The 72,089-nt window shown below is 40.9% G+C and overlaps 1 protein-coding gene across 12 annotated transcripts; it reads left to right on the top strand.

Annotated features, from left to right (window-relative positions):
- The first annotated feature begins 30,849 nt into the window (after positions 1 to 30,849).
- POMGNT2 (protein O-linked mannose N-acetylglucosaminyltransferase 2 (beta 1,4-)) lies at positions 30,850 to 60,100 on the top strand. 12 transcript variants are annotated; one of them, XM_089532854.1, is made up of 6 exons: positions 30,850 to 30,985; positions 46,253 to 46,372; positions 50,957 to 51,017; positions 51,204 to 51,382; positions 52,064 to 52,156; positions 57,774 to 60,100. In XM_089532854.1, the coding sequence occupies exon 6, from the start codon at positions 57,865 to 57,867 to the stop codon at positions 59,599 to 59,601; it is 1,737 nt and encodes a 578-aa protein (XP_089388980.1). In that variant the 5' UTR covers positions 30,850 to 30,985; positions 46,253 to 46,372; positions 50,957 to 51,017; positions 51,204 to 51,382; positions 52,064 to 52,156; positions 57,774 to 57,864; the 3' UTR covers positions 59,602 to 60,100. The 12 variants fall into 12 exon arrangements, with proteins under 12 accessions (XP_089388980.1, XP_089388981.1, XP_089388989.1 ...); XM_089532855.1 differs by lacking the exon at positions 50,957 to 51,017; XM_089532858.1 differs by lacking the exons at positions 30,850 to 30,985; positions 50,957 to 51,017; positions 51,204 to 51,382; positions 52,064 to 52,156 and adding exons at positions 41,847 to 42,099; positions 44,682 to 44,812.
- Positions 60,101 to 72,089: the final 11,989 nt, after the last annotated feature.

Here is a 72,089-nt window from a genome sequence, read left to right as displayed (position 1 = left end):
AGGGCTATGATTCCCATCAGGGTAACCTTTTTAGACTACAATTGCCAGAATCGCCCAGACAGCATGACCATCAACTGGAGAATTCTGGAAGTTGTAGTCCAAAAAAAAGGTTATTTCCCAAACTCTGGTTAAAGCCAGTAGTTCTTGATACCCCCTTCACAGCCAGGCACCCCCCCCCCCAAAAAAAAACCCCTATGCAACAAGAATTTGTTGTTCTTGTTAACTGCCCTTGAATCAACCCCAACTCATAGTGACCCTGGAGTTTATCAGACAAGGGAAATTATAATCCAATGGCAATCCAAACGCCATCATGGGGTTTCACGTTATTGCGTGATAGACTACCACATGCAATTTCAGGCAATGGGAAGTCAGTCCGAGCGCAATCATGGGGTTTCACGCTATTGCATGATAGACTACCACACGCAATTTCAGGCAATGGCAAGCTATTTTTGGGCAATGGGAAGTCAGTTCGAACACAATTCGAATTCACGTAAATTCGCTGAACTAGCGAATTCACATGAATGCGTTCTGGCCCCACTTTCTTTTCATTTGAAATTAAGAGAAATTCCTCCCATGTGATAAACTCTCCTGTGAATGAGACATTTCCAAGATGCCTTTTACTCCACTACTCTGCTTAGATCCTGTAAATTTAGGCCCTTGACCAATAATATATTGCTGCTTGGGAAAAAACCCTTTAACCCATTTGCTAATCATAAATCCTCAATGTTTTGACTTGGTAAGCGCTGGCTCCATTATGCATGATACTCATCTGAGGCTTCCAGATAGAGTTGCCACAGGAAATAATCCGAGCTTTCCCTGGAGCACTGGACTAATGAGGTTGTCGCGGTTAACCCTGTGATTCCCAGACTTTGGTCCTCCAGATGTTTTGTACTTCAGCCTCCAGAATCCCTGACTGGGAGGTGAAAGTATTGCCTAATGTGAAATGAATTAGGTAATTTTTAGAAAAATGGGGCTGCTGGGAGACAGAGGCCTAAACAGCATCAGGAGCTGCAAAATCTGATTTCCACTTTGCCCACCCATGCTGTTGATGAATACTAGAACCTGATGCCTACTGGATTATTAGAATAGATAGCACAAAGTCTCTTCCAGACAGTCTACTAATTGTATTATATTGAAATATATATATATATATATATATATATATATATATATATAGAGAGAGAGAGAGAGAGAGAGAGAGAGAGAGAGAGAGAGTGCCACTGGATCTATCTTGCTGTCTTCTGCATCTTTTTATAAAATCTTAGATTCAATGGAATCTGGCCTGATTAGACAGTTGCTTTTGTACAATTAATTGGAAAGACTTGATCATTTTTGTCTGAGGCATGCAGAGGTCATAGTGGAGGAACAATCACAAAGGAAATGTTTGATGGGCCTTCAAAACGGTGTTCCCCAAATATATAATCTTTGAACAGCATCTCTGAATGTGATGCTTTACTCTGTACAACTTGTTGTTTTATCCTGCTTCTGTTTGCACTGTGATAAAACATCTCTGCTATTTGTCTTAGCCAAGCACTTGTAAGTGCAGGTTATTAAAATGAGTAAGCCTGGAATCTGACAGCTCTTATGTTGGAATGTATTAGGTCAAGAAAGGACAGAGGAGGACACTGGCAACAGAGCATTAAAATATTTGCTAACTTGAAAAAGATTCCTTTTACACCATGCAAATGATTTATGAGAGAACAGCACCCAGGACATTCCCAGAACTTGATAGCATCTGTGTAGTGTTTTCTGTAGGGCGAGGGAGTTGTTGTCATCATCTTTGTGAATAAACATCCTGTCCTAGTCAGTCAGGTCAACAGTGATTTTTGAGCCCTGGATTTTGACCAGTCACTGATGATCATGTTAAACTGTAGAAACCTTGAAGATAACTAAGGCTGAAGATGTTGTGTTTTCATAGATACGGGACTGAAAGAGTCTATGCCATGCTCAGTACCAGACCCCATCTTTTTCTGTCCTCAGGTGAACATAGACCATCCACTTGTACAATTTATTAGTATGGTTCATCTTCAACAAGAGAGAAGATGACAGTGGAGGGTAGCAGTTGTGCAGTAGGTTCCAAATTTGGGCTCCACAGAGGCTGTTGGCCTATAATTTCTTTATAGGGATTCCTGTTTCACCCCATGACCACTGGTCTCTGAAGTTTCTCATAGTTATATTTTGTCCCTTATGCTATTTAACAGATACATGAAACTACTGGAAGAGGTTGTCTGGAGTTTTGAGTTCAGATGTCACACAACAATTGTGTTAGATGGGGTTACACTCCCCCTGAAAACGCAGGTTTATATCTTGGGAGTCCTCCTGGATTCAGCCTTGAGTCTGGAGGCCCAGGCCTCAGTGGCGGCCAGGAGTGCATTTCCATAGCTAAAGCTAGTGTGTCAACTGTGCCTGAAGAAGTTGGATCCGGCTATGGTCCCACATGCCTTGGAATACATCCCATTTAGATTACTGGAATGTGCTCTGTGTGGGGCTGCCTTTGAACATTGCTCAGAAACTTCAATTGGTCCAAACAGCAACAGCCAGATTGTTAAATGGGTCTGGTTATAGAAAGCACACAATTCCCTTGTTGCAACAGTTCCACTGGCCTTTGGTCCATTTCAAGCATAATTCAAAGTGCTAGTCCTGACCTAAAAAGCCCTATATGGTTTGGCTCCTAGCTATTTGAAGAAACACGTCTCCCTATATGATACAATTAGAGTTCACATATCTTCTGCACAGAATCTTCTCAGTGCCACCACCTTCTCAGGCTCATTTGGTGGGAACAAGGGAGAGAGATCCTTCTTGGTGGTTGTTCCCAGATTTTGCAACTCTCTCCCTAGAGAGGCCAGAATGGCCCCAAATCTGCTCAGTTTCATTGTTTTAAATAACTTTTATATTTAGATTTATATTGAAATTTTTGTATAATAGTTATCTGTATTTTTCCCCAATATGTTGTTAGCTGCCTTGAGTCTCATTATTGAGAGAAAGGCAGGATATTGATGATGATGCTGATGCTGATGCTGATGATGATGATGATGATGATGATGATGATGATGATGATTTCTGTACTTTAGACAATCTCTTGTTGTAGCAAAGCTCCTAAGACATGTATAAGGAGGGCAAGAATGAGCCATACATACAGGGTAATTGTTAAAGGAAGTAGGCACAATACATTGTATTAACTTATTGGTGCAAAAGACCTTTCATCTCTGTATATAATATCTTCTGTTAACAGTAGGAAGTGAACATACTGTTCATGGTGTAAAGATCAACTTAGCATGAAAATTGCAAGCCAACCTGAACTCCAGTTTGTGAGCTGTAAATTTCGCTGAGGTTTACAAATGACACCACACCATTTTTCTTGGATTTCTGATTTCCTAGAAGTGGCTACTTTCTTATGGTAGCAAGGGAAACCAATTCCAACTCTTCATCCAGATTTATTTATTTATTTATTTTTACAAACTGTTCTTTAGAAGGGTGCACTTTATACAGCAAAAGATACTTAAAACATATTTCAGCACCCAACCAGGAGAAATATAAATACTGGGATATGAAATGCCACTTGTTAAAAAATAAGACACAACTTTCTGTGCCTGTCAAAGATGCCAACAACATGTCAGGGATCACTCTGAAAATACTGTTTGCTTTGAAGCTGTCAGCTTGCTTTCCCCCGGTCTGAAATTTTGGCAGAACTGTCTTCCATCCTCATTCATTAAACTATCTGAAGGAGAAGAGCAATGTCAGAATCAATAGTAGGGCCTCACCATATTTTCAGAATTTTTTTAGTCATGTTAACTTACTCCAGTAATGTAGATTTTTGCAGTCAATGGCTGGCTGAACAAAGGTTTAGTCAATTCAATATTCATATCACCAATACAACTTCAAAAGCAATCACTCTCCTTCACTTGCTATTATTTTGTCTGCTGCAATGTAGTTCATCCAAGTGTCCCATGACATTAAGTAAACTAGACAAGGTGTGGATTTAATTGAAATATTAGAATATTTTTAAAAATGTATTGCTACATATTTTACCTATTGAAACATTTTTTCCACTGAGGGAATATACAAGAATGTGGTAGGGAAAACACATAGCCTATGAGTTATTTGTAGCCCATTCCTGTTGTGGGGTGATCCTATGGCAGGGTCAGAGGGGAAAAAGGATGGGACTCCTGAATCCAGACTTGTTAAGATCTGTGTATAACTATACAAATTATACCTCAATTCCCTTTTCTATACAGCTATCTCCTCCTCTTTTGCACCTTGTAGATTTAAAGCAGAAATTCTTAACCTGTGGTCCAGGAGCTTCCCAAAGGAGTACATGACGCCTAAAAGATTAAAAACCACTGAACTGAGGGATGGCTTTCATGCAGGTGCTTTGTTGTTTTCTTGGCAAGATTCATTCAGAAGAGGATTACCATTGCCTTCCTCTTAGGCTGTGACAGTGAGATTTGTCCAAGGGCATGCAAATGGGTTTCCACAGCTACTCAGATTCAAACCTGCATACCTCTCACAAGTTGTCTACATTATGTGTTCTCAAACCATGGTATGGGAGATACTACCTCACTTGTACTATGCAATGTATAGCTCCTGGCTATTCCATTGAGTTAGATTGTGGACTTCTTCACCAAGTCCTTCTCTGTCTGCATCATTAGCAGAATTTCAGAATTTGTGTGGGGGTAGAAAACCTACACATTTGTTTCAGTACCCACAAATCCTCTTAGTGCTCTGGCAAAAAAAGGCATTTTGTTTGGTTCATAATCACTAAAAGCTCCTCCACTGAAAACATACACATTTTCATCATTTTATCCATTTGCCATGTGAGCTGAAATTCTCTTGGGATCTATAGTACAGTGGGAAATTGGAGAGTAGTTGTTGTTTTTAAAAGGTGCAGCTGACAAGTCAGAGGCACATTGATTTTTCCATTGACTTCTGCTAGAGCTTAGATATTGAACAGCCATCTGTGAGTTATTTTTTCAAACCCACTCCAAGCAAAGCATCATGCAGACACTAGCAATGATGATAGATATCATTTTTCTCAGGCCCATGCTAATATTTTCATTTCTTATCTATTGAAAGAAAATGAGAGAGCATTTTAATCTTAATGAATTTTTTCCAATCCCTCTCTGGCAATATTGCTTCTCCAAGATATTTCTCCTTGCTGCCCCCTCCCCAAGATTGCTTTGATTCTTGGCTTTGTCCCTTCAGAGCTTTATGATACATCAATTTTTTCCATTGCTCTGATTATGTAATGCTGGATCAAGTAACCCCGAGAGGCCATCAGTTGTGTCTCTGAAATGGCCAGGGGGAGTATCATTTTCAGAATGATGCATAATGCTCTCTGCCCCACAGCAATCTCAGCCCCACTCCATTGCATCTTCCAGCTGGGCAAGAAAGGATTTGATTTTAAGGTCAAATTCAGATTTTATATCAACTGATGATGAAACCAATGAATTAAACAACAAAACATTTAAACATGTTTATTCATTTACTTCAAGTCTCAGATGGGGAGACAAAATGCCTCTCCCAATATCTGGAGCAAGAAACACAGCACACCTCATCTGACATGCAGTCTTTTGAGCGGAACTTAGATTTAGAGTCACATCACTGCATTAGATAAATACTTTTTCCTCCCAGCACAGATCTAGGTTTGGAAAAACCTGGAGCAAGCCATGACTTGTGCTTCTCCCTTGTATTTGTTCCTGTCCTTTCTATGGAGTCTGAAATATTTGGTTCTGTCATTATAATCATTGTTTTAGGCCTCCCCTGCTTGGTTTCCCAGCCTCTCCATGTGAAATTGCTTGAGACAGTTATTATTTCCATTTCACCCCACTCTGCTTTGTATATGTGTGCTAGTATTCCCAAATGGACTACATCTGGACAGGGGCCATAACTCACAGGGAGAGCACATGAAACAGCAGCTCCAGGTCTGAAGGGACCTTAAAGTGCTTTCAAAGGGAGGCAGACAGTGGGTTCTTTTTGGCTTATCTGTTAATGGCTGGAGCAGACACAGTAGTGAGCTTACCTGCTAGTGGTGGCGGTGGGATCAGTGGTGCCGTAGCACATCAGGACTATAGAGAAGATATCTAGGCCCCTGCTCAAAGGAACGAAAGGAAGAAACTCCAGTAGAGATGGCCTACTCCATTTTGAAGTAATTGAAGTAATACCTGTTACCATGTAAAGAAGTCCTACCTCTCCAAACAGACCATCAGCTCCAGAGATACCGTAAAGTTGTGAAGTCCATATTTTAAAATTAGCTGACTGTACCTCTGGCTGTGATCAGCACCTTGTGGGTTAGAACTGTCACTGTGGGAAGTGAGGAGAAAGGCTGAGACTGAAGTAAAGGTCTTTTCCAACTCTATCCCCTGAAAGAGGTTGCATGCTGATCATGGGTTTGGATAATTGCTTTGCAATTTTAGATTCAGTTCCTTGTACAGTGGGGCCTTAGTATCCACTAGGGTTTGATTCCACCCACCCACCCAATTCCCCATGGATACCAAAATCAAGTCCCATAATAATAACAATAATAATAATAATAATTTATATTTTCCCGCCTCTCCCAGGTGGATCGAGGCGGGATCACAACCCAGTATAAAATACAATACATTTACGATACAACAAGTATCGTAATATACAATGGCATGGTATATATTATATACAATGGCATGGTAAAACTGTGTCCCTTACACTGCATAAAATGGTAAAAATATAATATGTTTTTTGGATTTTTTTAAAAAAAATGTTTCAAGCTGTTGATGGTTGATTCCATGGATGTGGAGGGTCAGCTGTATCTCTGCTTAACATCTTTGCCTGAGAACTTGGAGCATGGTCCAGTGTCTGAGGCACTATAGTATAATTAACATGGCACCCGATTTACCCAGCAACTGCCACCAGATAAGGTCACAGCTGGGAAAATGTGAGGCGAGAGGATAAAGACTTCATGCCAGAGCCTTAGGAGCTGCCCAAAGGTGCAGATCATGATGTTGACCCTGACAAGAGGTTTAACAGAATGGAAGAAGAAATAGCCTTTCATTTTCATTCTCAAACTACATGTTCAGCACTTTATGCCTCCTTTGGCTAATTCTAATCCACTGCCATGCAGGAATGAATGCAAATGTGAAGTCGAAAGTTTTCACAACCAGCATCCATAGTTTTTGTGGGTTTTTCAGGCTACAAGGCCATGTTCTCAGAGTGTATTCCTGACATTGCACCAGCCACAGCTGACATCCAGAACATGGCCTCATGGCCCAAAAAAATCCATAAAAAACAATGAATGAAGATATTTGTAATACAGCCAGAGGTGGGGAGGTTAACTGGGTCACACAAGGTTTCTTGCATCACTCCAGTTGGGAGAGCTGGGGGCAGATTCTCCCCCAGTCAGCATATTGCAGTGGTTTGGGTGTTGAGCTAGGATTTATCAGGGTTCAAATCCCTGGACAGCCATGGAAACCCACTGGGTGACCATGGACAAGTCACTGTCTCTCAGCCTAAGAGGAAGGCAATGGCAAGCCCCTTCTGAAGAAATCTTGCAAAACACTTTTTAAAAAAATAAATCCTAGGATAGGATTTCCATCAATTGAAGTCAATTTAAATGTATATAACACCACCACCAAATTTATACAGTATTTTATGGGTGTGCTAGGGGGTGCATAAATATAATTTCTTACAGTAAAGGAAAGGACAGGTATCTTCTAGCAAATGTGTCTATGGCATGAGATCCATCTTCAGCCACAACAGCCCAAAGTGCCATTTATCCAACCTCAGCATCAGCATATCTGCAGCATTGAAGCCATTGAGTTTATTCTATGCCCTTTTATGGTCTAATCTCATTGACTAAATTGTAACAGGGTCAAGCCCTTTAGATGTTGCCATTTAATAGAGATGAATTTTTTACAGCTAAGTAAATGAGCTCCCCGTAGAACTACTGCTTTCTCCAAAATTACCTCCACATTTTCAAACAGGACATGCTGGCTTTCCACTATGTGGGCCACCTAGGACCTTTGGGGCAGGGTAGCTAATGGTTCAACCAACAGTTCCCATTAAAATCAGCCTCAGTTTCTGCATGGTTTTAAATCCTACTTCTGCTCCCCCCCCCCCCCCCAGCTGAACTGTTGGTTAAGAGTCCAGAAATATTTTTGTTGTGAAAACAAACTAAATACTGCCCTCTGTCAGAATCCGACTGGTACTGCTTTGGAGATTGTTTTCTCTTTGTTTATAAGCCATCATCACAGCCCTTTAATGGCTTGGAGGGGCCACGATTTAGACCTATATGTTAACAACACCTACCTTGTCACATACATTTTATCATTTTATCATATTCAGTACTCATCGGTTCATATACGGTACTCATTGTTTCCAGTTTGAGGTTGCATTACATTTGGATCCAAGTACAGGGTTTTGCTTTATTTGTTTGTTTGTTTAGCATATACCATTTAGAGTATTTATTTGTTTTTAAAGCAGGACTTCAGGCCAGCTCACTCAAGACTACAGCATGGTCAAGGTACATTGCAATCTGCTGTCCTCCAGTTGTAATTTCCACATGGCTGGGGTTGTGGGAGTCATAGTCCAACACATCTGGGGGACATCAGATTGGGGAAGGTTGCGTTAGATCAATGATTCTCAAATTTTGGTGTTCCAGGTGTTTTGGACTTCACTTCCCAGAAGCCCCAGCCAGCTTGGCCAACAGGAATTCTGGGAGCTGAAGTCCAAAACATCTGGAGAAGCAAAGTTTGGGAACCACTGTTTTAGATCAACACTGTAACACATTAGGTATGTTTAAGATTGCCAGGTTAGTACCATTTCAGGGCCCAAACCTGAGATCTCAAGGACTTCTATTGCGTATTGTGAGGGGAAAGTAAACATAGTCTGTGGTTTCAATGAGGAAAGCACAAATACAGTTATGGTCACACAACGGTGTATGTTTTGTGTTCAAAATCAAGTTAATGCCACTAGTTATATTAAAGCCATTCAAGGATGGCCGGGGGTGGGGGGGTTGACTTCTTTTGAGGAGACTGCATTCTGTGCTGATTGTTTTCCTTCTCATCCAGTGAATGAGCCTTGCAAATAATATGAGGAACTATTAACTTCCTTCTCATTGATTCAGTCACTATTACAAATCACCTCTTGCTTACGCTTCACCTCTTACTCCACATTTAACATCATCACGGGAGTGATTCATACTGTTCAGTAATGATTTCCACTGCTCTTGCTCAAGCTATTTGGCTTTTAAAGGAAGAGTTCATCTCTCTGGTCCTGAGCTGTTTTGGATGGGTGGGTGGGGGAATGCTAAGGCCAAAGGGTGGAACCAAAAAGATACTGCAGCATATTTCAGATTAAAACTCTTAGTGGCAATAACTAAAATTCAGGAGAAGCATTTTCAGCCTTTCAGAAAAGGAAGAAATGGTGTACAAAGATTGTGCAGCCTCAACAACAGTGACATGGGGGGGCATGGTGATCTGGGGAGTCCCAGAGAGGCCAAATTAAACCCTGGGGGCAGAGGTACCCTATCCCTTTTCTTTTAAAACTCAAATCAATCCGGACAAGAGTATAGTTTGGGAGCCATAATGCACCCTTCATATTTGAGGGAAGCATGATGTAGAAGCATGTTTCAGCATTGGACTATCTTTCTGGAGGCCAGGGTTTGAATCCTGATTGGATATGGAAATGCGCTGGGGGGCCTTAGGCAAGTCACAGACTCAGAGGAAGGCAAAGGGAAACCCCCTCTGAACAAATCTTGCCAAGAAAACCCAAGGTGACAGGGTTGTCATAAATCAGAAGTTACTTTAAGGCACACAACAACAATAAGCCTTGAGATGTGAAGTCGAAGGCTTTCACAGCCGGCATCCATAGTTTTTTTGTGGGTTTTTCGGACTATGTGGCCATGTTCTAGAAGAGTTTATTCCTGACGTTTCGCCAGCATCTGTGGCTGGCATCTTCAGCGAGCCTTGAGTTTCACTTCTCCAAGCGAAAAATATTTCAATAACATCTGTTAACACAGCTATGAAAAAAGAGTGAATTGGATCCTGTTTATTCTCTAGGTTCATTAAGGGTGTGTCCATACTACATAATTATAGTGCTTTGATACCTCTTTAACTGCCTCCCTGTGGATTTTGGGGCTTTCTAGTAGGTTGAGATACCTAGAATCCTGTGCCAGAGAGCTCTAGTGCTGTAGCTGAGTGGAGTGCACTAGAGACTGCAAGCTACACATTCCAGGATTCCATAGGATGCAGCCATGGCAGTAAATTGCTCTATTTCTGCAGTGTGAATAATGTACCCCACAATAAGGCTTCATGATGTTTAGGTCCAGCATCCTTATAGAAGGGGTCAGGCTATATGATTGTAATGAAAAGACTGCTGAACCAATGAGAACACAGATGTTCTCAGGTGGGACCTTGGTTGTCCCAGAACAGTACTTATCAGTGAGGTATGAAAAATGGAAATTATACTTTCCCAGTTTCTTTACAAGGCAGCATCTACTAGGTGAGAGGGAATGGGGGAGAAAGCTGGTCTCAGTAACACTCAAGGGACACAAACAACGCACAAAGCTGGAGTAATTTTACTTTTCAGAAGACAATTGCCACCTAAATAGTCTCGAAAGCTCATCACAATTCCTCAAATGAGTTTAACGTTTGCCATTAAGAATAAATGTGGTGGAAGAAGCAACTGATTCATCTCAATGTCCAATGAGCCCCTCAAATTACTGAAAAGCAAATCACCAGAGAGAATCTGCAGTAGTAATTAAGTGAATGCAGTAATTAAAACTGTGTCCCAAGATAACCAAATGTGTGACGTCCTCACTAGGCTCTGCACTATTTTCCTCTCCCCCTCCTTCTCCCAATCCCAAGTAAATGGCATTTCCAGAGTTGCCATGGATACAGATGCTCGAAAAAGGGAAAGCTGTGATGAGGCTTGTCATTGTATAGTGACCTTGTGGTGTTCCGGGTATAATTATTTAGTAATTTTTGCATCCAAAAGAGCATAAGATGTACTGTTTACTTACCAAGAAAAAAAGGGCCAGAAAAAGGTATTGGTTTCAGGCCACAGACACACCACTTCATCTCTAAAATGATACGGTCTGGTGTTTAAACTACAAATAGATGTCTGACCATCAACTCAGGTTGTCCTTTCTCTTATCTCAGTCACAGAGATAGGGGAAGACATTGTACATGGCTGTTATCAGATACTGGGTTGTTTTGGAGGGAGGATGAATGTTGGCAGTTGTCGTTTCTGACTTACAGTGATCTTAAGGTGGACCTATTGTGGGGATTTCTTGGCAAGATTGTTCAGAGGGGGGCTGCTTTTTCCTTGCTATGAGGCTGAGAGAGTGTGACTTGCCATCCAATTGTCATCCAATGGGTTTCCATGACTGAATAGGGGATTCAAACTCTGGCCTCCAGAGTCACAGTCTAACACTCAAACCACTACACTAATAAGCAGGCAACATATTAATTTTGCAGGAGAAGAGCAAATAACTGTAATTGATAGAAGTTGAGATCTATTATCACTTATGGAGAACAGCAGAAAATTAATTAATTAATTAATTAATTAATTAATTAATAATTATCACTGTGTTTATTTAGCCACATGAAATATCAGTGGCACTGATACTTCAGTGTACAGCAATTGAATATTAGGAACCATTAAGTAAATTCACTGTATAGCAATGAAGAGAACCTGTGTGGCCCTCCAGATGTCGTTGGATTCCCATCACTCCCAGCCAGCTTAAGAATGATCAAGGGTGATGGGAGTTGTACTCCAGTTAAAGACGACCACAGGTTTTCTGCCCAAGCATATGTAGAAGCTATAGCAACCATGAGTGGTTAAATGCTGAGGAGAATCCATAGGGTAATGTGTGGCCCCCAGATAACATTGCACTGTAACTCCCATGGGCTCTGGATCACAAAGCCAGTGACAAGGGATGATAGGAACTGCAGTCTAAGAACATCTGGAAAGCCACATTATATTCTGCTGGTAGGTATCCTGGCTGGTGGCTGTTGAAGGTCAGAACACCAGACTAGAAGGGTTTGTGGTTTGGTTGAACAAAGGTATATATTTATGTGTGTGTAGTCATCTACTGTATTCTGATTGTCACAGAGCTCTTTGCTTGAAGCCCCTGCCCTAGCAAAGTAGGCTATTTGACATGTAGTTTCCCTCCTTAGATTCTGTTTATAATTTTCCCCTGTCCAATGAAATGTAGAGAATCCTCACAGCTTCTGCGAATTTTAAATAACACCCCAAGATCCAAAATCTGACCCTATGCATGTCTTCTCCCATCTTCATCACAGTGTTTGGTTGGAGCACTGAACAAGGCCTTCTCGGTGGCTGCTCCCAATCTCTAAAATTCCTTCTCTATGGAGTCTAGTACAATTCCTTCCTTGCTATCCTTCTGTCAATGAGATCTCTTCTGTCCTGGGAGACTTTTAGGACTGAATGCAAGGGGCATTTAATAGAATGCTGTTTTGGTTATTTTTATCTTTTTAACTGATATATTTTAAATTGTTTTGAAAACTTTTTTGTATGTTTTAATTATCTCTTTTAATATGTTTTTGTCTGTATTTGTTTGAACTCGGCTAACACAACTTGAATTCCATTACTGGGAAAAGGGTGGGATCTTAATGAATAAAATAACAGTAATACTAATTAGAAGTAACTTTAGATTTCCTGACTCTTAATTCCTGCCCTCCAGTTCAGACAGTGAAAGTGCATCATTCTTTCCCCCCAACCTGCCAGGAAACACATTTAGCATCAAAGACTCACCTAGTGAATTTTGAATGAGCCCAGAAAATAGTTGCTCCATCCACTTTGGGCAGAGGATCTTTAGGTACAGGTATGGTTTACCTAAAAAGGGCACATTTTTGGGTCCTAGTTAGTAAGGTTCAATGATGTTGAAATACACGTCTATGCCTATGATCTCTTTCATACTTCACAGCCACAGCACTTTATTCCACTTTAGCTGTCATGGCTCCATCCAATGGAATACTGGGTGAAGTACTACAATTCTCTGGTAAACTACAAATCCCAGGATTCCATAGAATGGAACTATGGAAATTAAAGTGGGATCAAAGGACAGTAACTGTGTAGTGTGATAGAGACCTATGTAAACAAAAAGACATCATCAACAAACAAGAGAGAGGTATATACTCAAGGAAAACTTGCTATGATTGACAGAAGTACCAAAATGTTTTGTGGGGAAGGTATGCAAAACAACCCAATGGGGTCTGTGAGGTTCAGAGTACATAGTGCATTAAGCACATAGCATGCAGTTAAAGGCTAGTTCTTTTATAGTTTCTGATAAGTGCGCTCAGGCTTGTTCTGATTAGGACCAGCGTGCATGTAGCTGACAAAGTTTAAAACCAGCAGCAGAAACCATGTGGCCCATCATATGTTATTGGATTGCAACTCCCAGTAGCCTTAGCCAACATAGCCAAGAGTGAAAAATAGCTGCAGTTCAACACCATCCAGAGGGATACATGATATCTGTCCTGGTTTAAACAAATTGGTGCCAACTGAGATTTTCTTTTTAATATCTCCATGGAGAGTGGATAAAAACCAGATTGGAGGGAAAATATAAACATCCCCCTTTTATGCTGTTCCAAATCTGTTGGTCGGAGAAGCAAAGGAATGGTGGTTAGGTTTTGAAAAGGCAAAACATGCAGGCGCACTGGAATCTTAAATTACTTCTGAGTATTATTATTCTCATTCTGCAAGGAATAGCTTTTTGGCACAGAGACAGCCGATGGTAATTTCTGAAAAGCAAACAAAAATATATAACAAGAGCCTACCCTTTTCATCTTAATCATGCCATCAAGCTCAGGAGCAAAAAGAAAAACACAAATAAAATCTTGTTGCAGGGATTAACACCAGCTGGCTAATATCACAGTCACGTTTTAAAGCTCAGTGTCACTGCATGTGCTTAATACAGACATTTCTAAGCTAGGCAACTGGAGAAATACAGGTTACATGATCTGCTTTTTCAAAGTGAGCTTTTTAAAAGGCTGCTTTCTTACGCTGTTTGCTCTTTTGGTTATGCAAGCCTAGAATCACAGCTTTTTACTAATTTTTATTTTTGGGGTGTGTTGTTGTCTCTCAGCTGGTTTTATATGCTGCATTTGAATCACATAACTGTGTTGTAGTGGCTCAGATATCAATAGGGGGCATCATTGCCCATGCTAGTTTTACTTTTCTGCTCTGGTTTGTTGCTCTGCTGCTAATATAAGCATGTGAGGGGCCTGCACAGAAATTTTGAGATCAGTTTCTGAAAACCTGGTACATGGGAATAATGTTAAATCCCACAAATGAAATACTGCTTATTTACCTGGAGGAGGATCTCAAATGTGTGCTACTGAAGTCACCATACTGCCTGACAGTGTATGTGCATATTTTGAAAATTGAAAGCCTTCCGATTCCGAATAAATCCCTAGACTAAATACCTACTGTTAATGAACCTAGGCACATGTAACCTACATCACTGCAAATGTATCTCCTGTTTCTTTCTCATTCTCCTGTTAGCCCCCAATTATTGATTTCTAGGAAGATCCTTGAGGCCTTCTTCTCATCTTCTTTATAAAGTGTCATGTGCATGTGTAGCATGGCAGCAGTGATAGTACTGGTAGCAATAGCAGGAGAGGCTTTTTTCTTATCAAAATTGCCAGTTTCATTTTTTGCCCCACAGGGCAAATGTATCTTAGGCTCAGTGGAGAACCTTACCCCTTACATGAAATTTCAGTCCAAACTGTAGCTTCTCACTATTATGTTTTTCAGAAAACTTAAATGCACACATAAACACACAGAGAGAGAAAAAGACTTGGGAAAACATTCCTATAAGTAAACCTTCCACTCCATCTGACCAATCAGATTATTAAAAATTTGGGGGACTATTTTCCCATCATTATTTCCCGCTCCCTTTTTTTCTTACCATAATTGTGTTCTTTAATAATCAACAGGAAAAATAAAATTATAAGCAGCTCTCAATAGTAAAACAAACTTAAGAAGTGTTTAAATTATTTCAAGGTAATAACCAGGGGTATAGCTATATGGGGCAGGAGTGAGGAGGAGGCAAAAGAAAGGCATTTCACCCTCAAAAGAAGAATTCTACCAGCTACCAGTTCCTAGTACTGCAGTAACCTAAAATCTCTGCTCAGCATTTAGAAATAGAGTTTAGCCATCCAAAGATAAGGGAAGGCAAATATAAAAAGTTTTGGGCATGAACAGTTTTCAATGTCTCTTTGCTACAATGCTGGTAATAATAATATAAAACAATAAAAAAGGTTTTTAAAAAATAATAATAATAAATGGGACTAGCATGAATCTCTTAAATTCCTATTAAGCCTTATATTGGCAGCACGAGCCATCTCTAGGGTCCTTAATAAAAAGAAAATATCTAATTATGCCACATGTTTAACCGCTAAAACAACTTAGGGTGCTAATGGAGTAATTAAACACCTTTCATGCATCATTTGTGCCATCCTTCCATGGCTTGTGGCATTTTCAAAGATGTATCAGTCTTTTATTATCCTGATGCTTGCTGAAATTTGTCAAATTGTCAAAGATTGATATGTATGTTTGTGTGTTTCAGAAAGTCACGTTTGAATTTCCACATGGAAGATGTCCTGAGAATTTGGAACTCCCCTCCCCCAGGAAATTGCCTGTTTTTCCCCTATATTGATATTGTGCAACTAGTTTAAAAGTTGGTCCATGTGATCTTGTGGACTTTTAATGGAAAATGTAGTTTTATATATTAGCTGTTATGTCAATAAGGTAAGGAGCTAGGCACGTGAAATGTTTTGGTCAGAAGTCTTCCGACTGAACAAAATGGCGCCCGTCAGCACTGAAGCAGGACAGCTTGGTGCTGGGGGACGGAACGTGGCCTTTTGCAGGACACTTTGGCGTGTGGTAAAATCCATTTTTGACAGGTCGTGCACACACACAAGCGTCTACTTTCCGTACCCGTAATGGAGACAAAAATGGGTGTGATAAAGTTCCCAGAGAGAGCAGAATTATTGTCCAAAATAGGTTGTAGTTCAGTGATGGTATGTTTGAGTGGTCTCAACTGGGAGGTGTATGTGACCACTAGTGAGGTTCTGTAATTTTCTGTCTGCAGTCTGTTCTGTAATAGATTGGCCTTATTGATTTATTTCTTTTCTTCATATTGGTATACAGAGAATTATAAAGTTGTAAACTGTGGAGTTAATGGAGAATTAGGGTTGAGAGAGCCAGTCAGTCAGGTTTAAGAATGAATACATGGTGCTAAAGAGTCTGAATTGGCTAGAAGAGTGTGAATGAGAATGAAATATTTGTTTTAAATGTATTAAATTATTAATCTGTTATGTTACATTAAACTTTTGTTAAAAAAGTATTGTTTTTGTATCATAGATTTTTAGCCTCTGGGAACGCTAGATATATGAAGATTGGGTTCACTGTGGGCAACAGAGAAGAGAGAAAGATGGTGTCCAGTGTCTAGCATAAAAGTTGCATAATATCCAGCACCTTCAAGGCATCTAGTAGGTCCCCGCATTGGGGGTCACAGCAGTGGGACAGGAGGAGGCCTTTACATTGATGTCAGAGGTGGGGATAATGGAAAGCCCTTACTCTTGCTAGTTGCAGTGAATTTGTGGAAGTCTTCACATATGATAGCAGCAGAGATTTAGACAGAATCTAAAATCTGATCGGGAAAGTGTTGGAATAAGGAACAGCAGTCTCATAGTCCACATTGCAGCCTCATAGGATACAATCTACTTTTTTAAAAAATCACTCTTTCTTCACTTATTTCTTGAATGTCCTACACCGAGATGACCTCTGTTGCAGTAGCATTCATCCCACACTTTGGCTTTTCGATGTGTCAGTTTGTTTTTGTATCCTTAGTGTTAATGTACTGCAATAAAAATATTTTATATCTTTGCAGTGTTGGTTGTTTGGTATATATCAAGTGGTAAACAATGCTAATCAAATTTATTTTAATTCCAGGTTGTCACACAATAAAATATTTTTAAAAATCAGAGGTGGATGCATTAATATTTATAAATTTTATTTGTCTGTTTGTCCATCGATCTACCTATTTATTTTGGAGGACCAAGTATGCCCCTCCAAGGTCCCGTAAGGGACTAATATGTCCCCCTAATCTTCCACCGTTGCCCATCCCTGGGATCAGAGATACTCAATGATTACAGAATTAGGACTGACCACTGATTTGTAAAAAAAATGAACCTGGGCAGGGCTGAGTGGAATGCCCTTCTTGGATGGAATCACTGGCTGGGATCTTTAGTGGAAGCACATTTTAAATAAGGGAAGAAACAGTGCAAGGTTTTGTTTCAGATCTCATTTGCTTTATTCTTCATGATTTTGCAGCCAGCATAACTCTGAATCCAGCATTTGTTAAGATTTCATATTGTGGTCTCCAAGGAAGTTGAGCTGGTTTGGAAATTTTAGATGTCCAGTACATGGGGAAATGTGTTGCTCCTTTGAATGCACCCCGTGGTTCTCTTTTTAAAAATGTGTTCAATTTCCCACCCTCTCCATTCAAGCAAAAGACAGAGGTAGAATGTACTTGCAATGTTGTGATGACACCAATATCTTGTAGATTTTGTAAGATTCATCTCAATCCAGTGTCTTTTTAAAGGGGGTTATTTACTGTGTATGCATCATACTGTATATGTGGAAATCAGACAGAATTTGTTTTCCCACTGGATTTTTGTATATACATGACCTTCTGTACCAAACTGCAGGTATTCTTTTGATACAATCTTTTTTTAATAACACACAGTGGGGCACTCTATGTATCCATGAAAAAAATAGAGAAAAAAGACTCAGCTGGAGCTTGAAACACTGTGTGCTTCATGCTGTCTCCCTCTCTCATTATAAGAATATCAGGGATATACAGTATCTTACCATTTTAAAAGGGAAAAGTTATTAGCATTTGCTAAGCAGTGCAGCTCTTGCTTGGAAACCAATGGAGACACTTTAACATAATAGGAACAGCATTTTATATGTAAACAAAACTCCCACTGCCTTTATCTGTAGGCCAACAACACTGTTTACTAATAGAGAGAAACTAAACAGGACTGAAAACTACAAGACCGAAACTAAACAGGATTGAAAAAAAGAATAATGGGTGGCATCATGGTCTAGCTCATAGTAATACATTTCACTCCATCATGATCTGATGACCTTTTACAGTTACAGACTATACATAGGCTGCTGCCACACAGCAAAAATAAAGCAGTTTGACACCACTGTCATAACTCAGTGCTATGGAATTCAGGGATTTGTAGTTTTATGAGATAGTTAGCCTTCCCTGTCAGAGAGTTCTGGTACTTCACCAAACTATACATTTCAGAATTCCATATCACTGTGCCATAGAAATTAAAGCACTGTCAAACTGTTTTATTTCTGTTGTGTTCTGTTCTGTTATGGCAGCAGCCACAGCCTTTCAATTGTATGCAGGTGTACTTTTATGCCACTTCACCACTCTGCCATGATTTAAACAAAAAGCAATCCATTTGTAGCCCTTCAAATGTGGCTGGATGACAACTCTCAGTTAGCCAATAATAAGAAATGCTGGGAATTGTTTTTCAACAACACCCAGAAGAGCCTCTGGTTGACATTTGGCTGTCAAAGCAGTTACCCTGAGGAAGCAAGTAGAAAAAGGATTAGCCTAGTTTTTTTTTTTTCTTGCATTGAGGGGTTGAGTGACCTTTTAATGATAATTTGTTTTAATAGTATATAACATTTGGTAATTTATTATTTAGCTGTTTGCTTACTTATGCCAGTTTGAAATGGTCTGGAGACTTAGGGAAAGTACAGACTGGCACTTTGTGCCAGCCTGCACATGTACTAGGGCAGAGCTAAGGCTGAGCATTCACATGCTCCAAGCCCTAATTCTGCTGCCCAGCCACCATTATGGTGTGCGCCTATCCACACGGTGTGTGCCATGATGACGTCTGTGTGGTGCAGCACCTAAAAGGCACTGTGCATAAGGAACGTCATCATGGTGCACAAGCATACCTATGGCACCCCTGCCAGGACACAAAAAGAACCTGCCCAGAAGCAGGTTCTTTTTGCTCTCTCCAGAGGCCACGGTGTGTGGTAGCCACAGCCTCCTCCTGTGGCAAAAATGGGTGGCGTGGAGCCGCCCATCTGTATAGGTTCTTATTCAATAAAGAATAGTTTGATTTTGACTAACCCAATTTAATTAAACCTAGAAAGAGAAAGATCCTGTTGTTCCTGAACCCTACCCAAAATCCATGTAGGTTGGCTGAAACAACACCATTTGGTATAGCAATGATCCTGCACTTTCAGGTGTATCTCTCTCCAGCAACAATCCATGTATATATTTTAAATAATATTTTAAATAATATTTTAAAGCATATAAGTATTATTCTATACTTTCCCTCCATTCTAAGTGGCCATCCAGCCATCCAGCCATTTATTTAAATTATTTATCCCTGTGTTTTTTTTTAAATTCAATGTGTGTCATGTTAAAAATATATATATATATATATATATATATATATATATATAAAATATCAGTTAAATGTAATATAAATTTATAAATCAAAACTGTAGAGAAGTGTTAAAGGCAGCACCACCAGTCCAACAGTAGTAAAAACAATGGACACAATCATAAATACTTTCTAAAATAAATATGCAAAGTGAAGGAAGGGAAAAAACACAATTGTAATATACCATGAAAAGCGGTTTATGGTACTCAGGTAATAGAATCGTAGCTAATGATGGTCAGACTGAAAGACCTCTGGAACCAGTCTCATGACTTAGGCAGGTATGTATGGCCAAATACAGTCCTTAACATGTTATTTTTGTAGGCCATCTGGGGCTTTGAAGGATATTATCAGCCATTTAAATGAGCCCCAAAATATATTTGTGAAAAATGCAATTAATGTAAGATAGGTATAACTGATCTCCCTTTCTGTAACTACCTTGCTGTAGGTACTTTTTTTAAAACTGGGGCACATTCACACTACAAAGTTATAGTGTTATTATTCCACATTAACTGCCAAGGTTCCCTCGTGTGAATTCTGGGATTTGCAGTTTGGTGAGGTATGTAAGTATTCTGAATGAGAATTTTAAATGCCTTTCCTTACACTGCAAATCCCAGGAATCCATAGGACAGAACCATATCATTTAAAGTGGAAGAATGGCACTATAATTCTATAGTGTGAATGGATCCCAGGTTTAATTTTCTGAACTGTATTTAAAGGCAGCTCCCAAACAGAGATCACTACAATGGTCCAATATAAATATAAATAGTGCATGAAGTACTGAGGCTAAATCTGTTTTCTCTCAGTGAAGCTATGCCAAACCCATTAAAAAGAGCTCATAGCTATCAACTCCATCTGGGCCTACAAAGAAAATGTCAGCCACAAGAGCATCCCAAGTCTGTGCATTTGATTCTTCAGAGGCAAGCTTGAAAATGTTGCTTTTTGGACTGAAGTTTGCAAAATCCAAATGGCTAGGCTGTTTTGCAAGAAAGTATCTGAGAATTAGAATCCCATAAGGAAAGTTTTTCAAGATCAGTTCAAGGCTAAGGCAATCCCATTCAGAACAGGTAGATCATCAAAACCTCCAAGCATCAGTACATCTAACTCATGTAGATTAGGTTTCAGCTTGCTTACACACATCTACTGCATCACTGACTTTACATACTGGTTCAAAAACCTCTGCAAACAACTGAAAATGAGACAGCTGAATGTCCTCAGCAGCACAATGACATTTCAGTCTAAATTTCTGGATCATTGCCCAGTGGTATTATTGGGGTAGTGGCAGGAACAAAACAGACCTATGTAGCATCCCATAGGTCAAAAGGGTGGAATAGTAATCTTTCAGCAATATATTATTGACCCAAACTTGGAGGTAGGACAAGAGCAATTCCCAAAAAGCTGGTACACCACACATTTCACAGCCTCAAGTATAGTACTGTTGAAGTAAGATTCAACTGTTCTTCCTGTACAAGACATGGAAAGAGGAGTACCTCTTTCCATGTCCTGTGCCTAAAGAGCAGTTGAATCTTATTTCAACAGTAGTAACATAATAGCATCCCCTCCATCACATGTATGGGACACACAGTTCTATTCTCCAGCACCGCATTGCTAGTGACTTCTAGCCTCTGCCTCATTAATTTGCCTAATGGGAGGGCTGGCCTTGCATATCTGAGAGACAATCCTCAGGGATACCATGGCACTAAGAGTCATTGTGAATAGGATCAACGTCCTCCAGGCCATCTTCTGAGATATGCAGTGCATCCAAGCAACTAGATCTCAACTTATCTTGGCAGATCAGACAATAGGATCATAACTCGCCTGGTAGCCAACTATCACACTCAAAAACAAATAATCATAGCAGTGCATCAGGGATAGATTATTTGCATTAAAGGAGCACAGATCACACATTAAGGTGTTTATTGCATAGTATTTTCCTAATGGGCTGGGCACAGAATGTAACCAGAATGGAATGAATGTTATCGCACAGCCGTGTTCTCATTCAGTACTCATCTCATACCCGGTCTGATCTTCTCCCGCTCCTGGTCAAAAATGGGAAAATTCCATTTATAGCTGACATGATCGCTTTCAGGCTATTCCAGGTGACGTGTGTTTGATAATCCTACTGGTCCCAATCCATGCTTGTGTTGTGATTAGTTGGGTCTATCTCCTCCCCTCTCATCTTAGAACATCCCCACACTCCATTCTTCTTCCAGTGTGACACAAGGAGGGTGACACAAGTAGGTTTTTCCCCCCATTGCTTTAATTCTTTAAAAAATTTATAGCTGTTATCATGCTGTGTTAACAAGAGAAAAAAAATGCATGTTAGAAACCAAAACATTTTGTTGGTATTCCTTTAAATGCCAACATTGGGGGTGGGGTTTGCAGCATTAGAAACAGTGCTATTACAAGTTACAAGGTAACATCCATTCCCATATCATTAGTTTACAGAGCGTTTCTGGGACACGATCGGAACATTATGGATGCTAGTGTGATAATCTCCTTAGATGTATAGTTTTTGGCCACTCCGTTCCCATACTTGTGGACTTGGTCATCCATAAAAGTTCAAAGGAGGAAGAAGGGGAAGAGATCTGGTCAGGAAATAGGGAAAGGTGTATATTGCAGAGGACAAGGCAGAACATCTACGTAGAACACCCTGTTTTTTAGGACAAAAGACTCACCTGGAAAAAAGAAGTAGGGCTGATTTAAAATGCTTATCTTCTAAAACTGATCATTGTCAAGAAGGCAATAACTGTTGTTCATTATCCACCTAAATGAACTGAAGGCATGAGATCACATCTGATTTCAAAAGTTAAGCAGGGTGAGGCCTAGTTATTACTTGGATGGGGTACCGCCAGGGAATATCAAGTGTTGTAGGCTATATTATAGGGAAAAGTAATGGCAAACCACCTTTCAGTACTCCTTACCTAAGAAAACCTTGCAAAATTTGTGATACTGCCAAATATTAACAATTTGAAAGCATATATATAGCAAGTTATGTAGATTCTCTTTCACAGTACACCAGAACATTGCTGAGTGTCTTCATCTTTGGGGTTGTTCTCACTAGGTGAAACCCCGCGTTCTGAATCGAATCCAAGGATTGGCGTTCCTATTAGGATCTGATTTAAACCTAGAACGGTTCTAGAGCAACCCGCAATCGTCTCCACTACAAATCGAATTGTAGAGCGGAATAAAATTTTGATTCGAGTTTTCCTCATTTAACGCGTGTTAAAAAAACACTAGGGTCTGACCTACGTTTTTCCATTGATTCGATTTAGGAACCGGAGCATTTAAATAGGAACGACAGCCTTTGAAATTGCGTTAGATGAATGGGAGGAGCGGAGTGCGATGGGGCTGTCCTTGGGGGAGTTGCCCTTTCTGTCCCCATCCGTCTGGCTGTCGCCATTTTTGCTTCCCTCACCCCTTTGTCCGCTGTGGTCTTTCAATAAGAGATAATGATTATTTTTATTTTTTATTTTAATGGTTTACAGGCGCTTAATCTCTTCAGCGCTTTAAGCGCCTGAAGTCCCGGCTGCTCAAGCGCCTGCATCTGCCAAAGGAGTACAAGGCTTCCCCCGGTGGATTGCAACCTCCCCTCTGTGTGGGGAGAGCTCATTTCTAACGGAGGAGAGGCAGGAAGGGAAGGCTCCTCTCAAAGAGGCATTCCCTGCCCGCTTGGGCACTGATCTCGCCCAGGCAGGGAAGGGAAGGCTCCTCGCGAGGAGGCATCTGATCTCGCCCAGGCAGGGAAGGGCTCTGATCAATGGGGGGGGGGGGGATAGAGCCTTTCTCCCTCCATTTCTCAAATGGAATCTGCCTTCTCCTCCAACCCTGGAAAGAGAATCTTTGGGAAGAGTGCTCCCTCCCTGCTTTTCCAGCAGCCTCCTTCATTGATCTCTGTGCTCTCTGAAGGGATTCTCCCTGGCTGTCTTGGGAGACAGGATGCTGCCCTCCAAAACCTATCCCATAGTTCCTCTGGAAAGAGCTTCGCTTTTTGCCAGAAGCCTCTCCCATTGATCTCTGTGCTCTCTGAAGGGATTCTCCCTGGCTGTCAATGAAATGGAAACGATGCCAAAAGATAAATCGCTTCCAAATATTCCGGATTAACGTTACGTCATTCTGACGTACTATTGATTGACAGCTCCAAATAAGGTATGGAGGAGAAGAATCGCTTTATTTAAACACCGATTTCATGCCAAGTAGGAACGCTTGCAGGTAAAAACTTCGATTTAAATAACCAGATGGGAACGATGAACAAAGCGATTCGGATAGCGGGATAAGAACAGTGTTATTTTGAATCGATTTTATTAAAAACGTTGTATTTTAAATCGTTTCAAATCTTAAGTGGGAACAACCCGTTAGTTTGTTCTGTAAATCAAACCACATAAATAACTCATATTTTAATAGTATGGTTTCTTCAGTGCCAGCACCAGTCAGAATTGGCACAGCATTATGAAAACCACAGTGCAGCAGTCCACTGGGAAAGGACCCTACAAAATGCCAGTTGGCCTGTGTGTTACAGACACTGTGTGAAATGTCTGCCACCTGGAAGTCTTTTTGGTGGCAGGTGAAGACATTTTTATTCTGATTGGCTCTTGAGAGCTTAAGCTTTTTAAAGGTTACTTTAATTCTAATTTTGACAATGGTGATGGCTTTGGTTTTCATTTAAGCTCTATGAATTGTATGTATTTGCTAACAGGGAATATGTTTTGCAAATATGCAAACCACCTGGAGAACTTTATTGTTGAAAAGTGGTATAATGATATTATAAATAAAGGAATACTCATAATAGTGACAAATGGCCTTAAGAACAAAAATACACTGTTACATTGGTGAATAAATGGATTTATGACAAAACTATCAGAAATCTACAGTGCTCGCTCACTGCCAAGTGAAAAAGAGTATAAACGCCCTCAGGGCTAAGAGAAGCTGAAGAAAAAGTATAGAACAATTGTGGTACCCGTTCTGGCATTTGTGGAATGTCTATATTTTATGGTTTGCTTTGCTCCACAGAGAGTTGACACTAAGCAAGTTTTATGCTTTCTGCATTTGCAGCCAGCCATAGTTAGCCACTTTCCAGTTTACGCTAGAATTCCTACAAAAACTCAGAAGAAGGTTGGTCAAAATCACCTGCGTGTAACCCAAGTTTCCAAAAATATACTCTACTAGCTTCTAGCAGTTCATCTCAGAGGAATTCAACTGAATGGTTAGAAGCTTCAATACAGGCAAGACATTTTTATAGCAAGGTGTTGAAAGAAAATCTGTCTTAAAGTCCTGCCGTGTCTTGACAAAAAGCCAAGAAACTTTTGTTCAAGCTTAAGTCAACTGTTCTGACATGAGACAGCAAACAGAACGCTGGATTTAAGAACCCACTCCCTTCCTCTCCTCTCTTCTCTCCCCTTTGTTGAGTTAATTGAATGTACACTATATATTTGCACTGTGAACTCAGTTTGCACCAACTAAAGTAAGATGAGGTTAAAGGGGACAGTGGAGAGAGGTGAAAGAAAGTAGGACATTTTAAAAGCAGCTGAAAAAGTGGGATCACAGAGGATTAATTGGGACTGTTCCTGACAACTGGGACAATTGGAGGATGTGGTGGCGGGGAGCATGTTCCTACCCACAAAAATAGTCTCCAAGCCACTTGCGGCCCTAGGGCTGCATTTTGCCCACCTGGTGTTGATGGAGAATGACATGAGTAAATGAAATAAAAAGACAATGAGACAAGTAACTGATAAACAGATTGTCCTAGATTATTATAATCCTGCGAGAGAGTAACAGATGAACCAAGTGAGGATTGCTTAATGGAGTGTCGGTCTTCTGACATATTAGCAACTATACAGAATCAGAAAAGTGTGAAAATCTGGTTGCTACATAAATTATCAGAAGCATTAATGTCAATTTGAGGCCCGTGCTGTAAGGAGGAGATGGGGGATAATCATGACAATGAGGCTATATTAACATCATGTGCATATTCAAATCAATCATTTCTGGTCTAGGTAAGAGGGAATTAGTGCCACTGCGAGGAGATTATTCATCATCATTCCTAGAATTTCAAGCCATCAAGTGATTTAGATTATGTGGTTTTGTTTGGGTTTTGTGTGCATATTTGGCAATCTGTTCATTTAACAAGATGAGAACAACGTGAGCTCCCATGGTGAAGCTCAGCTGCTACTTCAAGGCAACCTCAGACTGTCACAAAAATTGACTCCCTTCCCCAGTAGGGAAGAGTCTGATTTTCTGCAAGGTAAGTGACCAATGAATATTAGGTCCCTCAGCAAGTCCCCAAATGCTCTTCCTGGAAATGGAACAGCTTGTCTGAGTTAAATAAGAAGGGGGAGGCTAACTGTCCTGCTGGGAGAATAGCTGTAGCATAACACATACACACACAAAGAGAATTTCAATGCTGCAAAGAGGACGGCTTTTACCTTCATTTCACTTAGTGCTAACCTTTGCACAGGACAAGGCTAAAGCCTAGATCCTGTAACAGAATCAATATCTTCTGGTCGATTGCCTAGAACTCTATAGAATCTTTACAGCAGAGGTGGGACCATATTGTCATCCAAACTCTTTTTCTCTCCTTTTTATTTATTTACTTTTAATTTTGAAACACCTTTATTCAAATTTAATGCATGATAGAAAGACACACAAAGGTTCTCGGTTACATACCACAATATTCAATATAACAAAAGCAAGGAAACAAACATAAGAATAGAAAAGAACAACCTCACTAGTTCATAAGTATCTATAAAGGTTGACCAGATGTCCAAATATAAACCAGTTTGTAGATTCTGTCTATACAGTGGGTACTTGATATCCACTGGAGTTTGGTTCCAGGACTCCACATGGATAGTAAACTTCGTGGATGTTCAAGTCCCAGTGAATACAATGGCATGATAAAATTGTGTCTTTTATGTAAAATAGCAACACCAAGGTTTCTTTTTGGAAATTACATCTTTTTGGACTATTTTCAAGCATTGGTTAAATCCATGGATAAAGAATCCATGGATATGAAGGGCTCACTGTATATCATTCTTTCAAACGTTGCAAGTGTTGTTACAATCATCTGCTCACTGGAGGAAAATGATCTTTCCAATATCAAAGTATCAATCTCTTTAGCAGTTTAGAGGGCATGGAAAATCCACCTCCTCTGGCCATTTGTTAACGTCCAAGAATTGTCATCCAACTAGAAATGTGTCATGCACCAGCTTGAGGACTTCATCCGATGAAGAGTTAGACAAACCTTGCCAGGAAGAAAGGGAGAGACCAAGAAGACATCTGGTCACACAGGCAAGGATGAGGCCTCCAGGAGAGGAGGAAGCAAAGCAACTGGTCCAAACTCTCCCCCTCAGATGCATCACTAGGCAAAGCTTTCTCAGGAAGAACCCATTTGAGAGTCTTACAACTGAATATAGCTGGGGGAAATGGTTTCTAGACATGTTCAGACAGCCTGGAAAGCTTGGCCCCTCAGAAACAAAGGCAAGAGTGTTTCGTTTTTGTCCATTTGCCCATGTATACACCCTTTTAACCTTTCCCTTGGTTTTATTTCCTTATAATTTCCTCTGTGGAGACTTGGATGCAGTGCCCATGTGCCTTGGCATCTAAACTGTCCCTGCCATCCCAAAATGGCTCCCCTGGCACAGAAAATAAGCCCCCAATCCAGATTCGCCAGGCCTTCCAGTCACTTACATGAGGAACCCTCTGATTAGAAACTGGCAGGAGAAAAATAATTAAGAGAATAATATTTTTCTTAATTTCTCCTTTATCTCCCTTACTATCAGTCAATTCATCTGTAGATCTCTGTTTATGGTTGAATATATGTTTGATTTCCACTGACTCAGGCTAAATCTGCACTGTAAAAATAATGCAGTTTGACGCCACTTTAGCTGCCCTGGCTCAATGCTATGTAATCCTGGGGTTTGTAGTTTGTTGTGGCACCACAGCTCTCTGAGAAAGAAGGCTAAATAACTCAAAATTACAAATCCCAACATTCCATAGCATTCAGCCATGGCAGTTAAAGTGATGTCAATCTGCATTATTTCTGCAGTGCAGATGCAGCCCCACACTGGATTAGCAAACCCAAAGATGGCTAGAAAGCCATAAAAGTCTGAAAAGACACAAAATGGCCATACATAAAATTGCCCTGGCTGTGGAGAGGCCTTTGTGGGTTACCTGACTGTTTTTCTACTATTTTGTTAGATTATTCCATTTGTTGTATTTATTTATAGATATAGATACAGTAAGAGTCATAGGTTTATTTCATTGTACAGCTGGCTCTCCATATGTACAGATTCTTTGTTCTTTGATTTCCTAGCACTGAGCCAGGGCAGTTAAAGCGGTCTCAAATTGACTTATTTCTGCAGTGTATTTTGGACCTCAGATACTTCATGATGCATTATAGGTCTTGGGTAATCCCCCCATTTTCTCTTAGTCCTGCACTGCCTTATGATGGATATCTGCTGGTCTTAGGCATGTCATCCTCCCCTTCTATTTATGTATTTACTAGTTTCTTGAAATAATGGATTCCATTAATTTTCAGGCCTTTTATTATGTATCCTCCCTGCAGTGTTCTGTCAATTTACAGTGTTTGGTGGACTCTTTCTAAGTATGCATCTACATTGTAGAAATAACAATGTGACATTACTTTAACTGCCACAGCTCCATCCTAAAGAATCCTGTGGTTTTCAGTTTTGTGAGGCACCAGCAGAGAAAACTAAAGGCCTTGTAAAACTACAAATCCCAGGATTCCATAGGATAGAGATACATAACTTAAAGTGGTATCAAATGGCATCATTTCTACAATGTAGCTGCACCCTTAACCTCATAAGGAGCCAATAAGATGAGTTGCCCATCACTGGCTTTTTCCTCTGCTGCTGCCATGCAAGCTGTGAGGAGAGGGAAAAGGGAGTGTTCTGCTGTTAAAAACTTTTCCCCAGATGAACATCAACTTATCAGGGCCAAACACTTCAGCAGTTAAAGCCTGACATTAATTTACTGGAAAGATGTTTAACTATCTTGCCTCCTTGGGAATATCTAATTATGCATACAAACACCGGTTAATATCAGACATTTTTCCCGTGAATAAAAAGTGCCACCAGAATGCCTCTTTATTCACAGGATAATTGCATGATAATCGAAACATCGCACAAATATCATTACCACACAATATTGACGGGAACATATCGCTATGTTCCCAGCTTTTTTGCCAGTCTGATAAAGTCCATTTCTTTTTATCTGAGACAACACCTCTCTAGGCATCTCCAGGTTCTCCCGTGCAGCTCTATGATCAACATTTGTCAGAATCATGAATCATTGAATCATGCTGGAGGACTTACAGTTGCTTAGAGATGTTTTTTCTCTATGTCTAGGTTCCGCAGCACAACTCTATGGTCAACTTCTGGTAAGAGTTTTGCTAGAGGACCTACAGATTCCTAGAGAGCACATATTAATCAAAACTGCAAATAATCAAATTTGCAAAAGTCAAAGCCATAAATGTGGAGGGCCAACTGTATTCACAATCTAAATTCTGTTCCAGGGTGGTCTTCTTCCAAAAATGACTCAAATAATATGCACCTCTTTTGTTATTTCCTATGTTTCAAAGGAGTTCCCCTGCACATTTCTTGAATGATCTGGTTGTCTTCTCCACGTAACACTTTAGGCATTCGCACTGAATGGCATAGGTAACAAAACTGCTACTGTGGTAGTAGCTCTGTTGGTTAATATTGTTAATTTATTCATCTTGGAAGTGTGTTTGCAATATAGTGGGCCTTTGGTATCTGCTGAGATTTGGTTCCAGGACCCTACATGGATACCAAAATCCATGGATGTTCAGGTCCCATTAAATACAATGGCATAATAAAATGGTGTTCCTTATATAAAAATGACAAAATCAAAGTTTGTATTTTGGAATTTACATTAAAAAAAAAAAAACAATGCAAGCTATGGATGCTTGAATCCATGGATAAAGAATCTGTGGATACAGAGAGCTGAATGTATAGATACGGTGCCCAGGGATGGTGTCCTATGAGCCTAGCTGAGCCTGTAAAAATGTTATTTGATGTGTGTTTCCATTCCTTGAAAGTGCTATTCATCAACCTGTCCCTAATGTTACTAGTCCCATCAAAGGAAATCTGGGGCTTTTTCTAACAGCCTGATATATGTTGAACTGTGTATCAGTGCTTTTTATTTTATTATTATAAAACCCTGTAAACTATTTATAAAGTGATTGAAGGTGAGGTTGCAACTGAGGCGTTTGGAGTGTGGTCTGCCACTCATTTTTTAAAGTTCAGTATGTGATGCTTGACATGCCTCATGCAGACCATGAAACGCTGACTTTCCGTAGATATCCTCGGTCCATGAGCTATTTTGTCAATACACAGACTTAATTTCTAAAGTCAGTTTCATGGCAACAGTTGCATTTAGTTTAATGAGTTGTCTATAGGGATGATAACACCTGAGAGATTTGCAATATGAGCTATCAATATATTTTGAATAAGAGCTATCAAGATAGGTGTTGACATCTGGGGTTTTCTATATGAGGAGGATGATGAGTTCCTACTTTTTGTTTACCTTTAGATCTAAAAAAATATTAAGGAATTGTTACACTCTGTGACAAACTGTATGTTTTTGTCTGTAAAATGTATCCAAAAGACAGCACGGTGTAGTGGTTTGAGGACTGGATGACAACTCTAAAGACCAGGGTTTGAATCACTGTTCAGCTGTGAAAATCCACTAGGTGATCTTGGGCAAGTCACACTCTCTCGGCCTCAGAGGATGGCAATAGCAAACTCCTCTCTGAAGAAACTTGCCAAGAAAACCACACAATAGGGTGGCCTTAAGCCAGAAATGACTTGAAGGCACACAACAACAATAACAACAACAATCTTTTTATTTTATTTTATTTTTATCATTTATTTATTTTAATTTAATTTTAATTTTAATTTTTATCATTTATTTATCTATTTTTATTTTTATCTATTTTATTTTGTTTATTTATTTATATTTTATTTTATTTTATTTTTTATCATTTATTTATCTATTTTTATTTTTATCTATTTTATTTTTATTTTGTTTATTTATTTTTATTTTTTATTTATTATATTTTATTATTTGTTTATTTATTTATTTATTTATTTTCCTGGAACGTCCTCCATTTTGCGAGGAGGACATCTGGTCATCAACCCTGTCAGGCCTCAACAACATGAAACTTTCCCTTCTGAACCACTCTGCACAGCACCACCACTACGCAACACTGCTCATAAACTACAACCCCCAGCATGCCCCGCGTCGACTGGCGCCAAGGAGGCCCCTCCCCTCCAGAACTACCATGCCGGGCCTGAGTTGGAGCATGCGCGTTGGCCTCCTCCTTGGAAGCCCACAAGAGCTGGTCCAGAAGGAAGGCAGAGGCAGCAGCGTTTTGTAAGGCGAAGGGAGAGGCAGCTTTGACTGAGGGAGGCCAGGACTGCGGCAGGAGCATTCTACGACGCCTGAAGGAGGAAGAAGAGGTGAGGCGCTGTTTCGCTCTCTGGCCGGGAGGGGGCGCTGTTCTGCAAGAAACAGGCTGCATCCGCACTGGAGAAATAAGCCAGTTTGAGACCCTTTTCCCTGCGCCTGGCCTCGAGGCGATGCCAGGGGCAGTGAAAACCTTCTCAAACCGGCTTATTTCTCCAGTGTGGATACAGAAACTCCACTTCCAGGCTTCATTGTTGTGTGCTTTCCTGTGGCCAACCTGTCACAGCAGGTTTTCTTGGCAAGTTGGCATTGCCTGAGGCTGAGAGAGTGTGACCCACTGGGTTTCGAACCCTGGTCTCCAGAGTCGTAGTCCAAGGCTGAAACCCCCTCATTGTATGCCTTCAAGTCCTTTCTGACTTACAGCAAAGCTGTCGTGGCAAGATTTGTTCAGGGTTTGGCCATGGCCATCCTCTGAGGCTGAGAGAGTGCGACTTGTCCAAGATTCCCATGCGTTTCCATGGCCATGCCAGGATTCGATCCCTGGTCTCCAGAGTCACTCAAAAAACCCCATGAGTCCTTTCTGACTTACAGCAAAGCTATCATGGGGTTTTCTTGGCAAGATTTGTTCAGAGGATGGCCATCCTCTAAGGCTGAGAGAGTGTGACTTACCCAGGGTTACCCACTGGGTTTCCATGGCCGTTCCAAGATTCGAACCCTGGTCTCCAGAGTCGCTCAAACCCCCTTGTTGTGTGCCTTCAAGTCCTTTCTGACTTACTGCGAAGCTATCATGGGGTTTTCTTGGCAAGATTTGTTCAGAGGATGGCCGTCCTCTGAGGCTGAGAGAGTGCGACTTGCTCCACCCATTGGGTTTCCATGGTCAAGTCAGGATTCGAACCCTGGTCTCCAGGATCCTGATCCAGTGCTCAAACCATTACAACACACTGGCTCTCCCAGAGAAGGCAAAATTATCACAGGGTTTTCTTGGCAAGTTTTGTTCAGAGAGGGTTTGCCATGGTCATCCTCTGAGGCTGAGAGAGTGTGACTTGTCCAAGGTTTACATTCAAACCCTGGTCTCTGGAGTCCTAGTCTAATACTGAAACCCCATTTCCACCCCCAAAGCCAAACTTTGGTTGGAGAGCTCCATTTCTGGTTTGACTGTTGAGAGCTAAAACATGGAGCTGTCCAGCTTATCTTTTCACTGCTGGAGGGCTCTTGGAGGCAGAGATGTCTGGAGGAAGAGTATGGCCAAACAAAAGTGCTTTATTGTATTTATTATTTAACTTTATTTATAAAGTGCTGTAAATTTGCACATCGCGGTACATCCTGAGTATACAAATATTAAAACAAAAATTTAAAATCAGGTGTACAATCTAAGAAAACAAAATAAAAACATTAAAACATACCTTAAAATACAACAAACACAGATATATAATCATCATCATTCAATCAAGTTGTGAGGTGGAACGCTTCTCTAAACTAAAACGTCTTTAAGTTCCGTCTTAAAATTGGTTAAAGAGGTGATAGTCTGGAGATGTAAGGGAAGGCGGTTCCAAGAATAGGGAGCAACCTATTTGTATTTATTTATTTGTATCCTGCTCTTTCCTCAGAACTGGGACTCAGAGCAGCTTTTCCGTTATCGGATCTAGCCAAGCCCCTTGCAATAAGTTTCAGTGTGCTTTGAATTACTGCTGCCTTGTCTTTCTCTTTGGTTATGGTCTTGTTTAAAATTTCAAAAACCACAGTTCCACATATAGTGTTGCATGTAAAATGGGGAGATGCTGGTAGTTCAAAAGGAAAAGCATTGTGGGATGCTGACCTAGCTCCTTCCTTAAACTGCATCTAATGCACACACACCATTGGCATTTGCTGTCTGGCTGACACTGGAGTTTTAACACCCCATCCTTGAAATCAGATTACCTATGGTCTGAGTAGCAACCAACATCACAGAGACAAAACACAAGGAGCAAAGGTTATTGTACCCTGCTAGTTTTGGATGGTGGGAATTAGAATACAGTCCACACTTGAAACCACCAGGTTGGGGATTGAAGGGTCCAATATTTCTCTTAAATGTTGTATTCTCTGAACTTCTTGAGCCTGGAAAGTGGCTTTCTAAAAAGGGCACATGCCAACATGTAAGTAAGGCAGACCCTGTTACTGTATTTGTATATTTTAATTCAAAGATATATCTGTGTTAGTCTGAAAAATCAGGGGGTCTTTTAGCAGCTTTGGGTCTAGCTGAAAAAAAGAAGCTGGAAGCATGAACTTTCATAGACTTGAGCCTCAGATGCACAAGGGGAAGTAGTCTCACGTCTATGAAAGCTCATGCTACCAGCTTCTTTCTTCAAGTCTCAAAGCGGCTAAAAGATCCCTTTGCTTACTGTATATTTTAACAGGATTCCTAGGTGGTTTCTGTCATTTTCGTGGCTTGTCCTCACTTCTCATATGATACAGCCTGACTAGTAAGGCATGCTTCACATATGGCTGTATGTAGCACCAGCAGCAAATAGCTCCCATGTCATTGGAGCAGTGAATCATTCTGGATTCTAGTCTGAACTTTAGAGGAGCTGTTTGTGGTGCTGAACCTTGCCTCAAAATAGGTTTGACATCTTGAATAGCTTTTAAAATTTCAGACTAAAGCGGGAGTGGATTTACTGCCCCACTGACATGGAAGCCATTGGTCACTTGCTGTATATTCCCATACTTCGGTGTCCTACTCATACCTATGAGAGTGCATAATTAGGGGTGTCCAACCAACAGCCTTGACCCTTCCCTATGTAGCCTTCAAAGCTGGGGGGAACTTCACCCATTTTCCTTTATCAGCTAGGCTATTGTAGAAGTCATTTGGGGAGGGGGCATAGTCTCTTGGCTTCTGAGAACTCTGGGGAAACTGAGATCATTGGGGGGGGGGGATAGAAAGGGCTATTATCCAGACACTTCTCCCTTCCCCTTCCAAAGCATTGCTTCAGATCCTCAAACTTCCCCAACCCTATTGTGTGCCAAGGTTTGTGTGTGTGTGTATCTGCATATGCAGTTCCTGTTCCTCCTCCCTCTGCTGACCCCCCAGCCCCAAAGGCTCTGCACAGGAGCGTATAGGTTTGCAAGCTTCATCTCCTCGCTTGTTCTCTCTGCAACCTGATGCGTGAAATGCATCTGTAGGAGTTTATGGTATCGTCTCTGAGGTGAGAGGAGGTGATCTGAAAGCTCTGTTTGAGTATTGATCTCTAGAAGGCTTTTCACAGTCAACATCATCTGTGGACGGTTCATTCGCAGAGTAATGTATGAGGACATCTGAACTCACCTTTGGGATCATCACATCAGAAGAAACCTGCAGGAGCCACCTCTCACTGTACTTATCCAGCATACTGACACTGATTTTTTTTCCTCATCTGCACATTGCCTTGCTTGTGCATGCCAATGATGTGCTGATTTCTCATGCTGGCTACTACGTGCTGGTTGCGTAGTTAACAAATTGCTAACTGCAAGCCTGAATTACACTTTCAGATTGGTTGTGTGAATGAGTCCTAAAATGAGGAATGTATTTGGCCAGTGCCTTGGGGAAAAGGATCCAGGCCACAGACCTTTGGGCCCACCCCTGAGGGCACTTAGGCATGTCAGTGTCTAAATGAAAGATTCAAGGCAGTGGCAGCGGCGTGGGTGGAGAGAAGAGCCTACAAAGCAAATAAAGGTTTTCCAAATGCATTTAATCAGCTCCAGTTGAAAAATCAAAGTAAAAATATTTGGACACTTGAAAGTGCACATTGGTTTTCATGTGATAAAGTTGTTCTCTGGTTCTTTGAGGACCTTTCAGAGTGGAAATCACATCTGAATGTAGTAGGAGTGACATAACAGTTGCAAGATCCTTTTTAAGGTGTAGAAAGGAGGGAGGGAGGGGAGGAAGAAACAAAAAATAGAAGCCAGTCATGCAAGCAGAGACCCGAATTCCTTCAGCAGGTTACTCTAGCATAGAGGCCAAGACTGTGAGCCACAAAATCCTCAAGTCATATTTCACCTCAGCCGTGAAATCATGAACAAGTCTTAAGAAAGTTCTATCTCCCAGCCCCAGCTGGGATTCCTTTGCAATAATGGAAAGAGGGAAATAGTCCTGCCCCCTTTGAAGAATGATTTGTCTCTGAAGTTGAAAGCTGTACCAAGTGATAGACACCTGCTGTCTCATTCCTTAGTCGGGTGCCTTCATGGGAGTTATAATCTATCCTATCCCATCTGAAGGATGCCAGTCTTGGGAAGGGTGGTTTATGAGAAATGGGTGAGGAACTATTTGCCCTTCAGTCTACAATTCCTACAGTCCATTACCTTTGGCCTTGGTTGGTGGGGCTGGTAAAAATGGTAGGAAGGCTGAAGTCTCTCCATCTTGGCTGAAGTGATATAACTGAACCAACTTCTGTAGGTGTAAAAACACCAAAGCTTTTGTATTATACATGAATCTTTGTCAGGCAGAAAAAAGCTCAACCTCAGCTATATCATGAGCAAAGTGTGTTACTTCCCTTCCTTTTAAGGTGCAATGCTTTTGCAGACAAAATACATTCCATTCTTCTCCCACCAATTTCCATTTTAAAATATTGGTCTGGTGCTACTAAGTGTTGCGGCCAGACTTGTGGAACCAAAACCTCTGAGTTTGTGCAGCTTGTTCTTCCCCACAAAATAATCATAGTTCATTTATACATATCTTTGGTGGTGGGGGTTCCTACCTGTTTTCCATGAGGATTTGAGCCCTGGCACCACTCCTTTAGGGAAAGGATGGTCTGTGAGCTACATGCCCCCCTGCTGTTTCTCAGTCCCTGCGGCCCCTACTATTGCTGCTTTTAACAATGTGTCAGTCACCAAAATTTGGAAGTGATATACACAGATCAACTTCCCTTCTCTTCTGTGGTTCTTTTCTGGACAATGTCAGTCAACATGGCTGAATTTACAGCCAGCAGACTGAGTATATCAACATGTGGCTAAATCTCCAGTAGGCTTGTACTAAGGCAAGCTGAATGCCATGGCAATCTATCCATAGCAAGAATTTGTATGACTAGTTGAATGTATACTAAGCTTGGCCTCCTTGTCCAATGTAGTTAGAAACACAAAAGGGATTCTGAACAAGCTATTCAGTTGTTATTCTCAAACACATTATTGTTAAAATCATAAGAGTTGTAAGAGATCACAAGGGCCACCAGTCCAACCCCCTTCTGCCATGCAGGAATACACAATCAAAGCACCCCCGACAGATGGCCATTCAGCCTCTGTTTAAAAACCTCCAAAGAAGAAGACTCCACCACTCTAAGGCTTGTTCCAGACTGCCAAAATAAAGCTGCTTTGGGTCTCTTTGGAGGTATGCTGTTTAAATGCTGCATGCATCCTAAGAATCCGGAAGCTGCACCAAAGCTGGACTCCAGTGCTTAGGAATGGAGTGTGGTTTTGGCGCGACCTCCGGACTCTTAGGACCCATGCATCATTTAAACAGTATACCTCCAAAGAGACCCGAAGCAGCTTTATTTTGGCAGTCTGGAACAGGCCTAAGGCAGTGTATTCCACTGTCAAACAGCTCTTGTCGTCAAGACATTCTTCCTAATGTTTAGGTGCAATCTCTTTTCCTGACGCTTGAATCTATTGCTCTGTATCCTGGTCTCTGGAAAACAAGCTTGCTCTATCCTCAATATGACTTCCTTTCAAATATTTAAACATGGCTATCTTTCCCCCAAGCTAAACATATCTAACTCCCTAAGTCACTTCTCATAGGGCATGTTGTTGTTGTTCTTGTTATGATGTGCTTTCAAGCTGAGTTCAAATTATGACAACCTTTAAACAGGGTATTGTTGGCAACGTTTCTTCAGAGGAAGGTTGCCATTTCCATCCTCTGAGACCGAGAGAGCATTGAGGTTAACTAGTGGGTTTTCATGGCTGAATGGTTATTTGAACCCTGGACTTCTCAGAATCCTAGTCCAACACTCAGAACACCATACTATGCTGGCTCAGTTCTCAAATACTTAATCTGAAGTGAATTATGTTAGGACTTTTGTACTTAAAGCCATGTTATTACAAATGCAAAACGGGCCTCTGTGCACCAGGGGTAGGGGACCTTTGGCCTTTCATAATGCCTTACATGTTTCCCAGCCCCACCTGGCGTTTGGCATAAGGAGCAAATGCAGTGACAGGCTCCCAGGCTTGATTTTGTGTGTGCCATGAGTGAGTAGAGAATGGTATGCACATTTTACTCTTCTGATTCACAGCAGTGGGTTATCTCAGTGTAGAAGCTGCTGCTGCTTGAGTTGACTGATAGTCAATGGCCTGCTTCTATGTCTTTGCAAGCCTAATTCTGTCCAGGAAACCCTCTGCAAAGGACTCAGCTGGGAGGCATTTCCCCAATACAAATTGCTCTTTTGAAGAGGTATTAAGCATCACTACCAGCAGCCTAAATGATAGATGTTGAAATTATTTTATTGATCTTTTTTCTTTCTTTTTTATCAGCCAAGATCAGAAAATTACACACTGTAAAGTGGGGGGTGACGGATGGGGAACCTGATGAAAGATGTAAAAAAAATCATACCAAATAATACTGCAATCAAATAATAAAATCAGTTTTTACACTTCTGCTTTGTATTGCTTGCCATAAAGCCATAGTTCAGTGGTCTCTCTGGCTTTGCTTCATGAACGAAGATTCAGGAAGGACTCATCCCACACTTTGTACAAGTGCGTTGGTGACTAAAAAGGCCAATCCAGGACAAACAGGTCTGGTTGCAGAAAGCACAGCGGAAAGTCTCTTTGGGTGATGTTTCTGGATTGCGGTTCTTTCTGCGTTGTCGTTTCTCTTAGAGACTCGTTCAGCGTGAGCTTTCGAAAAAAGCTGAAGCATCATGGATAGTGCTTCTCCATGCCTCGAAACTGCTGTATACTGGAGTCAGCCATTAGTCCAGCTGGTCCAGCATTGTCCATTTTGGCTGGCAGCAGCCCTAAGGCTTCTGGCAGGATTCTTCCCTTGCTGTACCTGGATATCCTTGGTTCAGTTTCAGTCAGGTTCCTATGGTTTCTATTTGAAAAGATCACTGACACTGCTGGTGGCTCCCAGTTTTCCATGCTGGCTACAAACTATGAAAGTCATGTTTCTTGTGTTGCACCAAGCGTTGAGGAGGGGTCTGAGTTACTTTATCCATTCTAGACTATTATTTACTTTCACCTGCTGCTCTTTGTTTATCAAATTTCTGGTGGATTTCTCTGGTGGAGAATGAGACCATAGTTCAGAGCATGGGTGGGCAACTGCATCGGGGGAAGGAGGGGCCAGTTTTCAAGCACACCCTAAATTGCCCCTCTGTAAGCCATGCCTGCTCATATGGACCCAAAATTATACTCCTTTTCTTGGCCGACACACAACAATAAGAAAAAGAAATACTGGGTAGTTGGAAAGGTGTTCTGGGTAGTTAGGAAAGTGTTTTCACTTATGGGTGTGATTTGAAAATTCATGTCAAAAAATTAAATTGGGGTGGGGGCTTTGTGGGACTGAAGGGGGGCTTTGGGGCCACAAAAGTGGAGTTTGGGGGCAGCTTGTGGAAGGTAGACTTTCCCCACCTTGCCAGAGCACACACTGAATGCACACGTGTGCTGCTACAATCCCTGGTATCTCTGGGTAGGGTTGATAAAGGCCCTTGGGGGGAAGGTCCTGTTTTCCTATCTTGGTGCCCCAGATCCATTAGGCTAAAGATGTATATTCTGACACATTTGGAAACTACCAAGCTATGAGGAGATGGTACAGGCCAGGACTTTGGCTCTCTGGATGCTTTGGATTTCAGTAGTCAGCCTGTCAAGTACTCTGGGACTGTAGGAGTTGTGATCCACAATACCCCAAGGGCCAGTTGTTCCCTAGTCTTGCTATACGCAATGCCAAGATAAGCCAGAATCCTGTGTTACTCATGGCATACTGTACCTACTGAATGCAAGCCTTCCATGTGGTGAAAAAAGTTTGAGTAACTGGATGGGTCCCTGTGTTTGTTTCCAGAATCTTTATTTCCTATAGAGTGTTAAGTCAGAATGCAAGCTGTTTCAGTCACTTGTCGTTAATGTGTGAGTGCATTGAAGAAGAAAACTACTAAGTTAAACTAGAATCAATTAGCTTTCCTATACCAAATTTTGCTTTTGGAAGGGAGTCATCACAGGATTGCCAAACGCAGTATGGGCCTACTTGCATATTTACTCTTAATAAGGCAGTGCTTTCCTTGTCCTCTTCATCTACCTGTATTTTCAGGTTCACTTCTTCTGCTACATCTGGAGATCTCTTTTTCCTCCTCCACTCCTGCCCCACTTTGTCCTATTTTTTCCATTAAAGTAACTGCTCCTTGGTACCTTGTTGTTTCTAGTAGCAGCTGCATAGACCATGCTCCTTGCTGCCTCTGAAGGAAGCTGCTTTTCTCTGGACTGGAGAGTCAGTGTGGTGTTAGAGCAAGAGTGTTGGACTGGGATTTGAGAGATCCTGGTTGAGTCATCACTGAGCCATAAAGCTGAGCATTGCTTTGAGCCAACACTTTCACTTTGACTTACCTCATAGGGTTGTTGTGAGGATTCCATTGGGAGAAGGAGAGCCATACACTTGACTTCATTGGAGGAAAAGTGAGGTATAAATGTAACAAATTTAATACATCTGTGAGAGGATAGCTCATCCATTTGCCTGTTCAAAACAACATGGTGGAAGATTGGCACCAATAGAAAGTGTTCAAGATTCCAATTTTGATGAAACATAACATTGCTGGGAAATGTTCACTTCATCTTCAGACTGGAGTATTGGCTTTTACTATGCTTTATATGGAGCTACACAAGCTTGCTTGTTTCTAGGTAAGGAGAAAGTCGCTCTCCCTCTCTCTTATGTTAATCTACAGACATTATCTCATTGCACTATTAAAATATTTTGACTCACCTTTTCAAAATATCCTGAGAAATGTCTTTCCCCATTCTCTCTCTGTCTCTCTCTCTCTCTTTCAGCTGGGTAATATTTCAATTGCAGATAGATTGTTGGTGACAGCTGAACTCATCTTAACCCAGGCAAAAATGCAAAGCAGTTCTTCAGCGTTTAATATTAGAGTTCATTGGGAGCAGCTGAGTTATAATAAAAAAAATAGAGTTACTTGTTTCTGCATGATAAAACTCTTTGTTTTCTACATTGATGTTAAAAGCATCCCTGCTTGAGAGTTATAGCTTTGTTATGTCTTTTAAACCCTTAAATTACTGCAGTGTGATTGCTATTTTGATTGGGAAAATGTAAGCATTTTTAAGTCCAGTTGACTTTAAAAGGGAGAGTTAAAATGTTTACATTTTTTCAATTAAAAGCCATAGATTGGATCCAGAATAAATATTTTCATTTGAAATCATCCAAAAAATAAGTTGTGACTAAACATTTCCACTGATTTTAGTAGTACTTTCAGCACACTCTTGCAGTGCTCTTCCAAAGAGGATTGGCTGTATCTCCAGAATGTGTCTTATCTTTTCCAGCCCAGCTCAACTGATGACTTTAGACTGGAGTAGTTGATTTGTGGCCCTTATTGGATTGCAGTTCAGGTCAAGCCAACATAGCCCTTGATGGGAGTTGCAGACCAATATCATCTAGAAGTCTACAGGTTCCCCATCCTTGCTTTGGATCAGGATTGAGGCAACGTCAACAGTTGGGAGCCTTTCATTTTACAGAAAATTAATGCTGTGTTTATTTTTATGCAGAGCGTTTATATACTATGCTTTTATTCAAACTCTTGAGGTGGTTTCTCCATTTTACAATTTAACTAAAGTAGTTTTAAAGCAGTAAAAGTGAGGTAGCATTAAAATTAACATTGCCCATAAAAGATGAAGAGGCTGGCGGGGGGTGGGTTGGAATAAAAAGGTCTTTGACTGTTATTTATGCATGCCCTGAGTTCACATGGAGAAAAAGCACAGAGTTTTGGATAGGTGATTTATTTGGGGTATTTTTTTCTTTCACTCACTGATAGGTTCTGACTTTTGAGTATTGCTTTTTCTGGCTCAATGATTTGTTCTCTGTGCCTTGGACTGTTTCTTCAGGTTCATACAGAGAGAAGGGAGCAGTTCAAAGGTGGTGAAGACTGCAGGTGCTCTTTCCTATTTAGCGTTTGGTCAGTGTGGCATCTCCCTTTCCCTCTCTTGCTGCTTTCCTTGGCTTCCAGTCTATGTGAATAGACCTACTCAGAAACAGGTCTGAGCTATGATCTGTAAAACCCACAGTCCTGTTCAGAAACCAATAGTACTGTTGAATGTCCATCTTTGATGCAAACCTGCTGCTCTAATATGGCCCTCCTCTTTGGCCAGCGATGGGCAAAGTGTAACCCTGTGGCTGCATGCCACCTCCAAGAAAGTTTTTGTGGCCCTCAGCATCTCCAGAATGACCTGTTTCTGGCCAAGAAAGAGAAGGCGAATAATGTAAAGGAATGGCAGTGGCAGGGCTGGTAAAGCGGTCTCAAACTGGACTATTTCTGCAGTGTGTTTGGACCTCTGTTGTTGCCCCTACAGTGACAGTAATTTAAAGTGACCCATGCTGGAAATAGCTGAAATGCATCATAAGGAAGATCCTTTAAATCCTGGGGGAAGCATAGTCCAAATGGAGCAGTGAGTTGCAGTTGTCTGTCCATGTTTTCTATTACAGTTGATCACAGTTAAAATTTCTTCTGAAGGTTCTGCATTCTCTAACTGAAGAACAGGGAGAAGGGATGGCTCTCCACATGCTTTTCACCTGTAGCTTCCATCAGCCCTAACCCGCTTAGCCAGTATGGGAAATGATGGGAGTTCCATTCTAACAACATCTGGCGGGTCACACATTCACCAACGTTGCTGTGTAGAAGATCCTAAGTCTTAATAATCTGGCTTCTTTTAAAATCTGGGTGGGTTTGGGGGGGTTTTTTGTCCTTGTTTGAGAAAGAGAAGGTAGTGTTGTACAAAAAACACAGATTATCCAGTAAAGCTTTAATGATGGGACCCAGGTACAATTTTATTAAAGCACTGATTTTTCATTAGGCAGCAGTGACACGGCCTTGTTCCTGGAACAGGCGGCTAGTGGCTTGATAGCAGTACGCCTGCATTTGCAAATCAAATCTGGAGATGCTGGGGATGGAGTGTTTCTCCTAGCCCAAACCTCCTACAGCAGTGTTATTGATGTTCCGCTGTGTTCTCCAAACCGCTTAAGGTAATGCGTCCCCCTTGACTTTGTCAGCTTCATCTCTGCTTTCATCCCGGTGGCTTTAATGATGAATAAAGCTAAGCAAATAAAACAAGAAGCCCTTTCAAATCGGTTTGGCTTTATGGCTCCTGCCCTGATGAATAAACATACCTCCAGTAGCCCGACCCTGCAATTTTCTGCCTTTCAAAAGGTGGGAAAGGGCCCTCGCTAGCTGTGGGGCTGTAAATTGTTGCATATGGCCCCTAATAGACTCAGCTCTGTTCACTCCTAAGGTTTTGATTGCATTTGTTTCATTGTGAGCAGCAATTCATGTTGACTTTATATTTTGTGCAGCCTTCTTCAATTCACCTGTCCAGAGTTTAGAAGTAACTAGTTGCAAATAACAGCTTTTCCATAATTAATTCCTTTTTGCAGTACGTAAGGCATGATTCAATTATATTTCAATTGTAACACAAAGAGTAACTTTGCTCCTTTTGTGGTGCAGCTATTTTTAGTTTTTATAATTACAGGGTGTGTAAAATCTTAGTTACAAATCTTACCATATGTATCAGTGGCTGCTCCCACCCTCTGGAATGTATTTATTTTTAAAACTTTAGTATGATTTAAAAATAATTTTATATTGCTGTAATTCTGACTATTTTAATTGTTTTAAAAATTGCATCAGTGGATTTTGGTATATTTTCCTCTGTGAACCACCTTGGGTCCCACTCTGGGAGGCAGATAGCATGTAAAATAATAAATAAATAAGAAGGTAAAAATTCAAAGATCCCTTTTGATCTTGGAAGCTAAGCAGTAAGAGAGACTGCCAGGAAATACCAGGTACTACAGGTTGTATTTCAGAGGAAGACAGTGGCCAACCACCTCTGAGTCCTCTCTACCTACCAAAATATTTTGGAATTCATGAGTCACCAGAAATCAACAGGTGACCCAAAGGCACATACTTTATCTTTTATATAAATTATAACAGTAGTAAACAACTTTGAGTTAAATTTAGTCCTACTTAGAGCAGATCTGTTGAAAAGAATGGGAATAGTGAGTCACAGTTAACTAAAGCCCCAGTATTTTCAGAATGCCTACTCTAGGTGAGGATAACATTGCATTTAGCTGAGAGAGGAAGGGCTTAGAATTGTGTGTGTTTGTGTCTTCAAGTTGCCTATCAACTTGGTGACCCCATTCATTTCATAGGGTTTTCTGAGGGAAGGAGTATTCAGAGGTGGTTCTGCCAGTTCCTTCCTCTGAAATATAGCACACTGCAACTGGTATTTGTTGGCAGTTTTATATCCAAGTAGTAGCCAGGCCTGACTTAGCTTCCAAGATCAAATGGGATAAGATGCCTTGCCACTCCTTAGAACTCTAGTTATAGTTAAATACATGTAAAAAGTAACTTACTAAGCATTTGAATGTTCAACTGTGGGAATTGTTTTAGCTACATTTAAGACAAGCAGGTCGCTCTGTGGTACGCCTTTCTTTGTGAGAAATATACAAAACCAGCTTCTGTCTCTCTGTCCTGACATATTTTCACTTGGCATTGTCAGTTGCTTGTATAAAATACATGCTTCTCCCTCTGAATCCTGATAAATATTGTGGGTTCAGAAGTTCCATAGCAAAGCAGACTACATATTGGCCAAACAATTCCCATAGCACATCAATGACATCAACCAAAACAGGGGCTAAAACTACAGCTCTGTTATAATCCTAGGTTACATAATTCTTAATTCTTTGGTCCTCCGAAAGTTTTGGTGTACAACTCCTACAGTCCCTTACTATTGGCCATGTTGGATGCAGCTCAGGAGAACTGCAGGACAAAACCTCTGAAGGGCCAGACTTCCCTGCTACATCAATTTCAGCTTATGTACATCCCAATGTGGTGGTGGTAGTGGGTTGACAATAAAGTAAGTGAGGTTTATTACCAATATCACATTCCTTTGGAATATAGCCTATAGCACCTTGTAATTACTGGCAGTCTCCCATCCAAGTACAAACCACAGCTGACCCTGCTTATCTTCCCAGATCAGGTAGGAATTTGTGCCATTGGGGTATTTAGGCAGTAGTCCCTTCTGCATTGCTTTGAAAAGCAGCAGGTCCCAGAAATGGTGAGTAGATTTCATTAATGGTCCATATAATAAATAAATCATCACCAGTGCTTTATTATAGAGTGCCTGCATCTTTTAGAGGATGGAAGATGTTTTACTATTCAGACTGCAACTGTAAGCAGTTAAAAAATTATGGGCTGCTGTCTGCTTCCTAGTTTAAAAACAAACAAAGCATTTTTTTTCCTTTTTGCTTGCAGTATACTTTGGAATATCTGCTTATTTTGCTTTCTTAAGTACCAGTGTGTATTGCTGAAAGGGTGTGCACATACACATATATGTATTCTAAGATTATTAATATAATATGTGAAGACATTGTTACATATGAGAAAGTTACAGGTTAAATCCTGACATCTCCATTTGAAAGGATGGGATCTTGGGTGGCAGAGTTAAGAGAAACTGCTGCCTAAAGGAGAGCTGGTGACAACCAAATATACTGTTTTTGCATGAGATTAAAGCTGGGTCATGCATAGTCTTCCACTTGTTGTTGGACTATAGCTCCTGTGATTCTGAGCCAGAGAAACCAGTGGTGAGGGCTGATGGGAACCTTGTATTCCAATTACATCTAGAGTGCGTCAAGTTGTCCACCTACAGACTAGACAAACTCTGGTTTCATGCATTCATTTTATGTGAGTATTTCCAATAACATTCCTTAGCGGATTTTATCCTTTACTGTAGCTGGTCTTCCAAAAACTGATACCAGCTTAATTTTAGGCATGTGGGCAGAGTTGTGATGAAGAGGCAGCCAACATTTATTAGCAATCTTACGTAGTACTGAAGAATCAAAACAGTTTCACTGGCTACCAGTTCTTTTCCAGGCACAATTCAAAGTGCTGGTTATGACTTATAAAGTCCTATACATCTTAGGTCCAGATTATTTGAGAGACCATATCTCCTCATAAGAACCAGCTAGAGCCCTAAGATCTTCAGGAGAAGGCTTTCTCTTGGTCCCACCAAGATCACAGGTTCGCTGGTGAGGACATGAGAGAAAGCTTTCTTGGTGGCTGCTCCTGCCCTCTGGAATGCTCTTCCATGAGAAGCAGGGCTGGTCCCCTCCTTGCTTGCCTTTCATCAGCAAGTAAAAATGGTTTTATTCAAGCAGGCTTTTAATGTATAATCATGGGGTAGCTTGGCTATTTGTTATATAGGGTGGGTATTGTGGTTTTAATGCTTGTAATTTTATATTGTTTTTAGGTGAGATTTTGACTGTTTTATTGTAATATGTTTTTAGAATTTTATTTGTGAGCCACCTTGGGTCTCCTCCAGGAAGAAAGGCGGGATATAAATCAAATAAATAAATTCTGTTCTCCCAGAAGCCACCTAGATGAATCTTGTAGGAAACCCACAAGCTGGACTTGTTTGACAGCACCCTCCTATTCCCATTCCCATTATCCAGCAACTGGTATGCAGAGTCCTATATTTTCTGATACTGGAGGTGATATAGAGTGACCCTGACCAATAGCTCTTGAGGCTCCCTGTCCTCTATAAGTTTATCTTATTCTCCTTTAATTCTCCTTTAAGTTGACATCCCTGAGTTTCTCTTTTGTTAGCAAACTCCACAATTTGACAGCATACTCTGTGAAGAAGTATTTTACCTGTCCTGGAACCCTTTAAATTATAGCACTGTGATTCCACTTTAAGTACCATCGGAGATTATGGCATTGCCTTTTCTCCCACACTAGATGCGGGATGTAAACTTAAATAGGCAGATTTTATTGCACACCCCTGTGCCCAGGCAATAGACATCCTGTTCCCGGTTCAAACTTCTCCTGCAAATTTTAAAATTGCGAGAGAAGCCCAGATCGGATACAGGATGCCTAATGCCCGAGCACCGGTGTGTGTGAAAAAATCCGCCTATTTAAGTTTACATCCCACATCTGGTGCAGGAGGAAAGGCTGTGCTATAATCTCCATGGTTTCATCCTATGAAATCCTGGGACTAGTGAAAACAAAAGCTGAAGAGGTTTTTTGTGAGGTGCACTTTTAGCAGAAAATTTGCCAGTATGATTGGAAGAAATGCAAATAGTACACACACATGGCTTATTATTATTTTCCTGGCTTTATTTTCAGCACAGCATTACTTCTTCAGCCATGATCAGATATTGTACGGATTAGGATGGCCAGCTGGATATTCAGGTTCTGAAGAGGAATAAGAAAGCCATTCTGTTTTGAATCTTCAAATATAGGCAGGTATGTTCAAGTCATTTTGCAGGAATGTGCATGATTTCATTGTCTATCAAGATTGCCTGTTCTAGGATAATTTAAATATATGCAAAAAGCTGCATCCCTTATCTTAGGTAAATCAGGTTTTTTTTATGACACCTGAATTCAGAATGACTGTGTCACAGTGTCTTCCAAAGCCTGTTTTATCCTGAATATGGGTGGTAGATATTTGCTGACTCCACTATGCAAGGAACTTGGTGGATGTAGAGAACTAGCATGTCATCAAGAAATGAAGGCTAGAGCTAACCTTCCAGGTGTAGAAATTTCTTACCATTAGAAGCATTCAGATACCTAATCTTTCTGTCCCTGCTTTCCTATGTGAATAGTAACATTCTGTGATAACTGTAACAGCTTTTAGAAAAGAGCCAAAGGAAGGTTCTTTCCCCTTTTGTTCCATCTGCACTCCTCTCCTTCTTTTGGTATTGATTGTATCTTTGGGGCTTTGGGTTTTTTTTAAGATTGGCAGTACTGAGAGCCAGTGTGGTATAGTGGTTTGAGCAGATTATCACTCTGGAAATCAGGGTTCAATTCCTCACTTGGCCATGGAAACCCACTGAGTGACCTTGGGCAAGTTGCACAATCTCAGCCCCAGAACACCTTGTGATAGGTTTGCCTTAGGTTTGCCATAAGTAAGAAATTACTTGAAGGCACACAACAGCAACAAAAACTATACTGACCTCATACCTGAAAGCATTTGAAGGGCGAGGACTTGGTATTACCAGTCATCTGAAAAAGATGTATTATTTTCCTCCAGATCACAAAATAAGTTAGTCTTACAGTAAGAGTAAATACCAAAATCAGAAGGTGGAGGTATCCAGTTCTTTGCCTACTATTTCCCAGCTTGACACTCTCCAAATGTTGAGAAGTATAACTCCCATGATCCTCAACCACCACCTGTGTATTTTGACAGGGAACAATGGAAGTTGCAGTCCAACGCAACTAAGTGTGTCATGATGGGGAAGACTGGGCTAAGCCATGTCCAGTCACCTTCCTTAAGATACAGATCATTATTATAAAGCACAATCAGGCAGGATAGCCAGTCTGTCAGGTTCACTGTTCCTTAAAGACCTTTCTAAGAAAAAGCCTTCTCTGGAGTAACTTCCTTGGGGAACGAGACTTTCCCGGGGCTGCTTCCTGTCATGCTGAACCATTCCTTTTAGGTTCTGTGAAATTTACTTCCTTGCAATGTGATTCCCCCCTCCCCTCTTTTCTTATCCTTCCCTCAGTTTTCTTCTTACTCTCCATTGCAGCAGCATTTTATGGCTGGAATCCTGTCAGCAGGAGATGTGCTAGCAGTTGCACTTTTTTGCAAGACATGCAATGCTGGTAAGGGAAATCAGACAAAATCTGCCAACTCTGACCAGCCTATTTCCTTAATGCCTTACTGGCTTCATGGCTGCTTCAATTTCAACTTCTTCCCTGCTGCCACCACCTACACCAGAATAGTTGCACCAGTGTAGTGTATCAGCAAGATTCTGGTGTACATGAGTAAGAACTGTGTAAACATTCTTCTACTCTTTTCACTTTGTGAAGAAAGCATTCTTTTCTTGTACCTTGGTGTTATACCCTCCTTGTAGCCTCTGACTGAATCATAAAGTGTTGCGCATAGAACTCTGTGCTATTCTGAGTGCATCTCTGTGAGTGCTGATCTACTATCATTACTTTGAGAATCTTGTATGATTTTTTGTGACTTCCTCTTTGGTGCATTTGCGCTGGAGACACAATGCAGTTTGACACCACTTTTAGCTGCCATGGCCCCATCTTATAGAATCCTGGAATTTGTATTTTTATTAGGCACCAGCAATCTTTGGCAGAGAAGGTTAAAGACATTGTAAAACTGCAAAGCCCAGGATTCCATAGGATAGAGCTACAGCACTTAAAGGCATTTCTGACAACATTATTTCAGCAGTGTAGATGTACTATTTGTTGAGGCTTTTCAGATAGTAATATACCTGTTCACTTGGGTACTCATTTAATTCCTTTGTATCAGACTTGTAATTTCTCTGGAAATTGCATCCAAGACTGGCATTGTTTCCATGATAAGAATTAGTGCTTACTTTACGGAATGTAAAGGACTAGTTGTTTTTCTGGTGGTATACTGTACCTTTTTAGACTGTAAGGGAGGTTCCTATTCCTCCATACTGCTGTTGCTGCTGCTGCTACTACTACTACTACCACTACTACTATCAACTACACATAGATGACTCAAATGTAAGAGATAATGAGAGGGCTGAATTCATTCCATTCCGTTTGGGTAACTTCCAGCAATCATATGAATGTGAGTTAGGGCCATGAATATAGACACCTTCATCCCTGTGAGCAAATCAGGTCTTTGACAGCTTCAGAGTTGGGACACAATGGAAAATGATGGTTAGCAGTTTCAGAACAAGCCGTATTAAAGAATAGGTTTCAAAACGGGCTTACTCTCCTGGCTTGTTCCAAAGCTAGTTGGCTGGCTGGCTTTCTGACATTGGCATGCTGTCCCATAAATTCTCTGGGCAGTGTACAGTAGATCCTACCTTGAAGGTTTCCTGTTTTATAAGAGCTGGTAGACTTTCTGCCAATGTAGACTGCAACTTATTCACACTATTCTTATGTTCATTGTTGCTGTGGGCAGTGTATCATCTGGTAGCAAACCTGGTGACAAATCACATTAGGCAGACATAAAACATAAGTTACATACAAAATGGAATGCAGTGCCACAAAATCAAAAGCAGCATAAAATATGACAGTGATACAAAATTCACAAAACCTCCAAATTAAGCATACAGAATCTAAAACCGAGAGCCAAAGTACAGGAATAATTTAAAAGACGTGAGTGGCTAGAAAGGACCGAGAAGACCTTAGGGATGGCACCAGGGGACTCTCTCCAGAAAGGCTGTTCTATAATTAGGGAGCTACTACTATAATAAGACTTGTTAGTAGTTACCTGCTTCACTTTTCAATTGACAGGGGCACTCAGATTAGGAGTTGGTATGGAAGAGCCAGAATGGCGTAGTTATTTAATTTGACTCTGGAGATCAGCGTTCAAATCCTGGCTCAGTCATGGAAACCCACTGGGTGACCCTGAGTAATTCTCACTCTCTCAGTCTCAGACGGTGGCAATGGCAAACACTTTCTGAAGAAACCTGCCAAGAAACTGCCTTAGAGTTGCCATAAGTCAGAAACAGCTTGAAGGCACACAACAACAGCAACAATGTGGAAATTGGGCAGGTATGCATGGAAGACAAGCAGCCTTTCAAGACAGTCTTACGATTGCTAATTGTGGCTGGCTGGAGGGAGCACACAACTCCCTTGTTGCAACAGCTCCATTGACTGCCAGTAATCCAATCCAAAGTGCCGGTGACCTATAAAGCCCTATATGGCTCAGGTCTAGGTTATCTAAAGGACCTTTCTCATTCTGTGAGCCTACCCATGTTTTTGAGATCTGCTATGGGGGATGCACCTTTACAGTTACACCTGGTAGGAACAGTGGAGAGGGCATTCTCAGTGGCTCTGGAACTCCCTTCCTAGAGAAGATTAACTCCACCTTCCCTGCTGTCTTTTCATAGGCAGGTAAAAACTTTTTTGTTTTAGCCGGCCTGTGATGGCTGATCGCTCAAGGGGGAAAGGGCTTTTGGAATGTGCTGTACTGTTAATTCATTTTACTTTTTTAATGGTCCTGCTTTCTACTGCTTTTAATTCTATTGTTAGTTTAATTACATTTTTAATTTTTGCATGATGAATTTAAAACTATATCTGCTTTAAATCTTTGTAAACCACACTGAATCTTGGGGAAAGTGGAATATTGTTGTTGTTACAATTACAATTATCTGGTTTTAAGCTGTTTTGTGCTTTCCTGCTTTGGGGCAGGAAAGGAATTGGGAGACAATACATTAAGATACCATTGTCCAAACTTGGGGGGGGGGGGGTGTGCACGCAAAAGGTAGTGTTCAGTCACCTCAGAGCTAATCTGAGGTCTGAAGTGGTACAGAAAAACTTGGTTTTTCTATCTCAGTGAGTACTGGATCAATTTTACTCTTAGGTGCATTCTCCCCTCCCGCATTACTTTCTGATCTCATTTTGAAGGCTCCAATCTTCCAGTCCTCTTGTGCAGGATCAAAGTAGCTTACTCCTAAGCAAGCAGGTAGAAGATTATAGAAAAATAGATTTTTGTCTAAGAAAGAGCCCTATCAATTAAAATTAAAGTTCCTACAGAAAACGTACAGTATTTTGTTTGCACTGAATGATATTTTTGCCTGTCATAGGCAAAGTGGCTCTGATAAAAAGCTAGTATTTCGTGTGAGAGAATGTTTATGGTAAATATTCATAAATAGAGAGATAGTTTCAGCTCCTTTCCATTTTCCTGTGAGTCAGGGCTATCTTTCTGTTAGCTGTTGTTGTTGTTCCTCTCTATGCCCACATGCCTCTCCTTTTCTCTCACTTTTTCTCTCTCTAATTGCCTAAGAGCATAATAAGCTTCCTGCCTGTCTCCCAGACACACTTAAGCTTTGTAAAAATGGCATTGGGGCTATTTGTTTCAATCTCTGCTGCCCTTTGTGGGTTTTTCAGGAATACTGCAGCAAATCCTCCTGCATGAGCAGATGACCTCCGGGGAGGCTAGCAAATTGAGGTGAGCCAGCTGGAGCAATAGGACACCACTGACAGATGGAGCAGGCGCAGAGGGTCAGTACAGGCAGGGTGAAAAGACGAGTTTGGATTTCCAGGCGAAACACGAACTCCTGCTTTGACAGCTGTTTTGCGTAGGGGTAAAGTGGGGGGCTGGAAGAGAAGAAGGCCAAGTGTGTTTTCTTTGCAGGAAAATCTCTTCCCCTTTGTTTTTGTGGAGTGGGCGACTGGGCATTGCTTTTCCTTTGCTAAAGAAGCCTCAGGTGTATTCATTCATACACATCCTGAAACCTGAACTGGCTTGCAGTTGTACTTCCATGGACTAAAAAATGGAATGATGGATGCTTTAGATGTTAATGCACTTTTATGGTGAGTATTATTACAGGCATGCTCTATGCTGATCATACCTACCTCTCTCCACTTACACTTTCTTCATGGCAGGGGGTTGGAGTGGATGGCCTTTGTGGTCTCTTCCAACTCTAGTGTTCTATGATTCTTTAGTTCTAATTATGTATATTAGGTAAGCACCATGCTGGTGCTCCTTCAGATGTGTGGGACTACAGCTCCTTCCTTCACCTGTCCTGGTTGGGGATGATGGGAGTTATAGTCAACATGTTTGGAGACTCCCAGGTTGGGGAAGACTATGTATGAGTCCAGGAATGGATGAGCAATTTTTCCCTCCTTACCGCCTCCCTTTGTATACATGGATGTGTCCCAACTGACCAGAAGTGACATCACCTCTCTTGTGGCCCTCAGTTTGTGCCACAGTGTGGCCATTTTTAGAAGTACCAAGTTTTTTGAGAGAGGGGAGTTATAGAGTTATTGCCCCAAACTCCATATTTTTAGTTTTTGATGATTTTAAGTTGTTATAGGAGTATTTTTCATTGATTTTTTTAAAGGACTCAAAGGAAGAGGTTGGTGGCACCTGGGAGGCTTCATGTGGCCTGCAAGTCATGCTTATGCCATCCATGTGTAAGGCTGTAATTGAAATTGATTATTCTACATCTGTTTTCTTTCTGTAATGTGTGTATGTGTGTGCACGCATTTTAGGTATATCATGCTGCAGTTGTCTGTATCAGTGGTATTCCAAGTAGTGGTCTCTGGACTAGTGCCAGTCTCTGAGTCATTGGCTACCAATCCCTGGTGAGTTCACAGGAAAGAAACAAAAAATGCTGTAAACAGTGGGCGCAACCATTGTTCTGATCCCTGGCATAGTGAAGGGAAAATAATTGTCAGTCCCTCACATCAGATAGTATGAGAAGCATGGGTTTACCATCTTTTCACTTGTAAACTGAAGAGAATATGAATTATAAAGACTTGGTGTGGTCAACTTTGTATTTGTGTTAAATTTTGGTTGCTAGCAATAGAGCTGTCAACCCTCCATATCCATGGATTCCTTATTCACGGATCCAAGCATCCATGATTTGAAAATATTTTTAAAACATATGAATTCTAAGAGGCAAACCTTTTCTGCATTTTATATAAGGAATACCATCCAACTATACCACTGTATACAATGGGACTTGAGCATCCACAAATTTTGGTATCTACAGATGGTCCTGGAGCCAAACTCCAGAGGATACCAGAGGTCCACTGTATATTCATGTGCTGAGCTTGAAGGGTCTGTGTAGGACAGAGATGGTGAACTGTATTGAATTTGTAGACTAGGTTCTGCATTCCTACAGCAATCTGTGGCACCGAATATATGAGGGCATGGCCCTGGGATCATCCCCCTGGACAAAATGCTAGGGTGAGGTTTTCTGCAAGGAATCCAACTTGGCTTTTTCCCCCTCTTCTCTGTTTTGATAGCACAGGTTCCTAATTACAAGAGCCCTATAAGTGTGTCCAGTCTTTTTAGCTTCTAGGCTGGAGATGGGTAAACTGGGGGCAATAGGCTGTATTCAGCCTCCCAAGTGCTATTTTGCCTTTCTCCCATGCTCCCTACAGCTTCCCATTGAAAAACCCTGTTAAGTGTACTATAAATAGGAAACAGAACTAAAGGTACCATAGTCAATATTGTCCGTTTAGTTCCTTCTACTTCCATATTAGTAGTCGATATTATATTAATTAAAGTCCATTTAACTACATTTAAAATTGATTTATATATAAATATAAACCTAATGACATTACTGAAGTATGAGGGGAAATATATTTTGTTAATGAGCAGTTGCAATTCTAGTAAATGTTATAAATATTTAAGAATAGATTTTTAATTAATTTCATCTAGTCTGTTCTACATGTACATGGATATTTTAATGTACTTTTTAAAATTAAAAACACTTTTAAAAAATCAAACAAATACAAAAAAAAGTGACCCCGAATTTGTAGAAAACCTGAAAAGTGGGCTCAGCCCCATGGCAGTTACCCATCACTGTTTGTACAGACATTTTCATTCAGTGTAGTAACATCTGTGACAGGGTAGGAATTCTCTGGCCTGTGGGCTGTAGGCAACCCTCCAAAGCCTTTTGTCTGGCTCCAGGACCCTCGCCCATTATTTTAAAAACTATTTGGACCAAAAGAATGAGAATTATACATCCAAAGGCTTCCATGGTGGGTGGTTCTCCACTGAAATGTCCCCCACTTTTTAAGATATGAAATTGCTTCCCATCCTCTTAAAAAAAGTGAAAGTGATCATCTGGTCACTTGTGGGTTTGAAAAAATAAGATGAGTGCATGGGTTTAGTATGGAAATGATGCACCCATGGGTCCCCAATTTTGAGGGAATCAGAGGAACTTTAAATTTTGTATGTGACTGCATACATACCACGTGTCTCCAGTTTAACCATTTATGTGTTGAGTGCAAATGCTACTGTAGCCTAACTAAATGCCATTACAATCCAGGAGACATATGGCCTGTTACAGACTGCCAAAATAAATCTGCTTCGGGTCTCTTTGGAGGTATGCTGTTTAAATGATGCACACATTCTAAGAATCCGGAAGCTGCACCAAAGCTGCACTCCAGTACTTAGGAATGGAGTGTGGCTTTGGCGCGACCTCCGGACTCTTAGGACCCATGCATCATTTAAATAGCATACCTCCAAAGAGGTCCGAAGCAGCTTTATTTTGGCAGTCTGTAACAGGCCATATAATTATTAAACCTTTTTGGGAATTAAGGCCTCAGTCCTACATCCAGATTCATGGGAGTAGCTCCTGTTGTGGCCAGTGGAACTTCCTTCTGAGTAGATATGTTCAACAGTGCAATCCCTTCTATGTTTGCTAAGATGTCAGTTCCACACCATTTAATGGGGTTTACTTCTAGGTAATTGTACATATCCTATAAATGCTTAGGTTACATTGAGCATGTAACTTAACTTTTGAATAAATATACTATACATAGATTATACTACTGTGGAGCTAACTTTTGAAAGTGATTGTGATTCACGTAGAGATATTGCTGCCTTCCTCTCTCAAATGCAAATGTAGATCAAAATACATTTTTAAGTTAGTTAATTAATTAATTAATTAATTAATTTCCCCCCTTTTCCCCAAGATAAGATTCAAGGTATCTTATATATCTGAGCAAGTTATATTCCCAATATGATCAATGTCAAGAAATAGACATCCCCGTGCAAAATGACAGTCTGCTAAGAAATTCCCTAACAACACTTCTTGATTAAATATTTCAAGGAAAGAATTCTGTCTTAAGCTATCCTAATTTTTTATTTCAAAGATTCATAAGTTGCCTTTAGGGTAAACCCTCCCAGGGTGGAAAATGAAATTTCAAACCACAGACCACAAGAAAGCAATGATTTTGACCATGAGCAAAATTAACAAATTAACAAACAGCATAATGTACAATGGCAACCAGTGAAGTTCTACCTCAATTACATTATGCCAATGTACTTCTATGTGTGGTTATAATTTGAATGTGTACATATTTTGATATGATAGCAGATGAATAATTATACTATAAGCATTCACTTTTAGCCTTCTAACCAATTATTTCTGTAGCTCAGTAAGACTGAAATCTCTTGGAGTCAAACTAGATTTCTGTCTTAAAATATAAAAAAAAATCAATGTTCATTTATTGGAGTTCTTCGAGTGTGCATGATTTTCCCCACCCCCACAGACAGCAAGATCAGTTTGTAATTGCTATTTCTTTCATCCTTCCCTACAGCCACTTAATCTGTCAGCTGCAAGACCAATCAGATAATTTCCTTCCCATAATTCCCCATAGCCCTAATTGCAGTTATTTGCCACCTGATTAACAGTGCACTTGATGGAAATCTCAGCCTACTGAACTGAAATCCCGGAGAAGCGAATGTGTTAGCTGCTCAAACATAAAGCAAAGTGGAAGAAGCTGTGTGTCCTGCCAGATGGAAATAACAAACAACTTTACAGCTTCAAAAAAAGCCAGGTCCCTTCATATTGACTTGGGGTCGGAGATCAGGATTGCAAAAAGGTTTCCGTTGTTGATCTAATGCTGTGTCTGTTGAATTTAGTGACAATGACTTGGCCAGAAATATTGTTGTAACAATCTTTGTCCTGGTGACCATATCCTCATGGTGCATCTGTACCTCATGAGCATTTGTGGCTCCCTAATTCCCATCTTAACTGGCCATGTGGGCTTGGGCTGGTGGGAGGTGGAATCCCATGAAATCTGGAGGGCCACAGTTTCTGCACCACTGCTCTGCCTAATATGAAGATGGCTTTCTGTGATGCACATGGTAGTATTTGGCTCCTTTTCAATGAAATCCGTTTTTCTTTCTCTCTAGCCTGTATGTTATTCACAGTACAAGTTCCTTTTTGAGCTTGAAGACAAAAGAGGCTCCGTTACCAGCCTGGATCATTTGCCTCCTTCTATAGCCTTTAGTTCTTCTTTAACTTACACTCTGTTGAGATTTACACTCCTGGCATAGTCAGGGTAGAAATGGTGTCTTGAACACCACTGTAGAATATTCCAGAGCTGGAGAAAGAATGCTGTTTTGAACTATGACTCTTAGAATTCTCCAGTTAAAACTTCGAAGTTTGCTAAGCTTTCCAAGCTCTGAAATTTTCCTCTTCTGTGGTCCAGCCATTGAAGCTGTAATCCAACATTTATCTGGAGGTAGCATGGTGGTTTGAACATTCGACTGTGGCTCTGGATACCTGGGTTTGAATCCCTGTTCAGCCATGGAAACCTACTTGGTGATTTTAGGCAACTCACATTCTCTCAGCCTCAGAGGAAGATAGAGGCAAACTCCCTTTGAACAAATCTTGCCCAAAAAAAACCTCATTGGAAACGACTTTAAAGCATACAACAGCAACAAAGTCCAGTTAAATTCACTGTGATGTACTTTTGAGCAGACATATCTAGGATGATACTGTTAATGATACTTCAGATTCATGCCCATAACTGGATGATATGAAAATTATGTTGAGGTCCTTAGTATTCAGAATATATTTCAGGTGGTGGTTTTGCTTGTCATCCCAGTACTGTTTGCTTGTTCATTTTATTCAAATTCCTGTTCTCCCCTTGGAACAGATAAGGAGACAGGGGGACAGAATGTGAAGTTCTCCTAATCTCCTCTGTGATCTTTCAGAAGAACATAAGAATCATCTTCTTCTTTAAAATTTGAATCAAAGAAATAATAGTTTCAGTACAAATATACCTTCTTTCCCAAAACATACTGACACCAGTGACTTCTTCCGATGGTTTTGAAAACAGAAAAGTTTGCCTATAACATGGCCACTTCCATAAAATGGTTTTCCTCTAGAGGTGTTGGAAAGTAACTCTCATCCAAGCTAGAATGATGGTACCCATAATCTAGCTGACCTGCAGGGAAACTTTCTTGGGGTAGATATCTGTAGCATCTGTCCCCCAGTATGCATTCATTCATTCATTCATTCATTCATTTTGGGGGTTTGGTTTTCATGCAGTGTCTCTAAAATTAGAGAAGAATCTGGGGCAGTTGTTCCCAGAATATTTTTTTAAAATTTTAGCTTTCCTTGTATGAAAGCTGAACAATTTATAAACTTGAATGGAGATGGCAAATAGATACAGTAATATTTACAGTGACATATTGAAATTTTGCAGCAGGTTGGGTTGAAGACAGATTAGGTTGTGTTGATTTATCCCTGGGTGTAGTAGATCACTGAGGGGTTTTGACTTCTAGGTTTGTTTGTTTGTTTGTTTGTTTACAATGGTTAAAACAAAAAGCTTTCTCTTTTTTCTAAATTAGGCTGCAAAAATAGAATAAAACTTGGGGTGAAAACCAGGAGTAGATTTTTGTGAAACGGGATTGTGATCAGGTCTTGTGCTGAAACCAAATTCCTAGGTGGGATATATGTTCAGCAGGAGCTTTTGCTTTAATTCTAAGAGTACACCCCCTATCTCCATCCCACATCAATCTTTGGCTCTGGTTTCGGGTTAGAAAGAATTCAGGTTTGATTTGTTCTTGGACTCATTTATTTGTCTCCTCCAGCACCACATTTCAAATGAGTTGATTCTAAATGGGTTAACCCTTTTTGTCAATTGGAAACCATTCTGCTTCTTCATATAATAGTCCTTGAAAACTGCAATTTTTGAAGACTTTTTTTGCAGCAGGGACAGAATGGCAAAATTATTCAAATGGAATTACAAAGATTTACATCCCTACTCTGGTTGGTAGGTCTTGGGGGCCCTAGTAAAAATAAGAAATAGTTTTCCAAAGCCTGAAGTCTGCTGACCCATCCATTTTAGTAATAGCAAATAAAACAAAACAAAATAACATCTGTTTTATAATGCTCTGGAGCTTTATTGTTAGTTGTAAAAATTGACTTTGGGTTTCTTTGTTTTTTAGGTTTCTGCTCCACCATGCTAAAGAGGACTGAGGATGCCTCCCTCTTCCTTCCTGTTCACCACCTGCCCTCTTGCTAGGACCTGGATCCAGAATGAACATAGCAGCTGTATTTAATGCCTTGCTAGTGTCTATCCTTGCAGCTGTACTGTGGAAATATATCAAGCTACGCGACCACGTCTTTGTTCTGGAAGAGGAGCTGGTCCTCAGTCGCCAGTCCCAGGAACTCTCTCAGGTTCGCATTGACTACCATGCTGCTCTTCAAGCCCTGGTGGAAGATGGCACCAAGATGGTGTGCACTGGCAGGATGCACACAGACCGTATCTGCCGCTTTGAGTCTCTCTGTTACTCTACCGAGGCAGAAGAGTTTGTCTTTTTCCACAGCAACTCCTCTGTTATGCTCCCTAACTTGGGCTCCCGAAGATTTCAGCCTGCTCTGCTTGATCTCTCCTCAGTTGAGGATCACAACACACAGTATTTCAACTTTGTTGAATTGCCGGCTGCAGCACTGAAGTTCATGCCAAAGCCCGTTTTCGTCCCAGATGTGGCCCTGATTGTGAATAGGTTCAACCCAGACAACTTGATGCATGTCTTTCATGATGACCTCCTTCCAATCTTCTATACCATGCAGCAGTTCCCCGATTTAGACCTGGAGTCCAGGCTTTTTTTCATGGAAGGATGGGGTGAAGGCCTTCACTTTGAGCTGTACCGGCTGCTGAGCAGCAAGCAACCCCTCCTGCAAGAGCAGCTGAAGACCCTTGGGCGTCTCCTTTGCTTTACCAAGTCCTATGTGGGGCTGTCAAAGATCACCACATGGTATCAGTATGGCTTTGTCCAACCCCAGGGCCCAAAGGCTAACATCCTGGTCTCTGGTAATGAGATCCGACAGTTTACCAAATTCATGATGGAGAAGCTGAATGTGAGCTTGGAAGGAATGCCTGGTGAGGAATATATTATCGTATTCAGTCGTACCATAAATAGACTCATCTTAAATGAGGCAGAACTCCTCTTGGCACTTGCCCAAGAATTTCAGATGAAAACCATCACAGTTTCCATTGAAGACCATACATTTTCAGATATTGTCCGCTTGATTAGCAACGCGTCCATGCTAGTCAGCATGCATGGAGCCCAGCTGATAATGTCTCTCTTCCTGCCAAGGGGAGCCACTGTTGTGGAACTCTTCCCTTATGCCATCAACCCTGAACATTACACACCCTACAAAACACTAGCTACTCTTCCTGGCATGGATCTCCATTATATTGCCTGGCAGAACATGGAGAAGGAGAACACCGTGACATACCCAGACAGGCCCTGGGATCAAGGAGGAATTGCCCACTTAGACAAGATTGAACAAGATCGGATCATAAAAAGCAGCGAAGTTCCCCGGCATCTCTGTTGCCGTAACCCGGAGTGGCTTTTCCGTATCTACCAGGACACAAGAATTAACATTGCTTCTCTTATCCAAGTTATCAGGCAAACAGTAAAAATTAAGCCTGGGCCTAAGAGGCAAAAGTGGACCAGTGGTCTCTACCCAGGAAAGGTCAGAGATGCCAAATGCCAGGCCTCTGTCCAGGGCACCACTGAAGCGAAACTGTCTGTGTCTTGGCAGATCCCTTGGAACCTTAAATACCTGAAGGTCCGGGAAGTGAAATACGAAGTTTGGATTCAAGAACAAGGGGAAAACACATACATGCCTTACATCTTGTCCCACCAGAACCATACATTTTCAGACAACATCAAGCCATTTACGAACTATCTAGTCTGGATCCGGTGCATTTTCAACAAAAATCTCCTTGGGCCCTTTGCGGACGTGCTGTTGTGCAGTACGTAACTGCTACCGAGTTCTAGACATTCTGTTGTGTCAAGGGGCTTTACATAAGATGAGCCCAGTCCCATTCTCCCATCATTTGTAGAAGATGACAAGGACTTTCAGACCATCCTAGTGCCTGAGTGTTCATTTTATTGCGTTTTGTGTGTCTTTTCTTCTGCGTATTTCTGGGCAAGTTTGTAAAAATGCTCTTGGCCCTTAAAACAAACCCACAGGCATGAGGCTACAGATTGAAATGAAAATAGAAAGATACTGTTGTATTTTGATTGTTATATAAATCTCACCTTTTTCTGTTCTTGTCCCCATCCTCCTTCCCTCCCTCCTTTTCTCTCTCTTATGGTGAATATTTTAAATACAGCTTTATGCTGAAATTTGTTTATGTCACTGGGTGAGCAATCAGTTTTATATTCTCCAATTTTTAACTTTATTTATTTTTATTTATTGATTGATTCCTGAAAACATTGACCAGAACATTTGGTAGCCAAATATTCATTAAAAACTATCAAGACACTTTCTCGTCCTTTTGCTATTTATTCATAAAAGGGAATGTTAATTCAAATAAGAATTACTATTTCACAGTATTCAAGCTTCCTTCCATTTAAAAAAAAATGTTGTTTTATAATTGAACAGGACCCGGAACAATGGATGCAAGCTACAGGAAAAGAGATTCCACCTCAACATTAGGAGGACCTTCCTCATAGTAAGGGCTGTTTGACAGTGGGACACACTCCCTCGGAGTGTGATGGAGTCTCCTTCTTAGGAGGTCTTTAAGCAGAGGCTGGATGGCCATCTGTCGGGGATGCTTTGATTGAGATTTTCTGCATGGCAGGGGGTTGGACTGGATGGCCCTTGTGGTCTCTTCCAACTACAATTCTATGATTCTATGAATTGTTTTATTGATTGATTGATTAGTTACATTTATGTCCCATTGTTCCTCCAATGAGCTTATGGTTGTGTACATGGTTTCCCTGTTTCCAACTGTCTCTTCACAATAATGCTATGAGGTAAGGCAGTGTGAGAATGAGAGTGATTGGTCTAGGGTCACCTGTTGAGTTTCATGGATCATTGGGAACTAGGACCACAACCTCCAAAGTCCCAGTCTAGTACCCTAAACAATTACATTATACTGTCTCTATAATCTTGGTTTGCCCTCTGTAACAAGAGATCTTGTAGCACCTTTGAGACTAACTAAAGAAAGAAGTTGGCAGCATGAGCTTTCGTAGACTTACGTCTACTTCCTCAGATGCCTTCTCTGTAATGAGACAGTGATGGTTATCCTCTGTCAAAACTCAAAATCAAATTGTCTTGGTCAAGGGGTAAAAAAAATATAACTGAACCCATGAAGGCTACACGTAGGTCCTTGCTCATTACAGTACTGTGAGAATGCATCATGGATGAGAAACATGTATGCAACTATAGTAATATAAGCTTTTGAGTCCCTTGAGTCGCTATATTGGCAGAAAGATGGGATATAAGAAAATTATTATTATTATTATTATTATTATTATTATTTCCAATTTTAACTTGAAATACAAATATACTGTAACTCTCATCATCCTAATCCAGATCAGACACTGGCCCTTCTTTCTGAGTATTAAGAGAAGTATAATCCAGTATTACATCAAGACAAGAAACTGGGAGGAAGTTGAACTAGGGCATTTTCAAATGTGATAGTGAACACTTGTAGGATAACCGACACATTCCTGCCTTTGGAAATGGACTTCTATTTAAATTCTGGAGCACATCAGAGAGGAACCTGTAAGGAGACAGATTTGAGGAGCCATTAAACAGTCACACTGGAGTGAGAACAAGGAAAAGGCTTACTGTAGAATAATGGCATCTGGTGGGCTTTCATTTATCTATTAGCATCTGTCTACTATTTCAAGTCATATCTTTATATTAGTTTAATGAGATTGGACGAGACCCCTGTGAGCTGTATCTCCTTTCTCTTGTAAGGTTCAGGAGTTCAGCCTTGCACTAGAGTGATGGCCGCATGCCTACTGGTATGGCATACATGTACTCAGCACAACTGAGTCATCCTCTGTACAGAAAACTCAAAAATTGAAACCAGTTCCTTCCACAAAAAAGCATCTTCGAGAACAAGAGCTCTGTTATAGCCTTTTGTTTGTTCTCTCAGATAATTTTTCCGTAGGTGCACAGATGGGAATTTAATTTTTTAAAGTAATTAGTTACTTTTAAAAAGTGCTGTACAAAATTCACACTTTTTGTCACTCCAGTTTTTGTGATGATGAATTTCTCTGCAGTTACTTTTAAACCCCCTTTAAAAAAATGTCCCCAAATGCCTCTGACACCTGAAAACGTTCTCTCCAAAAATAACATTTTAAAGCAGGGGTGGGAAACATGTAGCTTCCTCCCATTAAAGAGAGAGTTGTTATTTATCAGCACATTATTGGCAAGCTCTGTGTGGAAGATCATTTAGTCCTGTCCTCCTCTCTCCCTGTTTGCACTGCTACAACCCATCGCTTCCATTTCTCCTGCAATCCTGTGGATATTTACTTAGAACCAAATCCCAGAATTCAGTGTTTATTCCTATGTAAATTTTCATAAGATTACAGCCCTAAGCCTGAATATAAAATCATGTCAGTTCTTTTTGCTATGAACTTTATAGTATATTTTATGGGGGGGAAAGGGGGAGTCAAAATAGCGTTTGGCTTTCTTTCTTCTTCCTCTCCTTTTTTTAGTATTACTTTCTTTCAGATTTGACAGCTTTGCATTTCTAATCATTTGTGAATGGTTGGTGAGCTGCCATGAGAGACTACCCTTGAGATAAAAAGGCAATGTATATCTGTTTTGTTTAAGTAAATAAATTATGGGACCTCATTTTCAGCCACTATAAACAACTGCAGGAGTAAATGACATAAACAGCTTGACCCCAAGATTTACTATGACAGTCTGTAAGCATTGTGTTAAAAGCTGTGCCACTGCTCCACTGACAACTGGGTCAGCATTTAGCCTGCCATAATTAATTCTGGCATGCCAGTTTGTACCCTGTGCATTAGGATGAGCAACCCTTGGCCTTCTAGATATTGTTGGACTACATCTCACCTTGGCTATATTTGCTAGGGGTGATGGGAGTTGGGAAACAGCAAACTTTGGAAGGCCAAAAATTATCACTCACTGTCACATATACTCATATACGTGGTTTGCCAAGAAATTCATTTCTCTCCAAGGCATTCTTGGCTGGGGGACATTACAAACATTCTGCGCTGGAACCTTTTATTGAGATGGTTGAATGGAACGTGAATTACAAGATAATAAGAAAAAAGTAAAGAATCCTCTCATTGGCTTACACAGTATAAATGTGAAATGACTTAAGGTATAACAGGAAGGGGGAAAAATTAAGGTGAACCTCTGCGATAAAGAGATCAGCTTTGGCTAGGCAACTACAGAACTTACAAAAGACCATAACAACCAAAGAGTTTTATTTAAATAAAATGCAACAATATTATAATAAAACAAACATGCAAAAGAGACACACAAACTCACAAAATAGACCATGACAGCATAATTGTCTGACGTTTTAAGGATTTTATTTCTGAGTTTGTGTCCTATTTGTCCACCCCGTTTCCTGGGCGGTCGGGGATTCTATCCCGTGGAACGTGTAGGGTGCCTGCTGATACCACCAAAACCACTGGCTCTGCTGGGTCTTCCAAGTCGGCTTTCGCTCCATGTTGGGCCCCGTGCTGCTCTGACCATAGAAGACCATCTCATAATCCATGAGCTACCTCCAAAAGCCCTTGGTGGGGTGAATGGAAGAATGTTTCTCTTTGAGAGTCCAGTAGGCCTCCTGGAGGCTCATTCTCTGGTGCTTCATGAGATAGGCAATGCCAAGCCGCCTTTTGGCCTCCTACCAGCCATTTCTGACCTTGTAGCCAAATATGGACTTTATCACATTTGATAATACAAATTAAATTATAAACAGATTTGAAGGTAAAGTTTGGAAAACCGAGGAATGAATTCAGCAGGAGAAACTGAAATCAAAGAGACCCTAAAGAAAAGGAAGTGAAGAAGTTGCCTTTGGGAAGTGTTCAGAAATGGCACCAGGTTCGAAATGCTGCAGCTGGACTGCTAAGCAGGGCTAGTTAGATGGAATACAGAACTCCAATATGCCCACAACTTCACAAGCTACCTTTCTATGCACTCTTTTATGTTGGGCAGGATTATGCTGTGATAGAAAGAAAAGAGTGTAGTACCACAAAGGACACTGAAAATGGTTGATGGAACAATAGAAGGAGGGTGTAATCTTAGAACCTTTCTCCAGAATGTTTGGGAATTCTTGGAGAACAAGTGGGATCCCAATAAACTGGAGATGAGCAAATGTGGTCTCATCTTCCAAACTGGTGCTGGAGAAGAGGAAACAAAGGGATACTTATCACTTTTGTGGACACTGGGCAAGTTACCTAATAACCTGGAAAACAAAAACATGATTCTTGTTGTAATGACCTTTATTGCAACAGGGATGATTTCAGGGTTCTGCATTTTGGCAGGAACAGATCAATGTCCAGATATAGGGAAGGTCAGGTCTACATTAAGGGCATGAACTGCGTGTCTTCCAGGAAGGGAGCCAAGAGAGATGCTGAGAGTTGTGAGGCACTTGACAAAACCTTTGGTTAAAAACAGCCACTTTTGCTCTCTGATGCAAAATTTTCACTTTTGGCAACTTGGCAAAGTGATACACCTTTGTGACACCATGATAGATAGGTAGTCATCTTTCTAGACACATATTTGTCCTCCTTGTGAAATAAACGCTACAATATCTGTCAATGGAATTTTGTTTTGTTTTGTTTTAGTAGATTATTTTAGAGGCTGCACTTTTTGTGGAAGAACAAAACAGTCGGAATAAATCACAACAATGTTGGTTTTTGAAAATGGCTGGTGAAACACAACAGCTAAACTTTATAAACACAGCAGATTTAGTTCTAAAATATTTGTATTCCTATGTATTGTAAAAGACTGTAGGATTAAGGTGTTTAAAAGAACATGATTCCCCACCCACTCACCCATTGTGGCTTTGGATCAGAAATGTATGTGTTTTTAAGTATATTCAGCATCATGACTGAAAGCCCATCTGTGGTTAGGGAGGTGTGGAAAGCAATCCCATCTGTGGAAAGAACAAAAACAGCTTTTCATACATTTCTGTCTTCAAACAGTATCCTGGAACAGACAAGAGCCAGCACCTCAGCTACGTGACAAACTGCTACAGCCACTCCATTAAAATGAAGAGGCTAAACTCAAGGTTGCCTTTTTTGTCATTAAATCCCCTCTCACATGATGAATAATGGTTGGCTGCACATGATGGGGAGATGGATGGAAGGCTTCCTTTGTTTGGCAAATAACCTGGACCACATTTTATAAGGTTTCAACTGCAGCAAGGAACTAGAAAAAATTCTAAAATGCAAAGATACACAACTGAACACAAAAGTTAGACTCATACAAGCCATTGTTTTCCCTACTACCATGTACGGCTGTGAGAGTTTGACACTTAAGAAAGAAGATAGGAAGAAAATCAGTTCATTCCAGATGTGGTGCTGGAGAAGAGAGATGAATAGCAGATGAAGGTCCTGTAGACAGCCAAAAAGAAAAGCAAATGAGTCCTAGAGCAGATCAAGCCAGAAATTTCCCTGGAAGACAAGATGACAAAACTGAGGCTGTCATACTTCAGACACATCATAAGAGGGCACAACTCATTGGAAAAAACAATAATGCTATGAAAGGTGGAGGGACGCAGAAACAGAGGACAGCTGCTTGCTAGATGGATGGTCTCAAGGAGGTCATGGGTATGAATTTACAGGACCTGAGCAGAGCAGTGGAGGATAGGGACTCTTGGAGATGTCTCATGTACAGGGTCTCCATCTGTCAAAATCAACTCAAGGGCAGTTAACAACAACAATAAAGGCTGACCTTTAGGTACTGTGGGGCAATCACTCAGACAGCAAATGCCAAGAGGCAAAGATAGCCATCTCCTAGCTGTTCCTCTCAGCCTCTATCCTTCCCTGGCTATTTCCCTCTGTTATAGAACAGAGCTATAGATCCCATCTAGCCTGTTCTTGCTGTTGCAACCAATTTTCTCTGAAGTTGCCAGCCAAAGATGATGGCAAAATGTCAGGAATAAACTCTTCTAGAACATGGCCACATAGCCCGAAAAACCCACAAAAACTATGAAAGTCAGCCATGAAAGCCTTTGACAACCTTGTGTAGTTTTTGAAGTATTTGCAAATAATTATTCTAGTCTATTTTTAAGCAATATTTGTATCTGTTTCACCTGCATATCCTGAACGTTTTAAGTAATTCATCTGTTGTATTTAAGTAATTGATCTGCTGTGTATTGATCTGCTATATATCACCTTGCAAGCCAGGGCAAGCTGAGAGATAATAAATGCTATAAGCAAACAGCAACAATGAGAAGCAAGAAACAGAGTAATTTTCACTACCTAAAGCAGAGGCAGATTCATTAAACAGACAAATTAATAAGAAAGACAAACAGAAGATTAAGCAAGGTTATCCAACAAAAATTAAAAAGAGGCCAACGCAGACCACAATCAACAACTACCCTCCTCTCATCACAGCTTTTTCATAGTCTATTAATAACATACAGTGAAGAAATGCCAGGGAAGAAAACTTCAGTGGTGTCACATAATTCTCCTCCTATGCACTGTGATTAGAAAGTGCTATTTGGATTCTTCCCCTTCAGTGCATGATAGAACTTCAACGAGCAAAGTCCGTTTTCTTTCTGAATCATGCTACCTTGACATTTTCCTTGTATGGCCATGTTGGAGATACACTGTCTAACATCTCCCCATTTAATTTTAATGTCAAAGTCTCCAGATTAATCCAAAAATGCTTCAGGCTATGCAGTTCCACTCGGACCAAACTGGAGCAATCCAATCCAATCTGGAGCCTGGTTACTTTGGCTATCCAGGATTCAGTCAAAGCAGTTACTTTTACTTTTATAGTTACAGGGCTGTGATCCCACTAAATGATGAAGGAGGACTATTATGTGGTGCTGATTTAGGTAAAATTCACTGTTCAAGGATGCAGTTCTACCACTTGTTGTGAGGAGATGCTTGAGCCATCAACTGAAGAACTCTAAACCTATTTCCATTGTAGCCCACTTGCTACATTGATCACTATCAAGCTTTTTTATGGCAGTGATGGGTGTTAATTTTCCAGCATTAGATAAATTCTTGAGGAGGTCTGGAACTATAGCCAGCTCAGAACACAGCTCCCACTGTCCCTAGCAATGACTATATATCTGGGATGATGGAGGTTGTAGTCCATCACTTCAAACACCAAGGTTTTCTTTGAAAACCTGTCTTTTGGACGCCTGTCTGCAATCAGGAAACCATTTCTGGTTCCACTAATGGCAAATTCATTTGGACTCTCTTTGCACAAAAAAGCAGCTGAGAAAGAAAACCATAATCCATCAACTGCATGAGAGTATCTTGAATGAGAAAATGAAACTTCAAAGAAGGGTAGACCATGTGTGTTGTTATTTTTCTTTAACCACGCATTAATTGCTGAAGATCAAAGACCTGGGAAGAGGGACACCAAAAACAAGCCCGCATTCTCCTTTAGTTATTTAAATTTATGCCTGCGTCATCTTATTTGATGCTCATCCTTGGCTCCCTTAGCATTTCAGTCAACGAGCAAGCCTTGTGTTTTTGAGTCAGCAACAGAAATCTCAAAAGGTGAGCCATTTGTTCTGACAGAGGAAACACACAGAACAGGGGCCTATGCAGGCTTAGCAATAGATTTGAAGAGATCCTGGGCAAAATGCCCCAGGGTTCCAGCCACTCCTTTTCCTGCTTGAGGAACTGTGATGCAGGGGAGGTTTCCTTCCCCCCCCCCCCCCCCATCATTCCCTCTATGAACTGGACACTTCCTTCCCATTCTCATTATTATTATTATTATTATTCCACTTAATCACTTGGAATCAAAGCGGATTACAACAATAAAATGAGATACAGTTAATTCTAAAAACCGCTATCCCCCCCAGTATAAAAAAATAGTAATACTAAAAAGAGATTAAACCATTAAAACAATAGTATAAAATAACAGATAAAATGAAGAGAAGATTAGTAAGAAATTTATAACAGAGTCCAGATAGGATGGAAAAGGGGATGGAGAAAAGAGGGGACAGGAAGCAGGTAAATAGATGTGGATCTAGTCTGGAAAGGCTTGCCGGAAGAGATCCATCTTAATAGCCTTCTTAAAGGTTTCCAAGATGGTAATCTGACGGATCTCATCTGGCAGGTCGTTCCAGAGTCTAGGAGCAACTGCTGAAAAGGAACGCTGGGTCACTGCCGAAAGTCTAGTCCTCTTTGGTTGAAGCAGATTTTTCCCAGCAGAACAAAGAGTGCAAGGAGGATGATATGGGAGAAGGCAAGAAATCAGGACCCAAGCCATGTAGGGCTTTAAAGGTTAAAACCAACACTTTGTATCTTGCCCGGAAACTAACAGGCAGCCAGTGAAGGGATTTTAAAACTGGTGTAATGTGGGCAAATCTAGATGTGCCAGTAACCAGTCTGGCTGCCATACTCTATACCAGTTGAAGTTTCCGAACTTGACACAGAGGTAGCTCCATGTAGAGGGCATTACAAAAGTTGAGCCGAGAGGTTGCCAGTGCATGTACTACTGTTTCAAGATCTTCCCGCTCCAGGAAGGGGTGCAGTTGGCGTATCAGACAAAGCTTTGGTTATAGTCATAGTGCTGAGGTGCTACGCCACATTAAAAGAAAGACAGGAAAAAAGAAATGTTCAGCCTGGTAACTAGAAATATAATGATTGAAGAAAGGTCAGAGGAATGCCTCCATGGCTGAAATTACACCCCCATTCAACCAAAACCAAGGGTACAGATGTGAGAATTTATTCCTGTCTGTATTGGAAACTCCTAAGACAAAATGAAATTCAGCAAGAAGAAATGTAAAGTTAGGGCGGAAAAATGAAATGCACAGATATAGGATGGGGAACACCTGGCTGAATGAGACTACATGTGAAAGGGATCTAGGAGTCCAAGTAGACCACAAGTTGAACATGAGTCAACAGTGTGATGCGGCAGCTAACAAAGCCAATGCAATTTTAGGTTGCATCAATAGAAGTATAGTGTCTAGATCAAGGGAAGTAATAGTGCCACTATATTCTGCTCTGGTCAGGCCCCACCTGGAATATTGTGTCCAGTTCTGGGCACCGCAATTCAAAAAGGACATTGAGAAACTGGAGCGTGTCCAAAGGAGGGCAGCTAAAATGGTGAAGGGTCTGGAAACCTTGCCCTATGAGGAACGCCTTAGGGAGCTGGGGATATTTAGCCTGGAGAAGAGAAGGTTAAGAGGTGTTATGATAGCCCTGTTTAAATATTTGAAGGGATGTCATATTGAGGAGGGAACAAGCTTATTTTCTGCTGCCCCAAAGACTAGAACGCGGAACAATGGATGCAAACTGCAGGAAAAGAGATTCCACCTCAACATTAGGAGGATCTTTCTGACAGCAAGGGCTGTTCGACAGTGAAACACACTCCCTTGGAGTGTAGTGGAGTCTCCTACCTTGGAGGTCTTTAAACAAAGGCTGGATGGCCATCTGTCGGGTATGTTTTGATTGAGAATTCCTGCATGGCAGGGGGTTGGGCTGTATGGCCCTTGTGGTTTCTTCCAACTCTACAGTTCTATGATTCTATGAGACAGGGGAGAAATGCTGTCCTAGGTTTAAAGAGTTGCAGCTAGTGCCAGAAATTAAAGAGAAATAGTTTAAAGTGGGAGATACCTCACATGGCTATTTTAAAAATCCCAATAGGTACAGGTACAACTCTCTGTAACAGTCTTTTGGCCAGCCTGGATGAGTCCTTAGGTTATGGTCATGTACATTTGGAGTACTAACTACAAATAACTTCCCCTTTCCTTAGATGTAGCTGGAGATGGTAACTGTCCAACATATCAAGAAGGTGCCACATTGGAGAGGACTGCCCTTTGGCTGCAATGGGTAACATCAGGCTATTGAGCTAAATTTGCTCCTCCTGAGGTTCCAGTCCAGTCATCTGAGCTTCTGCACTGCATGGGAATTTTCCAGCTTTTTCTAGGGTTTTCTTCATTCTATACAGTCAAATATTTAAGACCTAGTTACTGGCAGTGAGACAGGGATGGGACTCATGTGGCCCTTCAAATGTTAGGTTAGATTGGTTGCAAGTCTCCAGCAGTGACCCAGAGAGTTGTAGTCCAACAACATCTGATTACTACCCCTGCAGGAAGGGCTTTAAATAAAATGTGCTTGTATTTTTATCTCATCTTTCTTCCTTTGGCCTTTAGGGGCCTAATCTAGACACTAAGGCCTGTTACAGACAGCCAAAATAAAACTGCTTCGAGTCACAGTGGAGGTATGGTGTTTCAATCATGCATGCGTCCTGAGAGTCCAGAAGTCACACCAAAGCCACGCTCCAGCCCTAAGGACTGGAGTGTGGCTTTGGTGTGGCTTCTGGACTCTTAGGATGCATACATCATTGAAACACCATAGCTCCACTGTGACTCGAAGCAGCTTTATTTTGGCTGTCTGTAACAGGCCTAAGAGTCACTGAGTGGGAATCTGACCCTCAGAAGGTCCAAAGGAGATCTGCTGCCTCCCCACTGAGAAGGAAAATCCTTCACCACTCTACTCATTCTCTGCACTGTGAAGCTGGAACAGAGTTATTTTATGTCAGTACAGTCCTCCATCCAAATTCACGGGGATCCGTTCCAGACACACACACACACACACACACACGAATTTGTAAATTGGTGTATATTCAAGCCCCATAGTTTTGAATGGCTGCGTGCTCCTGCATGTGGCCATGTGCACATGTCATGCGTGCATGCACAATTAACTTTAATGGAGGTCGCCCCTCCGTAAATATTCAAAACTGCAGATCTCAAGTCGGTGAAAACAGAGGGGTAACTGTAATCTCTGCTGTTTCTAGCAAGCTTTGCCACACTGGGATAGCAGACATTTTGCTATTCTTTAATTAAAAATCTGAAGCTGTGCAAGGGGCAAGTGTGTGCATATCAGAGCTTGGAAAAGTTTATTCTTTGGACTACTATTTCCCAGAATTGCCAAGTCAAACTCTAGAAAAGGCATCTCCAACCTTTGGTAAAGACTCAAGTTTTCATTGGCTGATTTATTTGTTGTTGTTAGTACATTAAACATCCTGTTAAGGTCATATTTACCCTTTTAACAACAATATATTTGTTTATTTGTTTATTGGACAGACTTTAAGATGTAGGACTCAAAGAAAGCCCCCCCTTTCCAATTGCACCAACATCATCTCATACGAACATTGTGGTGCTTTGCATGTCTTGTTACTAACAAATATATGGCAGTTCTGGATTAAAACAAAGTGGATGACAGACGGATGTTCCAATTGCCTAGCAGGAGCCTGGAGCCTGGCAGCCTTCCAACAGGAGCTTAATGAAATGCTTGTGTTTACGTGAGAGTTTTTTCCACAGATAAGAGGATGGAGAGGCTGAAGGAGGGGATGGAGATGAGAGCTGATCTGGGATGTATTACTGTTATCTCCCTGTTCTGAAGGCTCAACAGGGATGTAAAATATGAGATCTAAGTCACAAATACTTAATCCAGTACTAGCTAAACATGTACAGACATCAAGGTGTTGGGAGTTTTTAATTTAGTCATCCAGGAAAGCATTTGTTCAACCCTTACGACTTCTCAGGCTCTTCTTCCAGATTCTTCTGTCTCCGGCAATTAAGCCACATATTCATCCAATGGTATTTATGGATTGTGATGCAGACACGGCTGGCCCAAAACACTTTGCTGTCTGAAGTAGATTCCCCCACCTATTCATCTAAGTGAGATACCTATCGCAGAGATGGGAATTGCACAGCCTGCAAAAGCTTCCAAGCCTTCTTCATTACAGAAAAATGAATTCTAATTCTGAATGGAGGGTCATGCCTCCAAAAGTCTCCAGAGGGCATGAGGCAAAATATAAGACTACTTTCAGAGGGGTGGACTGGCATATAGCTATGGGAGGTGTGTGCAAAATAAGGCCATTGCCCCCAGTAAGAATTCTGCCCCCCATCCAGTGAAATTTTCCTTCACACCCCAAATTTCTCACATAGCAATAACATAAAACTTCAGTTGAGCATTTAGAAATACAGTTTAGTCATCCAGAGCAGTGAGACAAACAAAGTGACCAAGGGGACACAAATGCAGCAAACAGAGGACTTGTAGGTGTGAATGATTTTCATGTTTTCACGTGTGTTTCGAGCCATAGTGTATAGTGTGAGAAAGCCCATAGAGATATGGGGGCAAAGATTAGCTTTATTGTGTCCCTTCTGTGGCATGCTTTCCGTTGTCCTGCCATCTTCCCAGATACCCTAACGTGTCAGCTACCAAGTACTTTCTGCTCAGTTAACTGTGAAAAAAAGATCCAGATGGCAGCTCCTGCTGCAAGGGAGCCTTGATAAATAAGACTGTGTCTTTCATGTGTAGGTT

This window comes from Sceloporus occidentalis, unplaced genomic scaffold, assembly GCF_023333645.1.
Source record: "Sceloporus occidentalis isolate IW3139 unplaced genomic scaffold, rSceOcc1.0.p SCAF_7, whole genome shotgun sequence".
Classification (NCBI taxonomy): Eukaryota; Metazoa; Chordata; class Lepidosauria; order Squamata; family Phrynosomatidae; genus Sceloporus; species Sceloporus occidentalis.
This window is presented reverse-complemented; position numbering and strand designations above follow the sequence as displayed.

What these genes read in the sequence shown, in the direction of transcription:
- POMGNT2 (XM_089532864.1), top strand. Translation starts at nt 57,865, where the DNA reads ATGAACATAGCAGCTGTATTTAATGCCTTGCTAGTGTCTATCCTTGCA.